This window comes from Opisthocomus hoazin, chromosome Z (genome assembly GCF_030867145.1).
Source record: "Opisthocomus hoazin isolate bOpiHoa1 chromosome Z, bOpiHoa1.hap1, whole genome shotgun sequence".
NCBI classification, from domain to species: Eukaryota; Metazoa; Chordata; class Aves; order Opisthocomiformes; family Opisthocomidae; genus Opisthocomus; species Opisthocomus hoazin.
In genome coordinates, this window is record NC_134454.1 from 77164753 (window position 1) to 77225700 (window position 60948).

The 60948-nt window shown below is 42.6% G+C and overlaps 5 protein-coding genes across 7 annotated transcripts in view; 3 read left to right on the plus strand and 2 right to left on the minus strand.

Moving 5' to 3' along the window:
• Positions 1 to 4581, plus strand: part of PRLR (prolactin receptor) — a 22511-nt gene extending 17930 nt beyond the window's left edge. The window contains exons 11-14 of the mRNA XM_075410683.1: positions 465 to 609; positions 1441 to 1540; positions 2482 to 2551; positions 3193 to 4581. Of these exons, the coding sequence (XP_075266798.1) occupies positions 465 to 609; positions 1441 to 1540; positions 2482 to 2551; positions 3193 to 4218 (1341 nt within the window). The 3' untranslated portion in view covers positions 4219 to 4581. The remainder of the gene's footprint in view (positions 1 to 464; positions 610 to 1440; positions 1541 to 2481; positions 2552 to 3192) is intronic.
• Positions 4582 to 12965: 8384 nt separating this feature from the next.
• Positions 12966 to 27064, plus strand: AGXT2 (alanine--glyoxylate aminotransferase 2). The gene is made up of 14 exons (XM_075411047.1): positions 12966 to 13041; positions 14271 to 14356; positions 14779 to 14963; positions 15257 to 15380; positions 16492 to 16586; positions 17720 to 17813; positions 18891 to 18984; positions 19997 to 20097; positions 21200 to 21292; positions 22119 to 22251; positions 22922 to 23010; positions 24499 to 24648; positions 25010 to 25108; positions 26606 to 27064. Exons 1-14 carry the CDS (start codon positions 12999 to 13001, stop codon positions 26714 to 26716), a joined length of 1497 nt encoding a protein of 498 aa, XP_075267162.1. The 5' UTR covers positions 12966 to 12998; the 3' UTR covers positions 26717 to 27064.
• Positions 27065 to 28591: 1527 nt separating this feature from the next.
• DNAJC21 (DnaJ heat shock protein family (Hsp40) member C21) lies at positions 28592 to 41489 on the minus strand. The gene is made up of 12 exons (XM_075411618.1): positions 41348 to 41489; positions 40989 to 41082; positions 40020 to 40143; positions 38987 to 39109; positions 35361 to 35665; positions 33931 to 34082; positions 33494 to 33578; positions 33090 to 33248; positions 32380 to 32419; positions 30254 to 30444; positions 29779 to 29854; positions 28592 to 29093 (listed from the first exon to the last, which is right to left on the minus strand). The coding sequence occupies exons 1-12, from the start codon at positions 41442 to 41444 to the stop codon at positions 28929 to 28931; spliced, it is 1611 nt and encodes a 536-aa protein (XP_075267733.1). The 5' UTR covers positions 41445 to 41489; the 3' UTR covers positions 28592 to 28928.
• A 2455-nt stretch (positions 41490 to 43944) lies between these two features.
• On the minus strand, positions 43945 to 49013 carry BRIX1 (biogenesis of ribosomes BRX1). Its single transcript, XM_075411021.1, has 10 exons — positions 48816 to 49013; positions 47755 to 47866; positions 47307 to 47350; positions 46620 to 46690; positions 46196 to 46245; positions 46024 to 46097; positions 45877 to 45927; positions 45503 to 45604; positions 44846 to 44974; positions 43945 to 44524 (listed from the first exon to the last, which is right to left on the minus strand). The coding sequence occupies exons 1-10, from the start codon at positions 48948 to 48950 to the stop codon at positions 44255 to 44257; spliced, it is 1038 nt and encodes a 345-aa protein (XP_075267136.1). The 5' UTR covers positions 48951 to 49013; the 3' UTR covers positions 43945 to 44254.
• On the plus strand, positions 48983 to 57260 carry RAD1 (RAD1 checkpoint DNA exonuclease). Of its 3 annotated transcripts, none has more exons than XM_075411020.1 (6): positions 49563 to 49873; positions 50781 to 51572; positions 52294 to 52402; positions 54806 to 55064; positions 55419 to 55517; positions 55841 to 57260. In XM_075411020.1, exons 2-6 carry the CDS (start codon positions 51543 to 51545, stop codon positions 56022 to 56024), a joined length of 681 nt encoding a protein of 226 aa, XP_075267135.1. In that variant the 5' UTR covers positions 49563 to 49873; positions 50781 to 51542; the 3' UTR covers positions 56025 to 57260. The 3 variants fall into 3 exon arrangements, with proteins under 3 accessions (XP_075267133.1, XP_075267135.1, XP_075267134.1); XM_075411019.1 differs by lacking the exon at positions 49563 to 49873 and having other exon boundaries at positions 50137 to 51250; positions 51337 to 51572; XM_075411018.1 differs by lacking the exons at positions 49563 to 49873; positions 50781 to 51572 and adding an exon at positions 48983 to 49249 and having other exon boundaries at positions 55841 to 57259.
• Positions 57261 to 60948: the final 3688 nt, after the last annotated feature.

Genomic DNA, 60948 nt, shown 5'->3' on the forward strand with positions numbered 1-60948 from the left:
CCATCTCTGTATCTCCTCCTTCCTGCGCCCTGCCACTGCACTTCCCAGCCCCCTGGCCACTGCAGGATCCACTTTTTATTACCATGTGCATTTCCACCAACTCCACATTCCTTCTTTTCTCTCTCCATTTACTTCCCCCATCTCTGTTTCTTACCTCCTCCTCCTCTGACCATTTGAGTTCCTACCATTACACAGTTCCTCCCTGTTTGCTGTATGCTCGTGATGTGTTTTCATAGTAGTTTAAGTTGCACGATATACCAGAGCCAGACCTCATTCCCACTGAATTATCTTAAAAAGCTGAACTATAGAAATAAAAAATATCTACCATTACTCATGCCTGCATAACAATTACTAGGAAGCTATCCAGACTTGTTCTATATTCCCAAGACTTAAACCTAGCTGTGATTTTCACAGAAAACTGTCTCCATTTTATATGCATTTTGTGATTTTTGTTTAATTTCCAGACTATTTTTGTTGGACAGCAAACACACTATAAAATGTTTAGTTTAAATCCTGGAAAGAAGTACATGGTACAGATTCACTGCAAACCAGACCACCATGGATCATGGAGTGAATGGAGCTCAGAAAAGTATATCCAGATCCCTACTGGTGAGTGGCCAGGCAGCCCTTCAGTAATTGTTATTACATGGAAAATTCATGTAAGACTTTTGCTGGGTGTTTGTGGCACCCATGCAAATTGACATCCCATAGTTTCCCTAGGACAGGTAAAAATATCATTGCTAAGGCAAATTAATTCTCCGCGTCCCTGCACCATAACCAGTTAGCTTTCCCCTTTGTTACTTTTTGGAATGAAGAAGATGAATCAACTTTGTTACTTATTTAAACCACGTCCTTTCTGTTTATTGCCTCATTTGTTCTCATGATGGTAGTTTTTAGTTAAAAGAACACAGGTAACTGCATTAAAGCTGCTATATAGACGACAAAAAGTGACTGCCTTCAGACAGTAACTGCTCTTCATTACTCTTTATCTGGAATTAATTTGAAACAAACACCTCAATGTAAAAAGTGTTAAGTTACAATAGAAATCCTTAAAAATATCTAGGCATAGATAATTTAACCCACCATTCAATTAATTGTGTAGTATGTATTTGATAATGAAATTACTACAGTAGTGGCATAATTGGGTTTGAACTTAATTGCTATAACTGGCTATGACAAAATTTCCCTCTTCATACATTTTTGTATCATTTTTCTGAGAGAGTTTATTTCCTGCACAGTGCCATTAATGACAAGTATATTTATTATCATATATTACAATGATTGTTGAGATCTGTCTATTCTGGTAGAGGCCTCTAGATTCAATACCAAATTGGGCAGTTTAGACCAATTTTTAAAATAAATGTAATTTGAGACTTTTTTTGCATGCTGACTATGCATATGCTAGATGTGTGTCTTTAAATAATTCTGTTTGTTTCCTAGACTTTAGAGTAAAAGATATGGTTGTGTGGATCGTTGTTGGTGTCTTGTCGTCTCTTGTGTGTTTAATCATGAGCTGGACGATGGCTTTGAAAGGGTACAGGTAAGTCACCAATTTCACAGTTGCATGGAGCTGAAAATCTCAGCAAACGTTTCAAAAATAGACTTCTAACATTTGATTCAACTTCCTGTAGGTTTTGTGTTTGTTTATACACTATAAGTTACAGGTATTTGACTTTATACTTGCAACTGATAAAGAGGTATTTCTGTTCTTTAGGGAAATCAGGCTAAATTCTCAGTTGGTAAAGACATGTCTCTGTTAGATCTGACCATGGTTAGCCATGAAAGTATTCAGCATACATCATCTGGAGTACCCCTGCTCCTGTAGAAGATACGCCTTTTGTTTTCAGCCTAATTTCCTAAAGAAAACAAGGTTATATTATCAGGTTGTCTTTCTGCTCATCTGTCTGTCAATTCCCCAAATAATTTACTGGAACACTGGCTAATTTCAGTCAAATCTGAGAGAAAGATGTCACAAAAATTACCACTTCTGTACAAGTCGTGCAAAAAATACTGGCTGAGTAGAAGAATGAGATAGAAACTGTTGATGAAAAAGCTGCCGGAAGTCATTCATCACAAATCCTGTTTAGTAGTAGACAGCTGACATGTACATGCAAGCCCACTAGTCCTCCTAACTGTGCCCCACACAGCTGTTTCGTGGCCAATGATGAAGTTACAGTGATGCTAGAGAACTGGACGTTAAGGGACAAAGGACAGTAGAAGGACATTATCAGTGTTACTTTTTCAGTTGAACCACTTTCGTACTGTTCTCTTTCTCATAAATACATCGAAGGATAACTTATGAACTGTAATCGTATTTGTAAATTACCTGGCTTGAGAGTGGACAGGAAACAGAGATCCGACAGGGAGGTATCAGATATGGCAGAAGTGTTTAAAGTGTCAGTCACAGTCTGAGGAAACGGGAGAACAAATAGAGAGATAGGGCCCATACTTACACCTTGTGTGTTTCTTCTGTATTTTTAGAATGATAGCCTTTATCCTACCGCCAGTTCCGGGACCGAAGATAAAAGGCATAGATACACATCTGTTAGAGGTGAGTACCACTGATAACAACAAAAGAATTCACCATTACTTACTTTTCCAAATTATGTACTAGCAAACATGATTGCCATAATAAAGTACAAAACAGCTTCAATTAATATAATCAACATTAAAAATAACGGACACTTTCAAGTTGATCGTGTGGAGGGCATGTTTGAGACAGAGGCGTGCCTCGCGCTACTCGTAGGAGGGTGTTTGGGAAGAGCCGTTTGTGGCCGAATCTGTTCCCTGGGATGCCACAAGAGCCAATGCCTGTGTCATCTTCCTGGTAGCTCTTATGGAAGTTGCTCTCCACAGTCTCTTGCTGTGCTGAGGAGACCGGACATGGCTGCTCTGTTGTTCTACTCCATTTCTTTCTTGTTAAACCCATGAGACCAGTACCTGCCAAAAGCTCCCCAGTCCTCCCATTTTAGAAACATGAATTCTGGGATTGTGTCGCCCCACTGAGGGAACTCGAGAAATTTTCTTCTATTCTTCCACTATTTTCTGCAGCAGTAGAAATCCAGTTTAGCTTTAGTGATACAACTATTAAAGTATTTGTATATTAAATATGTAGATTGTTCATAATTGTTCTAGTCAGATAAACCCAAAAGCTAACAGTGTAAAAATGTATCTTCTTTATTACGCCCTTAGACAGGAAAATCTGAAGAATTATTGAGTGCCCTTGGTTGCCATGGTTTCCCTCCAACATCAGACTGTGAGGAACTACTGATAGAATATCTGGAGGTAGAGGACAGTGAGGATCAGCAACTCATGCCCAGCCATGACAATGGTCGTCCCAGTAAAAATGCAAAAATGATACCCAAGGAAACAGACAGTGACTCAGGCCGAGGCAGCTGTGATAGCCCTTCTCTGCTTTCTGACAAGTGCAGGGAGTCCCACGCCTTTCCATCAACACTTCACACACAAGGCGTAAGAGACCTTCAGGAAAATAAACGAGGACAAAGGAGCTGGGAAACTCAGTGTATAGCCTCGGAACAGAAAATACTCCTGTTTAACAATGAGAGCACAAAATCGTCCACATGGCCTGCAGCTCAGTTACCTAATAATCAGCCTCCTGTGTTTGCCTACCACAGTACTGTAGACGCACATAAGATAACACCAAGTACCACAAACGTGAACGTTGCACCAGTTTTGGTGGGAAATGAAGAAAAGCATCAATCACAATATCCTACCATGGAAAATGTCCACGATGACATGGAAAAGCAAAGAGAGATTGAGAATTTGCATTCTAAAACTGCCCAAACCACAGTGCAGGTCAAACAAAACAGACCTAATGACAAGTCACCTTTTTTGAATCCTAGACTAATGGATTACGTAGAAGTTCACAAAATCAGACAAGATGAGGAGCCAGCAGTGTTACTGAAACATAAAGAAAATAATGGAAAGACTGAAAAATACATTGTTCCAGGAACCAACAAAGAATATACCAAGGTCTCAACAGTTGTTGACCATAATATTCTAGTATTAATGCCAGATTCACGCATCCAGCACATGCCTGTGTCTCAAGAACCTGCAATGGAAATGTCTCAGAACCTTCAGCAAGGTCAAGCTGAGAAAAATATGAGCTACTGTCTGACAGTTCCAACCGAGTGCAAAAGAGAGACCAGTGGATCAGAGTACATGGATCCATCTTCCTTTATGCCCTCCTTTAAATAAGTAGTAGACAGCACAGTACATACTTAGCAGTTATGTACAGTAAAACACAACCACATAGTAAATAGTTCCTTAAAAAAGCGTAGCCTCCTATGTACATTATACAGAGAATAAAATAAACTGTGGGTTGAGGTAGTAATTGTGGAAGTAAGCCTTGGATCGTTAACATGTTTCCAACACAGGAAAATGAGGAAATGGGTGTTATCTGCCATGAAAAATACCTTGTAAACTAATTACTCAGCTCTGCAGAGCTTCTATTAATTGATTAAACCCGAGGGAATATGTAGATTTAACAACGATGAAAATTGTTGTGGGTCAGTCAGTACACCACAGTGATCTGCGCAGTTCCCAAATCAGATAAATCATTGCAGAACAGCATTCTGGTCTACAATGTATTTTCTTCTGAATGCATTCTGACACTAGATTAAGTTTTCTTTATATTTTTTCTCAATCCTTAAGAAAACATGAGTTCTTATATGTGACAAATCATATATAAAAGAGAATATATTCAGCAAATTACAGTAAAATAACAAATTTTTCTAAATAAATTTTTGCTTGGTTTCAATGTGACAGAAAACTTTGCATCCCATTCATATCCTAGTCCAGCTAAATCAAACATGAAAAAAACAGCATGACAATATTTGGTATACTGCCTTACTGTATATAATATACAATTCTACTTTAGTACAAGCCCGTATGTTTAACAATGTATTTTTAAAGGCTATTTTTCTATTACCAAAAAAAAAACCAAAATAAAATATTTTTTAATTTCCCAGTGCTGTTTAGCTACCTAGGAACTTTTCTGTTTCCTTGTGCTGAGACAGCGGTGACAAGTCAAGCTACCATTTCTATACAAAGCATAAAATTAAACTTTATACTAATTAAGACTATGAAGTAATATTTAAACTACATTTCTAATATATTGCAGATTTATTATTATATGAATTTTAAATTATTTATTTCACATTTTTTATCACCTGTAATTATAAAATTAATATAGAATCTAGGTTTTGAGAGCAAAGCTTCTTTCCCACTGAATCTGTACTCTGATGCCAGTCATGAACAGAATGGTGTTCTCCTGCATGCTTAGACATTGCACTTTTCTCTGAGGCTGGAAGGAAAGTTTGAAGTCAGATTTTTCATAATGAACTTATCAACATTAATTTTGGAATCCAGCCTCCAAAGCCAAAGATACGAGGTATAAAGTCTGAGTCAGACCTCTGCTGAAATAGCAGTGCGAATGAGGAAAGGAGTCTTTGTACTTGGGCTGTAAAGATGTCACAGAATCATAGAATCACTTAGGTTGGAAAAGACGTCTAAGACCAGCAAGTCCAGCCGTTAACCCAACACTGCCGAGTCCACCACTAAACCATGTCCCTAAGCACCATGTCTGCACTTTGTTTAAATACCCCCAGGGACGGTGACTCCACCACTTCTCTGGACATCCTGTTCCAGTGCTTGTCAACCCTTTCAGTGAAGAAATTTTTGCTAATATCCAGTCTAAACCTCCCCCTGGTGCAACTGGAGGCCATTGTCTCTTGTCCCCAGCACAGCAGTGGGAACAGTGAGGATTCCTCATATCCCATGTAACCAAAGGCAGAATCAAAATGATACTGGAATGGCTCTGAACTTACTGTGGTCCTTCCTTCTTGGAATGGAAGTTAAATTCACTCCAGGAAAGTGTGACCAAGTGATGATTGATTAAAACTGGGCCAAGTATTTATCCAGTGTCACTAGCTTCAGGGAAATTGGAAACATAAGGTGAGGGAAATTGTACTGTACAAGCGAAGGAAAGTGTATTTACTATAGATGAGCTCTCTTCTTTCTTGTTCTTCCTGAACAGCTCTACATTTTCCAGCTTTTCATGACTTTATGCACTGAGCCAGCCTTCCTGCAGTATCAGGTAGCCTGCTGCAGAGCCAGCTGAAAGAGACTTTCAGGTTTTGAAGGTCCCAGAAGGCCACATCTAATTTGGCAAATCAGAGTCTCACCTATTATCTTCATGGCATGGAACTGCTGAAGTACAGATCAGTCGAGGTCTTTAGCCCTTCCGCTGGCAGGACTTCAGAATTTAACTAATTAGCTGTGTGTCTCTAAACATATGTGTTAATGTATACTGTAACATTTACTTTAGGCATCAAATTTAGAGCCTGCGTCCTCTATACCAGCAACGTACTGCCAACTTCCAGAGGCTGATGAGAGCGGCCTGGATGCTGTGCTGAGTGTATAGGGAGGTATCTTAGGTTCTTAATTCAGCCGCTTAATTAGCACTTGAAGACATGAAGTGGCTACTCCAGAGAGCAGCCAAACATAAAATTTTTTTTAGTGATAGTTAGCAGGACAATTTTACTATTGCATTTGTAGTATATCTTACAAATTTTCTAGAGATGCTAAAAGTACTGCAGAGAAACTACGAACTTATCAGTCGAAACTGGAATGTTTTGCAGGCCAGCAACTTGTGTGTGTGCATGTATGCAAGCTGGTACCTCTCTCCTTCTGACAGTACTTCATTTACAGTTCAGTTTTCTGACTGAATCTGGCAGAGCTGATGCGGATCAGACACATTCTCTTTCTTTGCACATATAGCTATATCTGAGCCAAGCTGTTGTTTTCTACTCCTAATGCCGTGAGCAAAGACATGCTGCTACAGGCCTTCCATGACGTGCCTCGTGATGCATAGAGGCTATAGAATCTTACCAAGCCACAGCCTAAAGATTTTCCTTATGTAGTGGATTTCTTAGGGTAAAACACAGGTGACTACACGAGTGTTATAAACCAAAGAAAACATGGGATAAGGTGTCAGCAGCAGGCTATTGCTGTCAGATTGTTTACTTAGGACTTGAGGCAAACAGACACAACTTTTAGCAGATTTTAAGTGTATGATTCATCCTGCCCAACAGTAAGTACCTATATGTGTACCTCCAGTAATTCACACAAAGAGAACTGAGTGGAAGGGTTTCTATGCTTTGCCATAAGTTGGTACTGAAGCTGCAAAATAGCTGTAGCCTAAATTACATTGTGAGGCGTAGATTCTCTCCCACTGTTGCTGGTGAATGTCTAAATATGCCAAATCATCCCGGCTTTCCATGAAAAGAGAAGTTCAGCCAGAGTGGAAAAGGTGCATTTGCTCATTGCTCTGAGGTAGCTAAGCTTTTTGAGAAAATTGCTAGCTAACTAGAATTTTCATAAATATATTTAATTCTTTAAGCTGAACAAATGTGCAGGTTGATTTTTTTTCCTTGGATTTGCTTTTATTTTCCAAAACACCTTGTTACTCCCAAGGTGGGAGCAACACCTTCCAAAAGGGGCCTTCTGTAAAGTCAGAATAAACTTCAGGCAAGTGTGTGAGCCTCTGGATGTTCAAACATTTAAACCTTGCTGTTTGCAGCAGTATTTTTGCTTGGAGCTCTTTAAGGAATAGCTTTTTATTAGGAAACAGATGAGATTTTGCAGCAGTTGTACATAGTTGATTGTTGTAAAATTATGGCACACCAGTGGGGAATAACACGCTCTTGATACCTCCTTCAATATGCAGAGGGGTGAAGAATTTCTGGGGTAACAGAATTTACCCCAGGAATGGGGATTAGCCCTCTAGCTCTTGCACCATTAATTTCTCACTTGGAATAATTATTTGAAAAGTCTGAATGATGTTTTCAATGTCAAATTTATGCATGTGTCACTTAAAGTGTGAATTAATTTTTAGTAGCATAAAAGCCCTAAAAGGAAGCATATAGGCTGTTCAGAAGTAACTAATTTTATAAAATTAATAAAATTTAATATATAATTTTGAATTAATTACCTTTCCTTTGGACTCAGACTAATTTTATTAGCAGTTTTCCTTCAGTATTCACAAATATGTTATATCATTATCTTAAATTTTCTAATTAGACTTTTTCTTTAGCAAAGATATATTTGATGTACAATTTTATTGTTTCAGTGTAGCATTCCTGACTTTTAAAGAAATGAAATTTAATGAAGTGGGACATGTGCTCCCAAAACTCACTGTCGCATAAAATGGAGGCTTGAAGAATGGTCTTGATTATACTATGTAACTACAAAGATTATTTAATAAAAATGCAGTAAACTGACCTTATATAATGCTAGTAAGAGGATATATGTGTTTATGGAACAAACTGTAAAATGAATATGTAATGATAATTGATTTATGTTCAAGCAGTGAACTCTGTGGTGTATCTTTTTATGTGTCTATGTTTAAATGGCTGAAAAATATACAGTTGCTTTAAATGTCATTTAAGTATTTAAAGTGTAGCAACAGCAGGTGTTCAAAATTAATAAGAAGAATTTTTTTTGTGATCTCTGAAGCATTGTATATGTGGAGTTCACATCATGAAGCATGTATATGTGTTTCATAATTTTTCATTAACTGTAAACAACTTGGATGTGTTGTGCACGGAAACCAAAGTCATCTAAGCCAGCTGATGGATATTAGACATCTTCTACAAAGCCATAAAGACAAATGAAATTAAAAAGTGTCGTGAGATCAGGCATCATATTCTCAAAGAACTGCTACCTCAGATTTTTTTTGTTGTTATTCCCTTTCAAAAGGCAGACAAGAGCATTTTACTTGGTGTGTCAAATTGTTAATCGTTTTATCAAGATTAAAATTTGTAATGTTCAAATTATTTTTGTTAACTAACAGCTTGTTATGGAGTCATCACTTGTGTTGTACCGGTAGGATGGGATATTTGAGATGTGTAGCAAAATGAAATGTTTTTAACATGAAAAAACAACAGAGGAATTTCCATCTTGTAGTCATACTGACATGCTTGGCAGCCAAGCATCAGTCCCTTTGCTGGGCTGTGGTATTTTGCCACTGCCTGCGTGCTCAGCTGGCTAGGACTGAATTAGCTGAGCTGTCAGAGATGCTCAGATCCTGGATCTCAGCAGTAGAACTAAGCAATTATCAGTACTTGCTGTTTAGAAAGACCTACTTTCATCTGAATTCCTGAGAAGCAAATCTTCAAACTCTATCCCTAAATGAGTGAAAGTGGAGAGCCCTGCTTTCAACTATCTCAAACCCTCATACTAAATTCAGGCTCCAGCTTCTGTGGGTGTGGAAAGCCAGAATTACATTAATTGGAACAATCTTTGGACCCTGCCTTGAAAACCGTTTTGAAACAAATAAGGGAATTTCTTCATCTTTCCTGTGTATGTCAAGCAGGAGATTAAAGATAAATGGAATACAGAAATATATAATATATGGGGATAGAAAGAGAGCTCAATGATGGGAAGAGGGACACGGTTGCTGCATGTGGTGGAATGGAAGAGGAGTACGGTCACTATAAGATGATACACGGATAGATAATGAGAGAAATAGAGGGGGTGAACATGCATTTTGACTACAGCTGAGAAAAGAGGGAGGGAGAACAGAAAATGGAAGCAAAGGAATCAAATGTAAGCGTAGATAGGAAAAAGTGAGAACTGGTAGAACTGAGAGGAGTGATAAATGAGTTTGTCAGAAAAAAAGGAAGAGAAGGGAACACTTTTATATTAAAAGTGGGAACATACAATGCTACCTGAGACAGTCAACAAAAGCAGTAAAGCCTTATTACATGCTGAACAGTTGGCCAAGCGCTGAAATCGGCTACGGATCAGCTATTATATATGAGCAGATATAGTCCTGTACATGGGAAGTGGTCATTCACTTTCTATCTGTTACGGGATTTTCTTCCACGCATCTGACATTGGTCCTGGACAAACAGAATACTTGAAGAGCTAGACCCTTTGTCTGATCTGCTGTTGCATTTCCTACATTCTTAAAGAAAAAATCAAGATAAAGAAAGTGTTTTACGCTGTTTTTAAAAGCAACCTGCATTTTTTCAGACAGATCTACAGATGAGGTGCATTTATCCATTTACATTGTCTCACACATATGCCTATCATTCTTAAGCATTCTTCTATTTTTTATTTATTAAAGATAACATAATGATGTAGAAGCTCTAAGAGAAAAAAGACTTTCTGGCTACTAGTAAATGGTCTCTTGGCATTTCTGGGCTTTGCTTGGTTTGTACCTGTTAACAATGTCTCTGTTAATATTTTACTTAATCGGAAAGTCCCTGTCTTGGTGATAAATTCAGGTAATTACTAAGTCAAGCTTAAAATACATGTCTCCCATTTAAACGAAGTTTTTAAGAGAAACTGTTGTGTCTCTCAAAAGTAATTTAAAAAAATACGTGAATTAGTTGTGTGGCCTCTTGCAGCGCTGGTATGCTAAAAGCTGGGCTTATACTCAAGATGTTGGTGGGTAAAGAATTTAGACATAAGAAAGTCTTTTTTCACATCTTCCTCTTTTATTTTTGGAAGGTTTAACGTCCTGTTTTACTTTGTAATGCTGCTTATCTTGGACCTTGTGTTTATTTGACCTTTTTTTTTTTGGTCAATGCTGCTTCTGGGTCTGTATTTGTGAGCTGCTGAGTACCTTCACCTCACTTTGACATCAGTAAAAATGGAAAGATTTCACTTCAGTTCCTACAGAGACCACAATGATCAGTTTTACAGACATAGCACTGGGTAGAATTTTTACAGGATGCTGGAAATCTTGGTAGCGTCACCTGTAGAAAATATCCCTGCAGTATGACAGAGAATTATACACGACTAGGAAGAGGGACATTTTTCTACAGGCGAAATACATGCAGATATGGAATTATGTCAAACCATATTTTTTAATATTCATAATGCTGTAGACTACTCTTAATGCTCATCCGTGTGTGCGTCATTCCAAAAGGAAGAGGAAACTACTGCTCAGATATACTCAGAAAGAGCTCCTGGGCTACTTTAATGTTGTTTATTTTTCAAGTTTGAAAGTAATTTTTTTTATTTGATCTGACTACAAATACCATTCATCATCTGGAATAACACAACCATCGGTTCCATATATGCATTTTATTGCTCAGAGATACTCAGCACTACCTGGGCTTCTGAAATCTTTATGTCGTGCTTCATGTATTTTTTTAGTCATTATGTAAAATATGGTGCTGGTCTGAAAAAGTATTGCTCAGAAAAAACATGTCGGCAGGTGTTAACTACTTGTATTTGTTCAAATTTCTGCCATGATGTTAAGTTCAGGTTAAAGTCTCTAGAACTTCCTTGCCTTTAATTGTGCCAGCAGGTCTCTCAAAGAAACACAGTTTATAAATTAAATTGCATTTTCTGAATAATATGCAGAATAAACAACCTAGTTGCCAGCAGACAAAGCGATGAATCAATATTTAAAGCAAACATTTCTATTTGTATAAACCATTTCATGGCTAGCCTTGCAATACAAGCTAGGCATTTTTTCCATTAAAATTTCAGAGTTTGTATGCAGTCTGGAACATCCATCTGTAGTGTCATTACTGTAGCAACAGAATGACTTGAAGCACAATTATTCTATGAACCAGATCCAAATGTTTTGTAAATTTCTAAAATTTAAGAAATTACAGAAAGTAGATTTCGTATGCAGTATGTACATTGGTTGGAGAATACTGGTATACAAATAGTTGCTCAGGAATTCTCAGTGTTTCTAAGTGTATTTGAAGGAAAATGCTTTAAAATGTATTTTTAAAGTTCTTAATATTGAAAATGCTGACTTTGATAAAACCTGTTAGCGATTTCACTTGTAAGATCAATATTGTTACTGAAGTCTGTAGCTTTCTGATGGACTTTTCAATCTTTTGTCATTGTAAAATCTCTTTGCAATGGTGTTCGCATTTCAATTTAATAAAAGTTCTTCAATAAAATTCACAAATTCTACCTTTCTTCATGAAATATAACAATTCGAGTATATAATACACAACAAGAAAAAGGAAAAGCCCAACGTCCGTCACAGACTGAAGGCCGGGCTCCCACTGTTCTGCACGGGGAAGGCGGCCCCGCGACAGATGGGTTTAACCCGCTCTGCGTGCACTGAGCGATCGGACTGGTGAGCACAGACGGCTCAGGCACCAGGGCATGACTTTCACACTTAGGCTTCTTTACGGCTGTTTGTGCTGATAAAATTTATCTCCACCGCTGAAATTCAGGGATTTCAAGTGAGCAAAAGCAAAGTTTGAGAAAGGCTGGGCATTTCGGGGGTGGTACGCAAGTGCTGCGCTGGTTTGTATAAGGTACAGATCCCTGACCCGTTCCAGCAAGACCAGGCAGTTTTCCTGCCACACTGGGGCTGCCACTCAGGGCGGGTGAGGTCGGCAGCCAGCCTTCTGCCTTGGCCACAGCCAGGGTCACCAGCATCGCCGTGGAACGTCCCTCCCTGGCGGCTCCGTCCAGTCACAAGGGACGGCCATTCCCGCTCTACGGAGCGCCGCCGCAAATCTTCGCGGCCTTCAGCCTCTCGAGGGACCGGACGGCAGCAGAGGAAGGCCGCGGGGAGCTTCCCGCTTGCCCCGTCCTTGCCGGGCTTCGTGCGCTCTGCTGAGGCAGCAAAAACAGGCTAAGGAAACGGGCCATCAGCTACCCCTTCTCCTCACAGCATCCCTCAGCTTCTCCTTCCCGCCCAGCCGCGCCTGAGGGGAGAACGCCCTCCCGCTCTCGCCCTCCTGACGCGGCTTCCTCCCGCCGGCCTGCCCGATGGAGGGCGGCCCGCGCCCCACCGACCCCCCGGCCCCGCGGGGCTGCAACCACCGCTCCCTCACCACCGGCTGCGCCCGTTAACCCGCGCAAAACCGCCCCACACGGGACCGCGCCGCACCCCGCTGCCCACCGCCCCCGGCCCCTCAGGGCGGGCCCCCCGGGGCGGGGCCAGGGGCGGGGCCCCCGCGCCCGGTGCTGCCCGGTCACCGGCCGCGATGGCGGGGGGCGGCGGGCCCGCGCTGCGGCGGCTCGGCTGCGGTAAGGGCCCGGCGCGGCGCGGCGCGGCGCGGCGCGGGGAGGCGGCGCGGCGGCGCCGGACGGGCCGTGAGGGGCTGGGGTGGCCCTGCCCGCCGTGGGCAGACCCGGTTCCCCGGGGCCGGAGGGTCAACTTGTCCCCCGGAGAGCCCCTCCCGGGGCGGGGGGGAAGAAGCAGGCTGGGTGTAGCTGTGGATGTGGGTCGTTTTGAAAGGGGTCCAGAGGCACAACTTCCCTAACCGACGGGCTTTAATTTGTATCTTTGAGGCTGCAGTCGTGCAGGTGGCTAATTCGTGAGGGCTCTGAAGTGGTTCTAAGAGAAGTGGCAGGAAACTATCAGGAAACTGACTATTTCAGGAAACTGTTATGCATTCATTTACATTCTGAGGTGTTTTAAGAAAGAGGTTGCATCCAAACGACAGCTTTTACTGGCACCCACTCAGCTGTGCTCCCGGTCGGGTGGAAGGCCGGACGGTGCGAGGGTTCCAGGATTTTGGGAAGAGGACAGGAGATGGCAGTGGGAGTTGTCAGGGCCCGGATCGCACCCTGTCTGCCCTGAGCAGCCTCACCCGGGGCCTCCGCCCTGCCCAGGATCCCAGTCCCTGCCTCAGCTGTGCGGTGGGCACGGCCTGGCCACCAGTCCACCCTATGGCCCTGTCTCCTGGGTGGACCTTGGACCCGTGCGGTGGCCTTGCCTCCAGCCCCGTCTCTGGCCCCATCTGCTGCGGCTCCAGGCTGGACTCCCTGGTCGGACCCTGGACCTGATTTGTCTCCCCCACGTTGTTGGGGCACCGTCGGTGGGCCCTGCTGTGCTCGCCGGGTTCGGGTCTGCTGGGACTGCACCCTGGTCCCTGAGAGCACTGCCTGAGCTGCCGGCACCCGCCCTCGCGGGGGGTTCCTGCTCTTGCTGCTCCCAGATAAGCATTTGTGTTGGAAACTGACACTTTTCCAAGTCTTTTTCTGTCAAAATAGAAGTCCATGTGAAACTGAAGACTGAGATTTAGCGGCTAAGAGAAGAGCCTTTTTTTTTTTTTCAGTCAATGTATATTTTGCCTTTACAAAGATATGTTACTTATTACTTTTTCCTCCCAAGAAAATCTCTCAGACAAAAAAAAACAAACAACAACCTTGCTTTGACCATAGCTTGTGTGTTCTGTGAACACGCTTACTGAGAAACTCTTTCAGATGTACGCTTTGATGATGTGTTTGGTAATTCTCCTGCTATTTTGTAGTTGTCTTTAGGCAGCAGAGATGGAAAAGCTCTGTCTCCACACGAGCAAAAATGCCTCCTTGCGATTTTGTACCTGAAAAATACCAAGTAAGTCGTATGTATTACACTGAATTTAAGTAAGGCTGCGTTAGTAGACCTGGGTGATAGGCTCATCTGCTATAAATGGTCAGTGCATTAAATATGATTACAAAATTTGCTAGTGTGGGCAAACCCCAATTACATTACAACTAGGATACAACCTACGGATGTACATGTGTGACAATTCTGCAACTTGTTGCCAAATTGTTGATACAGAAACCTTTAAGGAAGAGGTAAGTGCAGAACAGCAGTCTTTTTCAAAGCTGAGTTTCAGAGGTTTGTAGAAACCTGTATGTGCCGGAATTTGTTAAAATCTTAGTTCTGTCAACAGCTGCTATAGACAGCTGCGTAATCTATGTGATCTGCTACAGCTCCATTTCTCTGGATCTTTACAAAATGTAAACAGATACTGACTTTTTTGTTCCACGCAGTCTTACCCATATGAACGCATGCAGAAGATCCGTGAACAAAATATTTCTCCTTCACTGCGGATGTATTACAAGAAGCCACTGTTGCTGCATCAAGGACATATGCAGTGGTTGTTTGATTATGAAGGACAAAGATACCTTGATCTCTTTGCTGGAATTGTCACTGTCAGTGTTGGTCACTGTCACCCGTAAGTTTGTTACTGTACTATAAAATATCTATGTGGGTTTTATTCATTGTTAATCTGTGGCACTGTGAGCCTAAAACCAGAATATAATTCACTAAGTGGCCAAGTATGTCTTATATTAAGGTGAATTTCTACACTACATTTTGAGGAATTAATTGATTTTGTCTATTTGTTCAGCCCTCTGGCAAATGGTGCAGTGTCTGGCTTTCAAAATTAGTAACAGGTAGGTGTGTGCATGTATGTGTGCACACGTGTGTTGCATTGAATCCCTTTGTCTCTTCTTGTGCTACATGCAGGAAGGTAACTATGGCTACCCAGAAACAGCTTGCTCGCCTGTGGCATACCACTAATATCTACATGCACCCGTCAATCCAAGAGTACGCTGAAAAGCTAACTTCTCTGCTTCCAGATCCACTTAAGGTACTTTGCTTCTGACTAGAGCAGGGGCTGGTGAAAGGGGTGTCTGTTTATAAGAAATATTTGATATAAAAAATACTTGTTAAATAAATGAGAGCCACGATTTCTGTGGAGAGGAAACCTGTATGGGGACCAGAGACTGTGAGATAAAGAGAGCATGATGACCCTAAAGGCCTTTATGTAGACCCAGAGGTAGACAAGCATAATATCCCAAGTTACTGTTCTGTTTGTCCTTTCTTTCCAGTTGTCATTGTGAAGGAGCATTACTGAAGGAACTGTGAAGATGTTAGCGATTATTTTATGTAGCCAGCCTTAATTTGCTTGGTCTCGTGAAAATTAACAGTGAAAATTACTTGATAGTACTTTGTGTAGTGAGGTTTGCTAACATTTAAATAAATAAACCACATAAATGTCACATTTCATATAGCCAGAAACAGTAGGAAGAATATTGTGTTTGCTTTCAGGTAAAATAAACTGGTCATAAAATGAAATTAGGTTAGCAGAAAAGTGTGAAGCTATCGCAATCTTAAAAATGGAAAGAGAATTAAAAAAAAATTTAAAATGTAAAGCATCTGCATAGTTTAAGCAGTGGAGGATCTCAGTCACTTCTGAAAATTAACAGCAGTGCCACTAGAATTTGAGCTGTTTTCAGATCTCAGAGCTTCTGTTCAGGATATCCCCTTAATTCTCATTTGCTCCCAGTAAGCAAGCTCTGCTTACCTCCTCTGTTCCACAGCTGTGTCTTGCTTATGTCACTCCTAGTAACTAATATGCAGGGACACCATACAGCCCTTTTTGCCTGTGCGAAGGTTATTTCTGTTCAGTCAGTCATGGTCAGTTTGACCCAGACACTTTCATTTTTCTTTGAATCACTGTTCCCTCTTAGGAAAACCTGAAGACTCCCACTCTTAAAGATTATCTGTACTCTCCTTGAGTAGATCAGCTTGATCTTAGTTGTCTTATGTAGTGTGTGGGCAGCATTAAGCTTACTACTGTGAAGTCACCTTGTGGTAGTAACAGTTTATAGTGCATAATCTTACTATGTGACGTGGTCTGATGCTGAACAGGAAGGTGGTAGTTGTGTGCTGTACTGATCCTAAACGTTCTACCGTAGGTGGTTTATCTAACCAACAGCGGGTCAGAAGCCAACGATTTGGCTATGTTCATGGCAAGGCTGTATACTCGTAACTTCGACATCATCTGTTTCAGGTAATGGTGACAGACAGATCTTTACAAAAGTCATTTGTGTGTGTGTGACCAGTCTCTATGTGCCTAAACCAACAAATAACGGAGAACTTTTTAATCCCAAATCTGCTGAGGATAACACTGTAAAATTATTTTATTTGACAAAGAGGAGTAAAACAGGAGTTGAAGATATGATACAGTATATTAGGACTAGATGCATACAAAACAACCTACAATTTTTGCTTTTGTAACTTAGAAAAGGGTCTAGTATCTGTGTTCAGGGTGTGCTTTGATGGATCTTCATTCAGAGCCAGAGCAGGCTTCAGCAATTTCTAGTTTCTTTCTTCATTCCACCACTGGAGTGCCTGCCTTGGATGGGGGTACAAAGGTACCTGTGGAGCAGCAGTGCATTGAACCGCAGCAGGGAACTGCTCTGGCTGAAAGCTAACCTGGCAGAAGGATTTTTTGTTTTGTTTGTTTTGCTGCCTTATTTTTCTGCCAGATCCCTGAGCCACAGTTCACTGCACATGTAGACAAACAGCTCTTCTGGCATGATGGCAGAGGTGGTGCAGGGGTGAGTGCTGTGTAAGCACCAGTGTAAGCAGTTCTCTTCACTGTGCATCCCAAGTGGCCTCAAATAAAGTACCTTGTTATGAAGAGCTGTATTTTTCTGTTATTCTGTTCATCAGAACATTGGGTACCCACCTTGCTTGTATATTCCCATTAATGAACTTTTGGTTTGTGTATAAAACTGGCAGAAAACCACCCTCTAGTTTAACGATTGGCAGCATCTGTTGGAGAGAGCAGCAGTTTCCAAGATTCAAAGAACAGAGATGTTTGCTGTGTTGGACTCAGGTGCTACAGCAGAACTTTGTGAAGCACTGTCTGAATTGCTGTTGCTGTCATTGTTCTCTGCTTGCAAACATTACCTCGCAATTTTAACATTTGAAATTTCAGGAAGCCGGTGCAGATGGACAGTCACGAATCCTCCAAAAACAGAGAAAAAAAATGGCAGTAGGAATCTTCTTGTTTTGAGTGTAACCATCTGCATTTTCCCCAATAATTTGTAGCCCAGAAGCATGCCTTCTCAGAACTAATATTGCTACAGTCTCTTCTTGGAAATGAGTGATGTTCATGTGCTTTCTTTGTTTGCACAGAGGAGCGTACCATGGAGGCAGCCCTTACACACTGGGATTGACATCTGTTGGTCTTTATAAGCATGGTGTTGCCAATGGCTTTGGCTGTTCAACAGTGAGATTTTTAATTATTTTTTTTAAGTACTCTGGGTAACTAACAGTTTATTTGAAAATTTCAACAATTAGTACATTTTCTATCCTCTGAGTGCTTTATGGTCACTAACTAAGTTGTGGTGTAGCTGTTCCTGCTGTGTAAGAGTCCACTTCCCTTCGCTGTGTAGTTATTTATGCTAATTTGGAGTCAGGGCAGCCGTAACGTGAGTGGTCATGATTTACAGTTCTTTAGTCATGCTTGGTGCTTGCATGGAACTCTATGTAAGGTGCAGAATAATAATGCTCAGAACCCCCTTTCTCAAGTTTGTTTTGGCAAATCTGTGCAAAGCTGCTTTCGGCTGGTCTGAAGACGGTCCTCCACTGGGAAAAATAAAAACCTGCATCCCTCATCTCAGCGAGACAGGAGACATAGCGGTTAAGGAGATCCATTGGGGGTAAATGGCAATATGTTATCTCCTTGCCCTTGAGCAGATAGGAATGACTTTCTGTCTGCTAGGAGCTGTCATAGGCTACTCTGGTCTGTACTGGTGACAGCTCACCCGCAGCATTGGCTATAGGAAGGCTCCTTTATAGCAGCCTCCCAACCTGGCTCAATAAACAAGTGCCTGGAGTCACACAGTGTTTCATCAGCAGTCAGGATCAGAAGGCTGGAATTCCCTATTCCCAGCCTGTAATTACTCTAATAGAGCTGCCTGCCTTCCTGTATTTTGCAGATTTTTATCGTAGTTTGGATTATTGAAGTACTGCCAGCAACTCTAAAAATGTTGCTATTAATCTTGGGTAACCAAAACAGCTGACTAACTTAAAGAACAAAACAAAGGAAATCATCTGTTGAGTGACTATTTCTGGAATAGTCTAAACTTCTTGGTTGCAAAACTGTCTCTGTTCTACCATTTCTTGAGGGAGAAGTTTGGTGTTATTCCAGAAGAATTCTTCAGACAAGTTGCTTGAACTACGTATGCCCTTTGAATCTAACAGACTTTTTTCAGTTTTTTTCATTAGTCATCCATAAATATGATCAAAACATCTCCTAGAAAAGCGTCATCAAATCTGTAGCTATTTCTCTTATACTTGACAGACGATGTTACCAGATATTTTTCGTGGTCCGTGGGGAGGCAGCCGTTGTAGAGATTCTCCAGTGCAAACTGTTCGAAAATGCAGCTGTTCCGAAGGTTGGTCAATGACAAAAAGTATTTGGCTTTTAGATTATACTAGAGGGCTGTGGAAATAGATTATATTTACCTCTTGAAGAAAGGTAGACATCTGGTTAGGATTTGCAAGGGCAACCAAAGAAAATATTGCAGAGAGGCTCAGGCACCTGCTTCCCACTGGGAAAAATTCTGAGCAGGTGACACCTCGTATGCTCAGATTTCTTCTTAAAATCCCAGCCTCTGTTTGCAGCATTTGTCATGATCAACTCTGGAAGCTGTAGAACTCAGTTTAGCACGTCTGGAAGAATAAAAATGTTGATTGGTGTTTTCTGCTGTTCCTGAAGTTCTGACAGCTCTCTAGCTTTTGTTTGGAATAACATGAATCGTAAGGACAACCTGAAGCCAGTGATAGGCAAAAAGTCTTATATGAGGCAAAACATTCCATACGGAACACAGCCCCTCTACTGCTCTCCTGTTAACAACAATTATAGTAATTTTCTTCCACTGTTTCAACAGGCACTCTTCAGTATTTTAATTCACATGCATACATAACGGAATGTTTTCTTTTTAGCTTTGCCCTCCCTAGTCAACGGCAGCATTAGCTGTACTAATTGCTCTGTTCTTTATTTCAGTATACGCAGCGGTATTTTCCAGAATCCTCATACCTGCACTAACCTAACGATTCCTTATGTTTTATGCTGGTGTTAACCCCTGAGAAAGTGTCTGCTGGTGTAGGCGATTCACAAACACTTTCTCTAACCTACAGCTTACTGGCCTGTATAATGTGTAACATCTTACCGCCTGGCAGCTTTGCCTTGCTGTTTTGGAACTGGCATTCCTTAGAGTGAAGATGGTTTTAGAGAAAATAAGGGACTCCCTCCTTTAATGTTTAGCCTTTTATTGTGTATTTGAGAGATGATGTTTACCGTGCAGTCAGGTAATATTTTTCGCTTAGGTGTGTAATTTCATGTTTTGAAGCTAGTTTTGTGTCATTTAAAGTAAATTCCCTTTAAACTATTTCCCCTGTCAACAGGTCTATGTCATGCAAATGACCAGTACATTGAACAGTTCAAAGATACTCTGAATACCTCTGTGCCAAAGACAATAGCTGGATTTATTGCTGAACCAATTCAAGTAGGTAGTTCACCATATCTCAGTTGTGATAGTACAAATAGTGTGAAACACTCAGATTTGATATTCTTTAGCTACATCCTAAACATAGACTTCTGCCGATTTTTACTAGATTTTTAATGCCTTCAACACCTTAAATATTTGAAAGAATGGATGCACTGTCTTAAAACTTCAGCTTTTGTCACTGATTTCAAGGGAGCTAGACTTTTGCTCATGAGGTTGAATTAAACAGAGAATCACTATTAAATGTACACATTTTTTCTGCATTTAAATAGAGAGTAAATTAACTATTGTTTAGTTTCTGATACTTTCTTCCAAATTTCATACTGCTTTTCTCTTTACTGTTTCTATATGTTTTAACTCCATCCCACTTCCAGCTCTTCCCAGCCATGTCATCCACTATATTTTTAGCTGCTGTGCAGCAAGTGGTGGCCACAGGATTCATTCTCTCAGTGCTTCACTCTAGTTTCAGAACTGCTGCATGTGTGGTTCTTAAGTAGGATGGAGAACACATCCCGGGAACAGGAAAGGCAAGAAAAAAAATAAGAGAATTGTGACCACAGAGAAAATTGGAGCTGTTCTCTGGTTTTGCTGTCTTCTAAGCCTTTACATACTGAAGTCTAAGAAGCTGTTGCAGTCCTGGTGTAGAGTGCAATTTCTGATCTAGATGAAAACTGGCAAGGTGAACAGAAATCGAAGAAATCATGTTTTAAACAAATGAATCAAAGAAGGGATGTAAATTCTCTGATTAACTTTGTCATCAAACACAGTTTCTGGATTTCTCAGTGTGTAAGCTTTCAAGGTACTTGTTTTGGCAGTTCGTCTTTAATTGACTCTGTCTTACAGTAATGCAGTTTACAGCATGGCCTCACAAACATTTATACCAGCACAAGTAACGGAGCAGCAAACTGACCTGCAGAGTGGGAATGAGTGACCTAAGGAGGAACTTTTTGAAGTGGTTTCACTGCTGAAGGCAGAAACTTGAGACCACAGGCTTGCCATTACCTGAGGGCTGCTGGTATTCTTCTTGCTGTAGTACGGTCACACAGCGGAACTCCCATTTCCTCGTCTGTTCATGAAAACTTTGTCTTTTTTGTCTTGTCAGGGGGTAAATGGAGCTGTTCAGTACCCAAGAAGTTTCTTGAAGGAAGCTTATCAGCTAGTACGGGAAAGAGGGGGTGTTTGTATTTCAGATGAAGTAAGTTTTTTGTTTTTATATAAGAGCTCTAGGATTTGGGGTACCTCTGAAAGTTGTCTTAAAAGAATCCAACTGAAGGCCAACTGGAAGCCTGGAAATAATCTGAATGAAATGCTCTACACTTCGCAGCTTAACTTTAACATGGGGCATCTTTCCAAGCATAGGACCCTCATGGGTTTTACTGCCTATATTCTGCTACGTGGTATTCTGATTTTAGACATGAGTAATGTTAGTAGCAGGCTTCTGTCCTTCCCTTTTGGGAGCAGAACATTTATACAGATATGCAGCTGATAAATGCCGGCTGCAATGGGAGATTTGTGACAATAACACTTCCTCTTATGAATGCTGTTGGCATATGTAAACTCTAGAAGGGAGTTGATTGGTATACCTCTGCAAATACAGTTTATACATAGAATTTGCCTACCTAAAGCTATTTTGAAATAGTAGCAAACACTTCAAGGTGATGGTGATATGTACCTCAAGCACTGCAGTAGCAGAAATCTGCAGTCGTGGGGTTGCTTTTGAAATGTGGTAAGCAACTGTATTTCCTCTCCATTTTGAAATGGAAGCTGCAGCTTATTTGTGCATCTTACCGTTCCTAAGACGTGGTGACATGTTACCTTTTTCATATGTGAAAGAAAAATCCAATTACAATAAATAATAGTATTTTTTGCAAAGCCATCTGAATAAGGATCCTAATACAAGTTGACTCTAGATGTAGTTGCAGTTTAATGCAAATCAGTAACAACAGAAAGACAAGAAAAAGAAACCATATTGTAAAATGTGAGAAAGTGATGGCGATTTCTCTGGATTTTTCTTCTGAAAGGTGCAGACAGGATTTGGACGGACAGGCAGCCATTTCTGGGGGTTTCAAACACACGGTGTAGTTCCTGACATTGTTACTTTGGCAAAAGGAATTGGTAATGGCTTTCCAATGGCAGCTGTTGTTACAACAAAAGGTATAAGTGTTCCATTCTGCTAAGATTTAAAATAGAGCAATTATAAAATACACTATACCATAATTGCTCACTGGAGAGATGTGTGTTCAAACAGCTGAGCTTTATTAATAATCTTAATCTATCTTTTGACAAGTTAATTGGATTCTCATTACTTGTTTTACCAAGTGCTGTGCTATACCAGTGCAAAGCATTTTTTAAATGGGGTTAGTTGTATAACTGAAGCAGCGATGACCTTGTGAGTCATCAGTAGAGTGGGTAATAGACCCTGCAAATCCTCACTGAATTCATCGTTTTGCTAGTCAGCATGCTGTGTGTATATGAGGCAGCATTCTGGCCAGCTGCTTGATTCATACAAATGGCTGGTTGAATCTACTGAAGAAAACTTGTAGATGTCAGTTTAAGGGGACAACTGACAGTGTATGTTAGAAGTGTGACTTATAAAAAGAAGTCTGGTTTTAGCATCTGCTAGACACTATAGTTTTTGGAAATAGTCATATTTTGCACAAACTACTTGCAGGAAAAAAATAAAATCTTCTGATTGCATTGTCTCCAGTAGAATCAGGGTTGAAGCACAGCAAATTTAACTTAACAGTTAAGTTAAAGCAGATAAGTACTGTTACCAAACATAAGGCAACTGTAAGAGTAATCAATGTTGTCCTCTTTCTTTTAGAGATTGCAAGTTCTTTGGCTCAAAACCTTCACTTTAATACGTTTGGAGGAAGCCCTTTGGCCTGCGTAGTTGGAGCTGCGGTTCTTGATGTAGGGAGAATGTTATATAAAGCTATATATTCCACACTTTTTCTTGTAGAAAAATATGGAAAATGTTTACATTTATTCTTACTAGAAAGTTCTATGTGGGCAATTTTTTAAATAACTATATAAAATGTATAAACGTATGCTGCATTATGCATACATGGCCAATGTGCCCTGTGTGCAGCAAAACTTCTTGATTAGTTCCATTGCAAAATTTTCATCGCTCTAGCAAGAATAGGAGTCCTCTAATTATATTTTCAGACTCATCTTTCTTTGTCTCCCTTACCTTCTTTACTTTGTTAATAAAAATGTAGGAAAGCACTTACTCAAAAGCCTTAGCTAACTCTTTCACAGGACTACACAAATCTTCAGCTAAACCAAATTTGTTCCCTGACACACATGCTTAACAAAATTGTTTTAACTCCACAGCTTTTACCTTATGCCTAAAAAGCCCAGATAGTTAAAAATATTAGTCAGAATTCCTTTTGAAAAAAAAATCCTCATGAAAAAGACAACAGAAAAATTTGCCGTGAATTTTAACTTACTATCCAGCAGAAAATCCATCAGTGAGCAGTGGGTTGCAATTTAATTTGTCCTTCAATCTCATTTCATTACAGCAGATGCTGTTTCTATTCATGTTACTTTCCTGAGTGTTTTGGGGGGTTTTAAGCTGTTTTATAAAATGATTGGTCATATAAATAAAAAGATTTAAAAAAAAAAACTGTTTACAAATAAGAAAGTCTAAACCCATGTTTGTTTTGGGATTTTTTGGCTCTGAAGTAACTTGGAGCCTGAATCTGAAATAAGCCCAAGGAGGTTGTCAGAGTCAGGAAGAATAAAATGGAGTTGAAAGAAAAGGGCACGGGGGGAGGGAGGAGAAGCACCCACTGTAACTTCTGTAATTGTATTTTTTGTTTTTTTCATGTGAATTTTCTTAGTGCAACTATAAAGTTCATAAAACGGTTTGTGCATGTCAGTGCTGATAGCTGGCTGCATGTCAGAACTTTGATTAAGGAGAGCAGAGTAAGGAACAGAAACAAAGATTGTGATTAAAAAGTGTGGTGTTGATGAATCTAATTAAAACAATCAATTTTTTCCTAAAAGGCTGCCTAGTACACATATGTATGCCTTGTCAAATTATATTCTTCTCCTGATACTGTGGAAAGAATTAAAATATTTCCGGTAGGATTTTGAAAATAATCCTGCTGGTCAGGTATTTTCAGTTATGAGTACATATGAGCATGAATTGCTGGATAATGTTTGTGGAATAGTAAGTAAAACATGAAAAATGCCACAGAAACATCAAAATATTATGTTCAAGCGTACTGTGATGCTGTTAGAGGATTGTAAGAGAAGAAAAATGTAAGGACCGTAGTAGCGAAGGAACATAGTCTGCAAGGAAGGGAGATAAACATAATGTGTCATCAAGCTAAACAGGGATTAACCGACTGTATGGGAAGCTTTTCCTGCATCATTGTACATCATTTTAACCAGGCTATTGAAGAAGATGGTCTACAAAAAAACAGTGAGGATGTGGGAACATACATGCTACTGGAGTTGGCCAAACTACGGGATAAATTTGAGATTGTTGGAGATGTCCGTGGCAAGGGACTTATGATTGGAGTAGAAATGGTGACAGATAAGGTGAGTGATTTACTTTATTCCATTCAATTTACAGTGCCATTGAATGTTTTATCACGTTTTATTTCCGTTGAAATAATAGCAAGATTTTTCTATTAGAAAACAGCTAGTGAAGCGACAAAACATTGCTCTGGCTGAAAACGATCCAGAATATTCCAGCATTTCAAATATTTCACAAGTTTTGAGTAAACAGTGACTGGTGTACCTAAATTGCATAAACTCATCTTAGAAAGCAGATAAATTATGCAGCTAATATTTTCAGCCAGAGATGGGGGTGGGATTTCCTGGAGAGACTGCAATATACGTCTTTTTCACAGAACCAATTTAGAATGTCTAAGTGAAGTTTAATGTACATTTTCCTTAGGACAGTCGCCACCCTCTTCCAGCTGAAGAAATCAGTCAGATCTGGGAGGATTGTCGAGAGATGGGGGTTCTGATCGGCAGAGGAGGACTCTACAGTCAGGTACTGAACCTTTGCCTCTACGTCAAGCTTATTTTCTGTCCTCATGAATGACATCCTGTTTCCCTCAAGATAAATTAACTTCAGTTTAGTAAATAAACTAGAAAACACATACTCTTAGGCTGTTCAGTTTTGCTTATTTTATAAATTGGGCAGGAGCTATTTGAGTCTTCTCAAGTATGCCGAACTAGCTCTAAGTTTGGAGTTTTCGTTTAGAGGGACAACTTCCCCTAGAAAAGCAATGTACTATAGTCTATGAAAATTAAGAAGAAACCAGCAATACTCAGGCCTGCTAAGTCTTTGCTACTGTCCAGGTTATGTCGGTACAGAAGGAGTTTGGTTTTGCTAGTTCTTTCAGTCTAGAGAGCTTGTAACGTTCTACCTGTATGGTAATAAAAAAAAAAGAGTTGTTAATAGCAAATTCCACAACGCAGCACAGAAGTGGGAACTGCCTGTGAATGGACGTCAGCCCACAGCAGCTGAAGATGCCCCATGCTGCACCCAGGGCACCGTGCCACCGGCTCCTGGCAGCACACGAGCTGGTAGCAGAGCGTTGCCTGGGGGCTGGCCAGAGCAGCAAAGCCCTCTGACGCAGAGGAAGCAGCTTCTGCGTGAGGTGGATGCAGGGTGGCTGCAATAAGCAGGACGCTGCATCTGTCACCTATTCGGTTCTTCTGCAGGTCACAGAGCAGGACGCAGGTAACAGGCTGCAGCTCACAGTGCAGTAAAATCTGATTCTGCCTCACGAGAGTGCTGCTTGTCTGCGAGTGTTGGCTTCAGCTGCAGCTGTGGGTGCAAAAGACCGTTGTTCCACTCTTGCTGCACGAAGTCCTGGGATACGATGACAGAAGAATGTACACTGCAAGTTTAAGATTCTTGTGGAAGTTAAATACTCTTGGAAACATTATGATCAAACATTTAGATTTAAGAACCTATGTTCTTGACAAGTTAAATTGTGCATATATTCCTTCCTGATCAACATGCCTTCAAGCTATAGTGCCCTAACTGACAGTTAGTCATTCTTTCGTAACACATTCCCTCAGAAACCTTAAAAAAAGCCTGTAACAGCAAATCAGCTGACACAATGCAAGAGGCTGCCACGCTCAGCAGACATTACTTTTCCCTGTGACAAAGCTGGAATATACACCTGTCTCTCTTCTTTCTTAGCACAAACCCATCTAAGGTTTAATACCATCTCTGTCTGGAGGAGCAGAGCTGCAAACGTCACCTAGCATAGTCAGGTCTCTTTGGAGGCAGCTGGGTTTGTCACAGGAGTGGAGTGGGAGCTGGATGCAGTCAAGTCCAAACTTGCCCCACTTCAGAGTGCATTTATCAGAAGCCTCAGTCCTGGCTCTGCTGTTCTCCTATAATACTATTTTTCACACTTAGGGTTAGATTTTTTGGGGCAGAAGGTGCGTGCTGACCTAGGTGGGCTGCTAGAAACTGTATACTTTCCATAGAATTTTAAGAATTTTTTTTCTTTTTTTTTTTCCTCCTCAGACATTTAGAATTAAACCTCCTATGTGCATTACTAAAAAGGATGTCGACTTTGCTGTGGAAGTATTTCGTACTGCTTTAGAGAGACACATGGAAAGAGCAGCTGCAAAATAAGACTTGTTTCCTTACACAAGACACACGCATACTTGCCACCGAGACTCTGCACTAATCTACGCTGGATAAGATGATCATCGTCGGAGGATGAAATACTTGTTCAGTATCATAAAAGCAGTCTGACAGATCCAGTGTTGAACAAAGAATATGCTCTGATCCGTTTTGTACAGTGGTGGCATGTATTAACTGCACACCTATTCTAGTATTGGCATAAAACCCCTGATGGGATTAACTGGGTATCAGATAAAGAGACAGACATATATTCATCTTTTATCTATGACAGTCATAATAAAACTGGTAATTTTTAGAAAGAGTGATAGCAAATTAATAAAGTTTTGGGGAAGTACATTCTGTTTGGACTCTGTAGCATCTGTAGTCCCCTTAGCACTGCCCTGCCCCTGTCCCTTTGCACCACGGCGCTTGCTGCCGGTTCTTAAATACAGTTTTGGAGAAGCACCAAGTGTTGGCGTGCGGCATTGCAGAGCTGGCTGTGACCAGTGCAGGGTAGTCCCTGCCTGCCTTCCACAGTGCCCTGCCACCCTGCTACCAAAACGTTGCCATATATACCCATACTTATATAATATGTATTTATACCCAATACATACAAGCATTTGTAAACCACACAAGTAATAAAGTACTTGTTTAAATAAGAAAAACAAGTCAAAAAGTAATGCTGCAGGGTTCATTCTGTGAGATTTCACTTACGTAAGCGTAGTCAATCTCTGGCCGAGAACCACCCTGAGCAGAACATACCTGGAGGCTTCAAGCAGAGTTAAAACTGTTTACCCTTACTGTAAGGACACGCTGCAATTAGAGCATGAAAAAAAAACTGTGTGCACACAGAAGCTGAAAAGTTTCTAATTACAGCAATTATATTTATCGTGGGGCTCTAATCCAGTCGTCATCCTCTCCAAAATATGCTTTTCTTTTCCTCCTGCTGCTTTCAGGATTGCACAGCACACCCACTAGTCATTTAGCAAAGACACAAACTCTGGCTGGTGAAATGAAATGCCATGTTTCTTTCTTACATAATCACTTTTTAAAATGTTTTAGTTCATTACCTCCTTCAGTTGCCAACAACAACAAAAAAATGTCACTGTGGAGTCAACAAGAACTGCGCATTTATCACTTCACTTTCATTCGAATTTTCACATTTGAATAATTCCTCGACCCAGTAAAGGTACTGTTACCTGTGGGGGAAGGAGAGTATTTTGCCATTTGCACAATGAGTTGAAACTTCAGAGGAACTTGCTGAATGCAGGATCAGTGCTTCTGGAAAATTTCAGCCTAGGGGCTTCCTAAACAGCGTACTACAGCCCTTGCTGAGCACTGCCTTCTCCAACCGCATGGGCAATTCCTGTGTAAAACCCACTTCCGCTCCAACATCAGGTGTTTAGTATCCCACCTTTCTTAAAGTTCCACTCAAGATGAGGTAGATTACGTACTTAAACAGAGGTGCCATACCAGTTCCCAGGTTGTTTTTATTTAGGAATCATTTATATATATATTATATATATAAAAAACTGATGTGCCAGACTCCAGCCTGGCACACCTCAAATTAACTTATTTCTCCCTTTGCTTGTTTCAGCAAGACTCTTCCACTAGACTTTTTTTTTCCCCAACACCTGGCATGCAGGCAGATGTACAAAACCAACAGGAATTGTCAAAACTGGTCACCTTACTCTTTCCCTTCTGTCTGCTGTTGACAGTAATTAAGTAACTTGAAAGGGCCCTTGGGGATGGCAGAAGAAAAGCCTGTGTTCTTCCTTGTGCTGGTGACGTTTCACCTTTGACAGATGATCGAAGCAGCACAGGCCCTTCTGTTGGTTACACTCACCCTGACCTAAGCCCTCTCACAAGAAAAGCAGCAACACAAATGTTAAAATAATTTATTATTTCCTCTGAGTGGGTACTTTATCCATGCAAGTTTCTACAGGACTGGAAGGCGAGCAGCTTTGAATTGCCAATTTCCCCACCCTCCACATGAAAGCTGCTGAGAGGGTAGGTCAAATCCAGTCAGTAAAGAAAGGCTGATAAAACCAAAAGAACGCACAGGTTCTTCCACAAAACAATACTCTCTTTGTTGCCTCTTCCTTTTTTCCAAAATTAGGACTTGCCTTCGCTGCTTAACTCCGAACACAGGCAATGTGCACCTTTCAGTTTGGGGAGAGTTTTCAGGTACAATTCTGAAGACTCTCACTGTAGCCAAGTTCTATCTGTTCTTACGTCTCTCTTTTTTGTTCCTGGTGTTTACAGCTTCATTTACAGCTGGTGCTTGTGTTGCTTTTGCATGTCCTGTGGCTTTTAGGTGTTCAAACAGTTTATTTCGGGATGGAAAGACACAGTTGCAGGTTACACAGTAGATGGGAACTTCACTCTACAATGAGGAAAAAAACAAAATGCTTCACATTCGTATGGAATATGTAATAAATATAATTCACACATTTGTTGTATGCAGTTTCTCTCAATTAAATGTGAATAAGCCGTTTGTTTCATCACAGATATTCCATTACTGATTAACAAATATATATATTTAAAAAAAAATAACATGTATAGCTTCTTGAAATTTCAAAGAGTACTAAGCAGAACCAAGAACAAGAATAGAAGCCTTGCAAATCTAAATCAAGGTAAAAAATACTTTTGATCTTACCTGGCTATAAACACAGTAATTTGGGCTCTGAGATTTAGTCAATTTAATATGTCTTAGCTGTAGTTATTACAAGATTTTGCTCTTTCTGGGAAGCATCAATATTGGGAAAGATACAAATGGTACTGCTTGTCACCTGCCTGATGACAACAGCTCTGTCTTCAGTTTAGTTTATTTGGTTGGAACTGCCTTGGACACAGAGCTTTAGCAACTTGCAGAACTGAAATTTAGTCCTGCTCTTCTCTGCGAGGACAAGCATGTGCCAGTCTCCTCACAGGGACAGAAATTCCTGCATTATTAAAAAATAAGCAAAAAAATGAAACAGAATTTGTGGACTTGACGTGATCAACCAACCAACCTTGTTTGTAATAACATGACCACCAGCTTTTAAATACCCTTAAGTAATCTGACATACCGCTGTTGGGTGCTCTGAAGATGCCTTTGCTGACTTTTTTGCATCCTTGGCTTTTTTCCCTTTAGGCTTAGTAGTGCTGATAAACAAAGAGAAACCAAGATCAGTGCACAGGAACATTCAATATTTAAGAGCTTCTGATAGTTTTCAGTCATCAATGTCGCTGCTGCTTCCCCCTGTTCTTCCTTCACACAACACAATGCAAGTGCTTCCAGCAAAAAAAAATAAACAATTTAATTTATACGATCCATTGTTGATCTCAAGATTCACCTAGATGACAAACCTGCTGCTGGTAAGTGACGTGGCAGGAATCTGCAGTCAAATGCCATTTCCAAAGCAGATACTAACACTCCTTGGTTATTATCATATTTACTCAACTCCGATTTACTGGACGTTGGTGAGTAAACGTAGACTTATTTGACAATATGAAACATGACACAGAAGGACACAGTGACCGCAATATTGCAAGTCAGCGCACCTTTTCGCTTCGGTTTTTGCTTCATTCACTTGGCCGACATCTTCTGTAGCGGCAGCATCCTCTGACACAGCACATCTTTGGCTGTCATTTGCCAACTCCTCTGCAGAGCCACTGTCCTTGCCCACACATGGCACCTCCTTTTGTTCAAGGATTTCTTCATCAGCACTCTTATCAAAAGAGTCCTCGTAAGTCTACCCAAACAGAAGAAACACAAGTTAACTACTTCAAGTTCATCAGTGATTATGTTTATAGTATTATACCTCATTTACCTCAAACATGAGTGGGAAGAACACAAAGCCACGGACCCTCTTAATTTTGCTGTTTGTTTTCAGTGAGATGCTAACAGCTAAAACCTTAGTTCTATTTTGAAACCACCTGTGACAAAGGGAAGAAACACCAATAAAACAGCCTCTAAAACTACGGAAGAGGAGAATGAAGGTAGCTTTTAATTATAGCAGGGCTTATTCTGTTCTGGCTACCATCTCACATTATAAAATAGTGGCTTTGCTTATAGCTTTGCAAAGCATTAATTATTTAGACTAACATTTTATGTGCCAGACACCTGCGTTAGGACACAAGCCAAAATAGCTGAGCTGACTGAAGCTAGACAGACACGCCATATTTTCCCTCCCTAACATCAGAAACACTGGCAGCCTTTTCCATGTACCAGAAGACAGAGCAGACTCAATACATGCAGTCTGGCAAAAGATGAAACCCTGAGCATGTCTGAAGAAAGAGAACTCAGCTCCCAAACGCAGGGTAACGAATTTTACCTAACACTACTTTAATGCAACTCTATCACCTCTACTATCTTTTGCAGTCTCTGCTACCTGAAAAAACTTGGCTAATCTATCTACCTTCAGGAAAAGAAAACAAAAACCACAGTGATTCCCTGCATTCCATAAAGCCTGGTAGCAGATGGAGCTTATGTTTCCAGAAGAATCTCTCTGCACAAGATTCTAGCTCATGCTATGCGAGATTGGCACCTGCTGTCTGGGCTGCAGAAGACCTCATGAGCAAACTGATGGACAACAGGCACAGCACCTATACACAACCCATACAGTGAGAACGAGACCTTGTGATTTCAAACTGAGGAGGCAAGAGTTGAACAGGAGTCTGATGGCCTGCATGGAAACAAGAAGATCAAGCCAATACTGACGTGGACTATGCAAAACCAGCCAAAGAGAAGCAAGAAAAATTCAGTTGCTTGAAAGTCTCAGGGCAGTTTCATGAGGATGAGAGATAATGATGGTGTGGGAGAGGGTGGAGACGGTGAACACACAATAGAAGACTAGAGAGGTTAGGCTGGGGGAAGACAGAAGACCATCTTAGGAAAGGATGGGAGAGGCAGGACCTGGTACAGGTAGCTCACCGGGACAAGGCTAGGACTGAGGTAGTAAGTAGAGCAGAGGTTAAGACTCGAAAAGCATCAAGCTTGAAGAAGGCAGACAGAAGAGCTTGCTCACTATGGCACTCCTGCCACTCAAGCCCAAAACAGTTTGCAGTTCTTCAGTTTCACCATGCTGCTGTCAGTACAGGTCTGTCACATCATGCACAGAGTCCTGTTACTCAGGAGTAACAGTTTGTGTTACTCCTGTTTGCAGTTCAACTGAAAGGTGGAATGGATGTGTTCATTCCAACAACTACAGTGTCAGTAGGATGCCAACAATGTGTTACTTTCTGTTTCCCCCTAAATTAGAGATTAACAAACAATGCATTATACCAACTCTAGCAACAAAAGCAGAAAACGACCACCTAACAAGTGAGCTACTAATGCACTAAGGCCATTGATGGTCTTTCTGATCAGTTCCTTGCATGCTCCCCATCTGCTTGTTAAAGTCTGTTTTTGCTTGCACTTCAGACTGTAGCCTTTTTAGAGCCAGTACAACATTTGTTAGGATCTGCACAAACAGAACAAAATGAGGTCTATGAGATTATTATCAAAAAAATATAATCACAAAAAGTGTAATAAAAAATATTTTGCAGAAGAATTAAAAATATCTGAAAACAGTCTTCAAGTTGTGTAGAATTTCAAGCTCTCCCTTTACTTTTTTTTGTCCTGAAAAGTAAGTTAGGAGATAAACTGGGCTTTGAAGCTCCCTGAATATCACTGTATGTCTACATACCATCATTGTCTTCTGTTTCTTCCTCTGCTTCTTCGAGAGTCTGTAAAGATAAGAATTTAAAATTACCTCTTTTCAAAGAAAAAAAAAACAACCACAAAACACAAGTACAATTTCTAAAGATGTAACAAATTGTATTTTTCTTATCCTCTTAACATGATTTGAGGGAGACAGTAACCACAAACAGAAAATTACTCATGCCTGAAATGAAAACAACAGTTCTCCTGAACTACTCATTGCACTTAGTAAAACATTTATTCTGCTCAGACTGAACTAGTCTAGATACTAGTGAGATAGTTGGTATTTTGCTTTCGTCATTCAAAAATGAAGTTGAGCAACTTCATCAATTCTGATTTTAAGCACACTCATTTTCTACATGTGACAGCACTCAACTGATAAGAAGTACAAAAAATGTACCACATCAATAAACACTGGCCCTGTGCAAGCTCCCCTGTTTGAAAAACAACAACTGCTACTTTTCCTTAACATGTAACTTTAAGAAGCAGAGAAAATGCAAGACTATTGTCCTACAATATTTGAATCCAGTCATACTAATACATGCATTTTACTGGAACTCTGATGCTAAGAAAGATTTTACATTGCACAATACTGTGAGTTTCAACACAGCTATAAATCATCAGAAGCTCCCTCTGAGGGCCTCCAAGACTTACTAAATCATTAGTCACGATAAAATTAAAATCAAATATAAGTACTTTTGCTTGGGCATGTCTTCTGTTTCTTCCTCCTCTTTGGTATGTATTCCGTTTGCATCATCCAAGGACACAGGAAATTTCCCTTCTTCTTCTTCCAGCTGCTGCCGTAACAGTGCTACCATCTCTCGATGCTTCTTTGATTTCTCGTGATTCTTCATGCTGTGAAGACCAGCAGATCATTAGAGCAGGTAGCTCTGAGCAAACATTGTCACACTCACATATAAGTTAGTAACAGGCCCATTATCCATCACTACCAAGCATGGAAAATTCTGCCCTGACAATGTCTCTACTGGAAAGATGACAATGACCATTATATGAAGTTAAAAAAAAACAACTTTAAAATGCATTTTTAAAAAAGTTAAAACCCAATCCCCCACCCCAAATCCCCAATCACAAGCACTTACGCTTTCTCAGTTTTTAACATTTTGTCACAAGCAGGGCAGTACAGACCATCAATAAATTCGGCTTCTGTTCCATCATTCAGTCTGTCTGAAGAGATCAGTGGGGAGCAGAGAGAGAAAGTCAGATGAGCAATTTTTGAGTAAGCTCCTCTTAACGCCAGGCAAACAGTCACAACACTGACATTCAGCTTCTTTTGTATTATTGACATGCAGTCAGATGAAGACCATCTCAACAAATCATACATTAGCATACATTAACAGCTGTAGCTTGACGTCTTCTCATGTCCAATTGAAAACACCAGAGAGGGCCAGACTCCAGCCTGGCACACCTCAGCTGGAGGCAGGGAGCTGCGCTACAGTCAGAACTGTGAATATGGGGCTGCAAGAGCTGTGAGCCAACACTCAGGCTGCCAGGACTCACTACAGACCACCCCCCGTACCTTCGATGCCTTTTGTCTCCTGTTCTTCCAATCCATCTTCATCACCTGACCCATCTCCAAATTCCTTTTCATATTGCGCCTCCATCTCTTGCAACTCTTTCTCCAGATCTGACATAGTTATCCAGCTCTGCTCTTTATACTGCTCAGCAAGCCTTTAAGAAGAGTAATACAGTAACTTCAACATTGCATCCATGAGACAGGAATTACAGAAACATTATTTAAGAGAACTTTTTCTTGTCTGGTATTTTAGGAGGAAAGTCCTGAACACATGATGATAGAGGAAGCAACTGTCTGTAGGGCCTGTAAATCTGAGCAGTTATCTTGTGATGTCAGTGGGCACACTATGCTGCAAGTAAAGAGTTACTGCTTGCATTTCAGGCAGGAAAGGCAACACAGCATGGTCCGTATCAAGCTGACAGCAGGAAAGTCAGCTCAATCCTCAAAGCAGTACAGCTGCTTTTACCTGCTGCAAGATCCAAACCCACAAAGAGTACAGGCCCATAAAAGCCACAAGCACATTACTCATTGACTCTGTGCTATCGGAATGTACCAGCTCAGTTTTCCAAGGCTAAGTCTGGCCCAAGTTACCAGTCAGTGCACCACAGTACAGCTGGATTTTGCTCCAGCTGCCTTCTGGACTCAGAATTATCAAGTTATTTGTCGGTAAACATGTAATTCTGCTTCATTCTCCCTTTAGGGGAAAAAAATATATATATACAAAAATAAATTAATTGTACATAATATATTCCATATATATTTTGATTATGATTATATAATTTTAATCGATATGCAATTATTTTGCAAGTGCACTCTTATTAAGAATTTAAGCTCCTTCCTCCCATTTGCAGGAAAAGTTGGAAGAATAAATTGTGCCTACACTTGGGAGAGCACCTCTTACTTCTACTTCATTTTGGGAAAAATAAAAGCACTAAAAAAAAATGCATTTAGTTCAATGAAAGGGTCCTTTCTGAAGATTTAAAAGGAAAAGCAAAACTGAGTTCATTTTTCTCACTTTCATTTTAGCAGGTACAGTTCCAAGGCAGATGAAGCTGATCTATGTCGTCTGTCATAGTCCCGCTCTCCCTTATTCCAAAACATACATTCTTTTTGATTTACATGAACAGTGATAGCTATTAAATCTTACTTCCCCAGGCAAGCAAAAGCACACTGGATTCTGTGCTACTACAGCCAGTTACCTGCAGGACACAGATAACTATTCCCTGGTTACCTTAGATCTCCACACGTTCAGTACAACGCAGAGACACTCAAGTTTTAAAAAGCTCAGACTTGAGACCAAAACTAATACATGTAACTTTCAAGGATGTTTAAAAGAGCAAGTGGATCTACTATTAGAATCTAACTCCATATGGTATCCTCATGGATAGTTTCTCCAACTTTAAAAAAAAAATATTTGTTCCACATTTACATACTTGGCTTGTTTGAGCTTCTGCTGCCTCGAAAATTCCTCTGCTTTCCTAGTCTTCTCTGCATTTTGTTCTTCTACAAGTTTTCTGTGAGCCTGTACTCTTTTATCCCTTTTACGAATAAAGGCTACTAGCTGACGGACCAGTTCATTCCTCTCTTTCCTTGCTTTATCCCTCGTTTTCTTGTTCTCTTTTTCCATAGCTCGTTTCTCCCAGCGGTTTGAGGCTTGTCGTGTGTCATATCCTTCTTTCCAAGCAAAGTTTTTCTGAGTACAGAAACTCTGCCAATATGCATAGAAAGGGTGGACTACCTGTAAGAAAACAAAATTTAAACAAGTCACTTGTTTAGTGGGGGTACTAAAAAGTTTTGTGTCTTCTACACAGGCCACAGTTTTCCCTCAGAGTTTACATAAAACATATGAAGGCTTAGAGAAACTTCTAATATCATCCTTCAATTTTCAAACCATGCCAAATCAACAACCTTGTCTAAATTATTCCAAACGGCAACTTCTAAAAAAATATCCCCTCGCAGGACTGGATCCTGCTGACACTAGTGCTCAGCTGCTCAGCAGCGCTGTACTTTTCCTGTCAAACTGAAAAGCACAATCAGAGCCAGGTGTGCTGTCCACAGGCAGGCATATGCGCCTGTTGCCTAAAAACCACCACACTACGTTACACCAAAGGTCAGCCATGCACTTCCAACAGCAGCCAACGACCAGCACAAAAGGAACAATAACACAAATGCATGTACATAACGCTATTCCTTCCCTGTATATTCTCTCTGCTTCCAAAGCAAGACAGAAATTAATAGCCCTTGATGCATTTTTCTTTCATGAATTTGTTTAATTCATGTTTTAAATGTTTAATATAACTTTTATTAACCCATGTAAATTGTCGGCATATACAACAGCACGGAGTCATGACTTGCACAATTTAACAAGGGGCTACACGAAGGTGTGCTTACTCCTGTTTTGACAGCAAATTGTACGACTGCAGGTTAAAGTGCTGCCCTCTAGGCCTCACATTAAAAGAAACAGTAAATGATCTCTCCTTATTCTCCTTCCTTTTACTATTCATGAGTAAATGCTGGATTAATAAAATGGCATAATAATTATTTTTTGGTTTGTTCTCTGTTCTTCTCCAAACTATTATTAACGTTCTGCATTTCACATATTCAGGAAACAAGACATGGCTAAACTCCCTTCTTACATTACTTGTCCCACTAAGCTGCCGTTTTACTACTTACTCCTACATGCATTACTGTTTATATTTTGGAGTACTCACAGAAGTATTTAACCTAACAGTTTAATTCTAGCACGCCCTCTCCTCTGCCTCCGGCCACTGGTATTCACATGGACTACAACTATGAGCACCTCAACACTAATTTCTAATGGCCCACCTACATGCAAAGGTTCATGGCTGTGGCCCCTGGCAGGTACATCACTACAGTTTTTCCCTGCTACCACAAAAAACAAGCTCTAAAATAACCAATAAATATTCATAATTAACCCAATAACCTAAGTGAGATTAGGACTCCTATCTCAGATTTCTACTTCAGAAGGGGATACCTTCTGTTCAAACTGATGCGTGGCCATCAACCGGTAACAGGGATCATCCCCACCTTCACCAGCCGTATGAGCCAAGACTTTCCTCCTCCTCAGCAGCAGCTGACATACAACCACATCTCTGACATCCTCCAGAAGACCGTACAGCAGCTCCTGATGAACTCCCAGATGGATTTTGTTTTGCCTACTGCTTATACTTGGAGCGGATCACTTTTGTTTCTGCATCTAATTGACCTACAAGTCTTCTCTTCCCATGAAGTCTTGCGAAGTCACAGACTTCAGGATATTCCCTCTGAGGGTGACGGAGCACTGGAACGGGCTGCCCAGGGAGGTTGTGGAGTCTCCTTCTCTAGAGACATTCAAGACCCACCTGGACAAGGTCCTGTGCAGCCTGCTGTAGGTGACCCTGCTTCAGCAGGAGGGTTGGACTAGATGACCCACAGAGGTCCCTTCCAACCCCTACTATTCTGTGATTCTGTGATTCTGTGATCTTCCCTGGCTGCCTGGCACTGGTCGAGCTGCCTCTCAAGCTTCTTGTGAATTAGCTCAGTAGACTGAAACAGAAAGCATTTACATCACAGATTTTGAAGCCTCCATAGAGTTTTTATAGCTCCCCTCCAGAACTCTTTTCCCATGATACTCCCACTGAGCAGAGAAGTGGGCACTGCAATGCTGGATCCTCTGATAGTATAATCTCTTCGTCCTAATACAAAGTAACAGAGATAATGACTTCCCAATTTAACAGAGGCCATTTCCCATACACTACCCCTACGAATCCCTTTAAAAAAACAACACAATAAAGTTAGCATTCTGCCTCTAGAACAGCATGAACAAGGCAGATGTCAAAGCATGCTCGTGCTAGAATTTCAGCCATTTCTGCAGTTATTAATTGACAGCATAAAAGCTATTTTGGGTCTACAACCATATCTATTGCATGGCCTCAAAACAAGCAGTTTCCAAAAGATATTTCAGGATAACTCCATTAAAAGACAGATTTTAACAGTTTCAAAGACACTAAATATTCCCTCCCTGGGAAAGATTTACATTTGTTAAGCCATCCCGTAATTTTACCAGACAGTGAAACACCCATTCTGACACTCCCTAAGTTTGGTTCGTAACTTTGTTTCCAACTCCAGCCAAGTTTTGTACCATTGAACTTCCTCATTTTTAAGGTGTGTATCAGCTTAAATTTCATAAATAATTAGTCATACAGTACAATTCTATTGAAAGTGACACAGAGGAGGAGAAGACTAGGACTAACATTTGACAACACCGATACTGTGCAGTTATCCACTGGGGAAAGTGCTATTACTTTACTATTTAATTACAACAAAGGAATATTGGTAACCTTGAAAAAAAAAAAAAAAAACAAACTTGTAAGTCCGACAGAAGACAACAAATAGTGGGCAAACCAGATCACAAGAATTCAAGTGCCGCCCCGCGCCCTCACTTTGTTTTCTTGCTTCCCAAAGGAAAGCATGCAATATTTTGAAAACCTTACTACAGAGTAACTGTAGATGACAAGGATGTCATAGCAGGAGCTCACACTGCAGGTCAGCCACCACATCTCCCATTTTCTAAAGGCTGTGATTTGCAGTCAGTGCTATGCAGTTTTGCTAAATGAGGCAAGACACTGCATGTTACTAAAAAAAAAAATTTCAGTATCCTTTTCTGTAATGTAAGTTGCATTAAAACACCAGTAAACTATTCCTATCAGGAAGCAAAGAAAACATCTGTTCTTTTGTTTCACAGGCCTTGCACTACACTTAAGTTTCATTGGCATAATTGATGGTTAGCCCTGTGAAGTGTTTGTCTGAAAACCTGCCCTAAAAGCCGGGCTAATAATATAGTCGAACAGGAAATACCCATTTTAATTCACCTAAATATTATGAATCAGAACACAAGCACTTCCTTCACAGTAATGGTCTACAGCAGTAGAAAAGAGAGCCGATACGTAGTTTTGTATTCACCTCAGGGATCAGCTGGAGCCTTTCCTTTGATATCAATGTGGGACAAAGTAATGACTTAACTGTGTTACCTTCCACTCAGATTTACACTTGCTCTTACCGTATCATAGTCACTTTGGGAATCTCCAAACATAGGGAATTCTTCAGTATCTTCCTGGGTCATATATTCCATCTCCTCTCTTGTAATCTTTTCAAAAACTTGTCGATAGACTGTAAAGAATCCCTGAAATAAAAAAAATTTAAAAAGAAAAGAAAACTGACTCATTTTGCATGGCTCATAATAGATGCACAAGTGCTCAGCTACAGTAGTGTTTTAGAGAAATATTACAATTCTGCAACAGCAACTCAAAATCAGGGTAAAGGCCTTGTAAGCACTTGTTCTAGACAGCAAGACCTTTTTGTTTCACAAAGTTCCCATTCTCTCGCATTTCTTTTACTTCCATCTCCTTCGTGGACTCTCTGCCTCTCTCGCACATCAAGTGCCCATTATTAAAATCTAAACCAAAACAAAAAAGTTTCAGCATGCGGGAGATGTTGATCAATTTCTGGTTACACAGAATCAAGTTCTGAGGAAGTTCCAAATACAAAATTCACTATTGAGTATCTTATCTCTTTTTAAATTAAGATGTTACTAACTCACTCCTAGTACAGTAACACAGACAAGGATTTTCTCTGGCAAGCTTTTTTTCTAATCACCTAGAGCTTTTTGAGTTATGACGAGAATCTTAAAATCCAACACGGAATTCAATTACACAAAGCACACTTTCCCCAAGCACTGTTGTTAAATTGTTTTTTTTGTAGTTTGAAACATTCTAGCTTGTCGAAGATCTATCTAAATAAACAGATGGTAATGAAAAGCACTGGAATGGCTCATTATGTAATGTAAATAAGTAATATACACACACTCCTGTAGTTGTATGGTATGTATAGTCAGAAATCATGACAAAGTAATTGTTGGACAACAAGCAGGAATTCAAGCTTTCCTAAGAATCCAGCACAAGTTTTGTCTTAGATTTGCATAAGCATTATTACTACCTGTGCTCAACAATTCCACACATAGCTTTTCAACACAAAGCAAATTGCCACCACTCCTCAGGAAATCTGAATTGATTCAATAAAGATGAATTCGTTACCTTTTCATCATCTCCATATCCAGAGTAACAGCTGACAGTGAAGTAACGCAGCAGATCTAAAGTGTCGTCCTGATAGCTTCCATCAACGCCTCCTTTCAGCAGGGCCTCCCTGTGATTATCATACCTAGCAAAAATTCACAGTATCAGGGATGTGGGTGTCAGGAGGACAGGGCCAGACTCTTTTCAGTGGTGCCCAGTAACAGGACAAGGGGCAATGGGCAAAACTGAAGCACAGGAAGTTCCGTCTGAACAAGAGGAAGAACATTCCCTGGTGCTGTAAGCTAACACTGTGCACGCACTGCCTCAGTGCACAGTTCAGCCCAGCCTCTGGAACTGGTGTCTCATATCCGAAGCCACCAGAGAGAAAAAAAGACAGGCTCAGTAAATATTCTTTCTTGATGTTTAGTTTACTTACTATTAGTTTATCTGCAATATCTATAGCAGTGATTTCTTAACAGGCAGCTAGCAAACACACTGGAGTAAGATGCTTCTGCAAGCTTTCAGAAATGGGTCGGATGTTGTTTAAATCATCCAACACTTAGACACACACACTCAAAAAAACCCCAAATCACACACTAGCACCTAAAAATTGAAAAACGGTACTCTCCAGGAGGACAAACTTAGCACAGGTGGTTTCAGCTGCACAATCCAGTAGGTGCTCCGGCCCGTTTGACAAACGGGCCATGCAGAGCATCTAAAGCAGAGATCTCTTAAAAGAGAGACGGGTGCTTCACCTCAGGACTGTTACAGGAACGCGACACTGCGTAGGGTACGAAGGCTGGCCACCCACCCGCGGCCAAGGGCTGGCCACCCACCCGCGGCCATCCATGGCGCACCGAGCACCCGCATCCGCTCAGCTGCTCCAAGGCGGGCAGGACGGTGAGCCGAGGGGACCCCCGAGCCGAGGGGACCCCCGAGCCGCCTCCCGCTCTGGGAGAACAAGCCTTCCACGGAAGACCCGCCGCTCACCAGGCTCTCTCCTGGGGGTCGCTGAGGACGTCGTAGGCCGCCTGGATCAACTTGAACTGCTCCGCCGCCTCCTCCGCGTTCTCTAGGTTTTTATCTGCAAGGCAAACGCAACGCGGCTGCCCAAGGGCCCGGCAGCGCCCGCCGTAGCCGCCCCAGGCACCCGAGGCGGGAGCACCGAGCCGCCGGTGCGGCCGAGGCCCGGGGCGGCCCAGCCGGCCCAGCACGGCCCGCGCGGAGATGCGGCTTCTGCCCCCACAGCCGGCGGCCCGCGGGGCCCGGCGCGGTCGGGGCAGGCCGGGGCCCTCGCGCCAGGCCCGCGGCCGGGCCGAGCCGGCGGAAGGCGGTCGCGGCGGCCGTACCCGGGTGCCAGCGCAGCGCCAGCCGGCGGTACGCCCGCTTCAGCTCCTCCTCGGCGGCGTCGCGCTTCACCCCCAGCACCTCGTAGTGGCACTTCATGGCGGCGGGGGTCAGCGCCGGCCGGCCGGCGGCGGCGGGGCCAGGGCGGTGGGCGGGGGCGGGGCCGGCGCAGCCATGGCAGCCCGGGCCGCCACCGCCCCCCGCCGGGAGGAGCTACGGGGCGGGCCGCGGCGGGAGGGCCCTGGGCTGCGGGTGGGAAGTGCTGAGGGGTGCCCGCACGGCAGCCCGCGCCTCCCTCACCGGGGGAAAGGAACGAAGCTCCGTCGGGGAGGTTCAGTTCTCCGCCGAGGGGGCGGTCGGTGCCTGGCACAGGCTGCCAGCGCAGCGGTCACGGCACCGACCCCGTGGAGCGTGGGGACGGCGCTGTCAGCCACGTGGTTGAGTGTTCAGCGGTCCTGTGACGAGCGAGGAGTTGGACTTGACATGTCCCTTCCAACTTGAGATATTCTCAGAGTCTACGTGTTAGACTACACGAGCCAGGCAGAATCACAGAATCACAGAGTGGTAGGGGTTGGAAGGGACCTCTGTGGGTCATCTAGTCCAACCCCCTGCCGAAGCAGGGTCACCTACATCAGGCTGCACAGGACCTTGTCCAGGCGGGTCTTGAACATCTTCAGAGAAGGAGACTCCACAGCCTCCCTGGGCAGCCTGTTCCAGGGCTCCGTCACCCTCAGAGGGAAGAAGTTCTTCCTCATGGTCAGACGGAACTTCCTCTGCTTCAGTTTGTGCCCATTGCCCCTTGTCCTGTCACTGGGCACCACTGAAAAGAGTCTGGCCCCATCCTCCTGACACCCACCCTTAAGATATTTATAAGCATTTCTAAGGTCCCCTCTCAGCTTTCTCTTCTTCAGGCTGAACAAGCCCAGCTCCCTCAGCCTCTCCTCATAGGAGAGATGCTCCAGTCCCCTCATCATCCTCTTAGCCCTCTGCTGGACTGTCTCCAGTAGCTCCTCATCTTTCTTGAGCTGGGGAGCCCAGAACTGGACACAGTACTCCAGATGGGGCCTCACCAGGGCAGTGTAGAGGGGAAGGAGAATACAGGCAGATGCCTGTATTGACCAGTCTTTCCAGTCGGATGGCACACAGGCCACCTCGTTACCGAGGTAACACCGATCTTCCCTTCGTCTACCATCTGGCATAAAATCTAGGGCTGAGTAGGTCAGCATCCTCTGGTGCCAGCTGTGTCTGCTATTTACCAAGGCCTCGGGCCCGAGGCTGGAACCAGCAGAGGAACCAAACAGGAACAGGGCATAAGCAGAGCTGGAAACACAGGGAGCCAATAGGGAAACAGCACTAGAGTAGGTGGAAAAAACAGGTCACGAGGTCTGGAACTTTCTGGAAAGCAACTTAAAGAAAGGTAACAAAGAAATAGTCCCAGAGAGGTCTGTAACTATGTGCTAACATCAGTCAAGTAAAGTTTCTTGGAACCAGACTTTTGCTGAGCAGTAATGTTTCACCCAATGATGGCTGGAATTTTGTGGTCTGATTGGAGGCTGATGCCTTAGAATCACAGAATCATAGGGAGGAAGAGACCTCTAAGATCATCGAGTCCAACCATCCACCCAACATCACCATTCCTACTGTTCTACACTCCTTTCCCCAGCTAATAACTTATGAACATAGTCACTTATTTAACTTGATCTGGCAAAAGGGCAGACTCACAGACAGTAATTTCCTAAAAGCTCCATGAAAAAATACAGCCCCGACTTACAGCTCGCTTCATGAGACAATGTCAATTGTCAGACGGGGCAAGAACCAATGAACCAAACTCTGGACTTTCTGCTCTTCGTCAGTGCACAGTACCCACTGCTGCACTTAAAGTGCAGACATCATCCACGAGCAAAGGCAAGGCTTTCCCTGTAGTAACTTTTCAGCAATAGCAGTAGCTGATTTGCCAATTTTATAAAGAAAAATCTACATGGACTCACTTCACTTTGAAAAAACAAGATCTAAACACATATAATTGAACCAGGAGGATAGTATATTAAAAAAAAAAAAAATTGCTTGCATGTGTAAGTGTATAAAAGCATGGATTTCTGTTAATTATTGCTTTTAAGCCCTGCTCAGTAACAGAGCGTCACGAGCAATTTGATTTCAGGCGACTGTAGGTGCATGGTTTTCATACGCAGTCACGGGTAGCATGTAACTCTCGCCTTTAGGGAACTTGCAATGAATTTGGTATTAAGGGCTAGAATCCTAAGTTAGCCTGTTTCTCCCCCATAGTTATGTTTCAGGTCTTAAGAACCTGATGAGGTACAGAAGCTACCACAGGCAAAAGCAGCAGCTTTTTTTACTGTTAATGAAGAAGAGCAATTAAGAGGCCATAACCCTTTGCGTTCCCTAGGGATTATGAGGACAAAAAAAATTAACACTGCTCCCCGAGAGAGAATTCTTATAAAGTTAAAACTTTTAAAAGGATTTTCTACTGCTGTCAGACTAGGAAAGCTGACTTTTGAATGCTGGTTAATGATGAGCACGAATGACTACCCAGTTATTTTTATTCCTTGTATACGTTACAGTGAGTTGTTTCTCAGAGGTATTCAAGTATAAAAGGCCAATTCTCAAAAGCAGAAATACTGCAGAAAGAGTGTCTTATTCCCCCATCCCCGCTGCCACGTTTTTTTAAAACCCAGAGTCACCTCAGAGAGGAAGACAATAAAAGAATGCAAACTCAGTCATAATGAAGAAATTGATACTTTGTTTACTTAAAACTGAAGTCCAGTTAGTTTTGCCTGTAAAAACAAGTATTTACAGTATTAAGTCAATACAGCTACGAAATATAGCTAGGTATTCCTATACCAGACTAACAGATGACTTTGGAGCCTGCTTTGTTTCTTCACTTGTAACATTTATGCTGATTTTTCAGTTCTGAAAAACTTTTTTTGCTTCTTCCTCTGAAATTTGCGTAGCTTCTTCTTGTCTTTAACAATTGGCTTGGACTCTGGTTTCACAAGCTGTATTTCCACTGGCTTTTCTTCAGCTGGAGTTTCAAAGACCACTTCAGTGGGATCTTCTTCAATAAGCACCTTACTCCCTTTTTTCTTAATCTTTTGTACTTCCTTCACTTGCTGTTTCTCTCTAAACTTAGCTGCCACCGACAATCTTATCAGCCGCCGATGCTATAAAAATAAGAATTTGAACTAAATCAGATGTCAAATAAGCAAGATGGAGGAAATTAGGAGTTAAAGAAACAGGTGGTAAATTCTCTGCTTAACTGTGAAAACCCTCAGTGCAATGCCATCTTTTCAGTGACACGAATTTTGCATTCATTCAGTTTTTACACAATTACTCTGTTCTCAAATTGTGATCAGTTAGGGCACTCTTTTCTACAAAGGTTTTCCAAGCAAAGGGATATGTGGTTCTGCTGCACAGCGAGCTTGCAAAGCCATTCTACAAAATAGTCGCTAAATGGAAGCAGAGACAAAGACAAAGCTGCTTACCATATTTGGAGACTGGTAATGGGGATTTTCATACAGAGTTGGTCCTCCAAAGCTACCTTGGAAGATTTTTATGAGGTTCAGGACAAAACGAGGCCCGATTTCTACTAGAGATGCATCTTCTTCTATTATCTGCAACAGAAAGAATACTCCCTCATGGACCGAATCAAAGTGTATGACCTCCTGGGCAGCCTGCACACAGTGATACACAACTGAATTTAAATTCAAGATAGGATGCCACTGGAGCTGATAAGCTGGACTTGTACACCATTCTGTACATAAAGCAGTTCTTTTGGGTTCAGGCAAACAGCGAGTACTAGGCATTTGTGAATTCCTCCTGCAGAAAGCAAGATCCAGCACACTGTGGACCAAGGCACCAAGTAAGGTTAAAAGACAGGCGAAGCTGAGCCTTTAGCTACCAGTTCCTGTTACCAAGGCAACCATCACAGAATTGCAACTAACAGAAAACAAGTTGAAGTACACAGAGCAGCTCTCTCCAGAATCAAGAGAGAAGGCAAGTCATTTTAGGACACTGAAGTTACTTTGTGCAAGCACTAGATGTCAGCATATCCTGGTAGTAATGATTCTTCTCATGTTAATGGATTTGACGTGAAATTACTCCACCGAGCACCACTTAAAAAGCTAAAAGAGACCACTAACCTGGTAATTCCGAAACCAGATCCTCTCGTCTGTAACAGTGAAGGTGAAAACATGGTCTACAAAAGGCTGGCTTTTGGGGTGATACTGTGGTGTACTAAATATCTGCAAGAAAAGGCAGTATTTCTAAATAACTTAACTGTAAGAGGCCAAACATAAATGGCTTATTTTTAATTCATTTTCATTTACTAAGATCCCGATCCCAAGTTACATTTCAAAACGCAAAACTTCAGAATAAGTGTCCCAGTGATCTGAAGCACATCAGAAGTTCAGCAGTATAAAGCTACCACTTAAAAAAGCCCTGAGATTTTTAATTACATTGCCATAAAACAATTCCAGCGAGGAAGAAACAATGCACAGCAGAACTACACACTGACCTGAATAAACAATTCTTTCAGCAGTGCATAGTGTGGCTCCTTGTCGAATGTCTACAAAAGAAAAATGTAATTTTACGTACAAAGCTAAATGCAATAGTTATGTAAAGAAAACAAAAGCATACTTGATGAATTAAAACATATACTTACTGGATCAAAAGACAAAAGGGGCCGGCTGCCCCTTAGGCAGTTTCCTGTCATCTTCAATTCAGCCAGTGTGTGAACTACAGTGGGTTTTTTCAAAAAGATCATTTTAGTACTTACAGAAAACTGCACAGACAAGAAAGCAAGAGTCCAAATACAATAATGTCAACCAACTTACTGTTCTGCACTAAGAATTTAGCTGATGGTCCCTGGGGTGTATTTGAAAGCCTGCAGAGGACAGGTAGTGGGGAAGAGAGAAAATAAAAATGTTAACAGCAGCCAGAAGGTGTGTTGGATTTCTATAGCAAGGTCCAATCAGATACTTCTGTATTGACATAATTTCAGTTGCTTTTACAGCATTATTGAGTTCCTTTAACATAAATACTTGCTTTCTAAACAATTTTGTAAAATGCTTCTGTAAACAGTCTACAAAAGCTGACCACACATTGTAAACCTGCACTACCCACAGAAGTGCAGGATTAGTACAGACTTAACTAAGCAACACTATTTCATGAATCTTCAATTACAGTAAGAAACTTCAGACAGAACAGAAGCATCCCCAGCTATATATGGAAATGTAAGAAAACATAACATTTCCTTACCACATATAAAGATCCTGTTTCTTTTTGGCTTCAAAAAAGATGCACTTATTGCAGTTTTTCATTTCACACACCTACACAAGACACGTCAAATTAGCTGTTTACAAATTTTCAAAAACTTCCCACACTGATCTCTAATATCTTTCCCCTCCGAAATGTAAGTTCAAAAGCAAAGGTCTCATCTTCATAAATTACACCTACTGATCCCCAAACTTAAGCACCTGTTTTGTTGAAAAATCTCATGTATTTATTATCATGAGTATACCTTCACTAAAGCTACAAGCAACGTGGTAAGCTCTCCAGGATATAAACACCAGACCAGGAGCTGTGACATGAAATTCCAGATTCAGAACTACCCACGTCCTACTACGCTGTTTGGCCTGGCTGCATATTTGTTCCCTGCTTTCTTCAAATACAAACTGTAATACACGTTTCACCTACACAGAAAGGCATATTCTGTTTTCCTTGTTCTGACGATAGTCTATGTTTAATTAAAGGATTCATTTTGGTTTTATTAATCAAAAGTCATCTTCCTGTTTTAACACGAGCACTTTTTGAATGCCAGTAATTTTCATCTATGCAGTTACCCTACAACTTGTATGAGATCCTTTGAACTTGCTTATCCTTTCCTCTTGCAAATTGAATTTCCAGAGAAAATAAACGAGAGGCACAAGTTAAATCCTGGATTACCTCATTAATCACAAACAACTGGTCTTTACGGTCCATTTTAGTATCTGGAAGACAAGAATAATATTTAGAAGGCTGGAAAACCAATTTAACACAAGAAATTCTTTGAATAGTCAGTCCTTTTGCAAAAATGTTTACTGGGTATAAATGAAAGATCAAGAATAACCATCAAGTTGCTTCAGCCATGTTACGCAACAAATAAACACAGCAACAAAAGTATCTAGGAGCTTGCGGGACTGATGACACCATAGGAGTGATGTCCCAGAGAATATTAAGATGCAACGACCGTCACTGTGTTTGGTGGCACAACAGGGATTTGGTGTTTTTTTCCTTAAGATAAAAATTTCATCAAAACAGTTATGTAGCACATTTTTTAAAATAACAGGTTGTTAGCAGTTCTTGGTTTAAAACTATTCTGTAAACATAAGTCGGGGATGGTGCCTAACCCTACCCGCTTTAGAGTGAGGCATCAACGTTCTTAAGTCTTGCATTAGGTGTCTTGTTCTGAAATTAATTCCACGAGAAGAGAAAATAAGCACTCGTTCCTTGTTTCTCCATTTACCCTAGGAAAAAGACACAAAAGTTACGCCGGAAAAGGAAGTTTCCAGCCTTACAGGTACTACAACACAGCAACAGTAAACGTTTGAACTGCAATTACAGAAAAGCACAGTATGAACACTTGCTCATCATCTCCCCACCCGCACAGAATCACTCCCAGCAGGAGTGCTGACTATCCTGCAGGATGCAGGGGCATAAGTTTTTAGGTGAAGAACTGCCATCCATCCTGCTTCAGGATGTTCCTACGCAAAGCCTTCTGCTCGTACGAAACACCTAAGTGTTCAGAAAGCCACAGGCAGCACTTGCTCGCCACGGGCACCCCTCCTTCCCTGCAGAATGAACTCAGCTACAGTCTCGGAGCAAGATTCAGCTTTCCCTACAGACAAGCGCGTGACGAAATCTCAAGACTTCACCGTGCTACTTTTTATTTTCCTTCTAAGCAAACTGCAAGGCAATTACCGAAGCTTTCTCAGGATGATTCCTAAACCAGACATAATTTCCACAGGTCCTTCGTATACAACAGAACTATGCAGCTCCCCAGAATATGTCTGAGATTAAGGTAACGCATTCACATTGGCCAGAATAACGCTCTCCACGCATTTTCACAGCAATAACACACCAGAACACGTTACTTTCATTCCTGCCGGGATTATAAAAGAATTACGACTACGGCTCTCGACCCCCGCTCGACCTGCGGGTTCTTCCGGCACCCTAGGCCCCGCAGCCAGCCCCGGGCCCCGCAGCCCGCGGCAGCCGGGCCGGTCCGCTGCCCCGCTGCCGCGCCGACCCTCCGCAGCAGCAGCAGCCTCCGCCGAGAGGGAGGGCAGCCCTCCCCGCGGGGACGGGACGGCCCGGGCACGGAGGCGGCGGTCCCTCAGGCGGGTAAAGGCCGGCCCGGGGCAGGCGGCGGAGAGGCGGACACGCGGCCCGGAGCGGCCCGGGGCCGGGAGGTACCTGGGAGACCGGCGGCGGGATGCTGTACTCCTCCGGGCCCGGCTTGGCATCCGGCTCGGGCGCGCTGGGGGCCCGCTTCGCTCTCTTCTTCGGCCGCTCAGCGGGGGCGCCGCGCTTCCTCTTGGCCACCGCCATCTTGCCCGCACCACGCCGTGCCCGCGGCCGCTCTCGCTTCCGCCCGCCCGCCGGTACTTCCGGCTTCCCCCCGGAAGCGCGGGGCTCGCGGCGGGGTCGGCGCGATGCCGCTCTCCACGCAGCCGTCCGCCAGCGGCGAGCCGTGCCTGCTGGCCGCCAGCCTGGACAACGCCCGCCACCTCTCCAGCCTCCTCAGGGCCGTCCACTTCCAGGACCACGCCACCTGCTTCGCCACGGCCAACGGCCTCCGGGTCACGGTGGAGGACGCCAAGTGCATCCAGGCCAACGCCTTCATCCAGGTGAAGCGCGGCCCCGGGCCCGGCCGCGGCTGGCGAGGCGGCGCCTCCCCGGCCTTGGCGCTGGGAAGGGGCTGGTGCCGCTGCTGGGGGCCGCGGGAAGGCCCCGGGTGCGTGGTAGAGGAGGCGCACGGCGGGTGTGCCCGCGGAGAAGGGGAGACCGTGGTGAAATCACAGAATCACAGGGCGGTTTGGCTTGGAAGGGACCTTACAGATCACCTCGTTCCAACCCCCCTGCCATGGGCAGGGACCCCTGCCACCAGACCAGGTTGCTCAGAGCCCCATCCAACCTGGCCTTGAACACTGCCAGGGAGGGGGCAGCCACAGCTTCTCTGGGCAGCCTGGGCCAGGGCCTCACCACCCTCAGAGTGAAGAATTTCTTTCTTATATCTAATCTAAATCTACCCTCTTTCAGCTTGAAGCCATCACCCCTTGTCCTAGCCCTTGTACAAAGCCCCACTCCAGCTTTCTTGCAGGCCCCCTGTAAGTACTGGAAGGCCGCAATCAGGTCTCCCCGTAGCCTTCTCTTCTCCAGGCTGAACAGCCCCAGCTCTCTCAGCCTGTCCTCACAGAGGAGTTCCAGCCCTCGGATCATCTTTGTGGCCTCCTCTGGCCCCGCTCCAACAGGTCCGTGTCTGTCCTGTGCTGAGAAGTCACGGCATAGGTGTGGCAGCCAAGGTGAAAGAAGTGCTGTGATGAGGCTGTGGTCATTTATGAGATGTCCATGCTATTGAAAGGGCAAGCTCAGTGCCTGGTTTGTTCGTGCATGCCTGGTTGTGTGATGAGCTTGCAGCCTTATTTAGTGTGTGGACACCTGCTAAGCCCGCTGGTCCTTCCAGCCAAACCGTTCTTAGATGCATGAGTGAGTTCAGGAAGTATCCAGCTATCTTTTAAGCGTTTTTATTATGTTTCATCCCACAGCCAAAAAGGTGAATTTAAGTCAACTCTGAAAGAGATTACAGGCTCACAGACACTCATCTCCAGCCTATCAGCTGGGCTAAGCTGAGAGGTTCCAACCACAAGGCAGGAGTGTGTTCTTCATCACTTGATTGGAGCAGTGGTCTGCCCCTTTCGTGCTCTAATTCTGCCTGTGCTGAGCTTTGTCCAGAAAGGGTGGGGATCTCACCTACATTGAACCATTCACATAGACAGCTTTAAATAACAATTTAAATTATTTCTTCTTAACTTGCATCTAATATAAGATCAAAAGCAGCCTTGCTCTCTTTTCTGCTACCTCTTTTGTAGCTGTGTCTGCTGGCTTTGCTTCATTTTAATATTTTTAATTGGTATTTTAAAGTGCGCTGTTTTTATTTTTCTATTCTAAACAATGGTGTATTTTCTGAGTGGTTTTTGTTTGTTTGTGTGTGTGTATTTAATGCACATCCAACTTGTAAGTGCTTTGCCTATAAGAACAGGCTCCATGCGGTTTCCTGTGTTTGAAAGCATGTGTGATACTGAGGATAGAAATGGAAGGGGCAAGGAATGTGTTATGGTAGTAACTCAAATCCAACTTTACCTTTCTTCTGTCCTTTAGAGTCTGTGTCTGGTATCTGTGAAACTGGAGTTTGAGCTGTGTGTGAAAGGGGAGAAGCCTGAAGTCTCCCTGTTCCTGCATCTCACTCTCCTTTCTCCTGCACAGTCCTTCTTTACACTAGTGCTGTATTTGTTTATTTAGCTTTCTGCTATTTGAGTGAGTTAAGCTGGCTCATGAAGTGGCCAGCGTGTGCTAGTGGAAGTTAAGCAGTGGACACATGTGGGCAGGAGCAGAGAAGAAGTGAAGGGAGGTATCTTGGAGAGTGTTGAGCTGTAAAATATGGAGTAGAATTGTTCCGTTGGAAGGCATCTGCGATGATCATCTAGTCCAACTGCCTGACCACTTCAGGGCTGACCAGAAGTTCAAGGATGTTGTGAAGGGCATTGTCCAAATGCCTCTGAAACGCCTGGGGGCTTGGGGCGTCGACCACCTCTCTGGGAAGCCTCTTCCAGTGTTCGACCACCCTCTCGGTAAAGAAATGCTTCCCAATTTCCAGTCTGAACCTGCCCTGGTGCAGCTTTGAACCATTCCCATGTGTCCTGTCACTGGGTCCCAGGGAGAAGAGCTCGGCACCTCCCTCCCCACGTCCACTCCTCAGGAAGCTGCAGAGAGCAATGAGGTCGCCCCTCAGCCCCCTTCTCTCCAAACCAGACAAGCCCAGAGTCCTCAGCCACCCCTCACAGGACATTCCTTCCAGCCCTCTCACCAGCCTTGTTGCCCTCCTCTGGACACACTCCAGGACCTTCTCATCCTTCTTAAACGATGGGGCCAGAACTGCCCACAGCACTCGAGGTGAGGCTGCACCAACGCTGACTGCAGCGGGGTGATCCCCTCTTTTGCCCGGCTGGTGATGCTGTGCCTGATGCACCCCAGGGTGGGGTTTGCCCACTGGGCTGCCAATAAAAGTATGTAGCTGTTTTCAAAGTTTTCAAAGAAGGCTCACATCCTCCTGCTTTGTTTTGGAGGCATTCTGTTTCTGCAGTTACCACAAAGTCGCTAGTGCCCAGTGGCAATTGGGGTATCCTGGAGTAGTTTACCCCCATCAGACTAGTCAAAGGCGTGTTTCAGCACATGTTTCAGTGTGGTAAAGTCACTATTCTGATTTGTTCTTACATATTTTTGTTATATGAGATGTTTTTTTCATGTTCTGAGTGAAGATAAGTAAGTAAGTGTTGTTTTTGGAGGAGGATGACACTTACATTGTAAAGTTCCCTCAATGTTTCCAGCTCTGTAAGTAGGCAGCTTTAGGCTTGAACACTTGTAGCTTGTTTTTAACTTTTAAAAGACAAGTGTTTAGGTTTTCATGCCTGTGCCATGCTACTTTGTTTCAACTGTGACCTGATTTATTTTACTGGTTTTGAGGATGAAGACCCATTTTTCCTGCATCAATATTGCGTTACATTTAGAAACCATGTTGTATTGCACTGATTTATGAAAGTGAAAGTGCTGAATTTAAGGAAACAAGTGTAAACTAAAATAATTGCCGAAACTTGCCTCTGTTCATCTCGTACAGGCAGAAATTTTTCAAGAATTTGCTGTTCAGGAGGAATCGGTGACATTCCGGATCAATTTGTCAGTTCTTCTTGACTGCTTGACCATTTTTGGTGCCAATTCTTTGCCAGGTATGGTGCGTATTTACCTTGACAGTGTATGTGTATCATGTAATCACAATCACAAACCTGTACATAGCTATAGGGAGGTGTCCAGTCTTCGCAAAACTTCTGTCGTCCTCACCTGAAGTCCTTCTGAGCATGGCAGCTATCGCTGTTAAGCAGGATCCTCCCTGTTTACTTAAGCTGATACGAATGTGTGCTGTGATAAAAGTCAACGGAGAGAAGAAAGGAGCTGGTGGATGTGAGCCTAGCCAGTGTGTCAGGGACCGCTGCAGCAGGAGAGGCTAAAAGAGGCCAATTCAGTTTGGAAGGTGGAATAAAGGCATGTGTCTCTGTGACAGTCTTGAGGTAGCTGAGAGACAGTGGACTTTTCCTGTGAAGGTGATGTTTCCTGGATCTGTGTAAGGCACAGAAGAACCACTTGTTTTGGGAGAGAACCCTTTTGTGGCATGAGGTCCAATGAACAGCCCCAGCTTGTACCCTTGCTCTGTTTTTGGGCTGAAGATCTCAAGTAGTTTCTGAAATCTTGATAAGAAAACATTTCAAGTAATTTATTCAGGAATTTCTGGAAAGTTGTGTGATGTTTAAGCTGGAGTTCGGACTCTGAGACCAGTGCTGTACCCTAGGACTGACATATGTCGTGACTGCCTTTGACGTTGATCTGTTTTCAGTCCAGGGCCCGAATTGTCCACATCACACAAACGCTAATTTGTTCCCAGGTGCCCCTTGCTTAAGGGGAAGACCTGGGCACAGCTGGCAGAATAGTTCCTCTGGAGCCCATTCAGGGTAGTCAGGATGGATGCAGAGAATGCCAAGGTTCCCTCTGCTAGGGATGGTGTTTCACACCGCCTCATGGTTTTAGGTGGCCAGCAGGTCAGGCTGCACGTAGCCTCAACATCAGGCTATAAGACTACTGCTTCGGCAGGCTGCACCAGCCTCTTACCAGAGCTGTCACTTTGAGCTGAAAAAGCATGAAAGCTGTTGGTACATCTTAAGGCTGCAGGGGATCCACAGTGGTCTTACAAGGGACTCAGGCTGACTTACTGCAGTGAGCTGTGGCAGAAATCAGCACACTCAGAGACAGTATAGGCATAGCTTGGAATTTGTCTTGCTAACAAAAAATTTTGTATGAACTCAATAATAAATGTGCTCTCTTTTCCAATATTTTTGTGGCTTGTGCAACCCTGGAACATCCAGCTGCCTCAGAAACATTAACGAGCATATGCATGAATTGGGAAATGTTCTGGTACGGATTTACTGGGCTTGAAGAAGTCCGCAGGGGTACCAGGTAGCACCATCGGTTCACTGCTTCTGCTCCCAGTGCAGAAGCTGTTATGTGGCAGCTTAGGTTCCTTCCATTCTTCAAGCTATGCTTGCGTCTGTTTTGTGAATATTATCTCCAGCTTGCAGATAAGGTACTGAGGAATGGTATTTACCTAAGGTCTCACAAGACCACCTGCGGCTGGATTGGGTAGCACTTCAGGTGCTGTAAGAGCACTTTAGGTCTTGTTTATCAAGTGTGTGAATCGCAAAAATCAAATAGGCTGTATTGTTGGTCCTGTTTGCAGTATTTCCAGTGACAGAGGTGCGTGGGAAGCTGCCTTCACAATTATGTGTACAAATACTGAATTACATGAACCCATTTGTTTAAAAAAAAAAAACTGTCTTAGCAAGTTTTATTTCCTGTACAGTTATTTATTTTTTTACTTGATGGTTGTTCAAAAAACATTTCACAAGCAAAGAGAACTACAAGTTAGCATGACTGTTTGAGTGCTACAGGATGTACTGTGTACTCACGGGGGGTAAGAGTGAAAACGTCAGTTTTTCTGGGCAGTTCTGCCACTGCAGCTATGTGTTGAACTCCATATTCCATTTGTTTCTGTTGTGACTCTGACCTAAACACCTAAATCAACTGCACTAAACGGCACTCTGATTTTGTGAAACCGAACGTTCAGGTTATGATCACCTAGCAAAAGGAGGATGTGACCGTAACGCAGGCTAAGCTACATGAAATTCAGTTTGAGTTACACAAGTAACAGGGGTAGTAAAGAAAGATGGTGTGAGCCAGAGAGAGCCTCAAGACGGTAGAGGATTTTCTGGTTCCGCTAAACTACTTGCAGCATATCCAGCTTCATTGTCACAGCTAGTGTTTCCTGTTTGGTACATGACAGAAGTTGAATTTGAGTTGGTGTCTACATACAAATCATTTCATTTTGCTGCATAGGCACTAGCACTTCATAGGGTGTCTCAGAGGCTCCACAAAGCATGCTACATCAGTGTATTGCAGGCTGGACCAAACATGCTAGATCAAATTGATCTGTGCCCCATATGCCAGTAAAACGTGAATTTTCTAAAGTGATCAGATGTGGTAGCTAGCTCTCTGAAAAATACGTATTTCATTCTCTTTTTCAGGAACATCAACGGCTCTTAGGATGTGTTATCGTGGTTATGGTTACCCCTTGATGCTGTTCTTGGAAGAAGGAGGAGTAGTGACTGTGTGCAAAATTAACACTCAGGAACCTGAGGAGTTGTTAGACTTTGATTTCTGCAGTACAAAGGTTGTTAATAAAATTATCCTGCAGTCAGAGGGGCTACGAGAAGCGTTTGCTGAACTGGATATGACCAGTGAAGTTCTGCAGATTACCATGTCTCCAGATAAACCCTACTTCAGGTACTGGAAACTATGCTTTCAACACAAATGTTCATGCTTGGCGTCCACTGGAAAGGACTGAAGTTTTCAGGATGAAGGAGGGGGGAGCTATTGTAGAATATTGCTTTATTTCAAGAACAATTGGAATGAGTATAGCAAAACATAGTATGTAATCTATTTAACATAGTGATGAATGTATTGACAACCTGGTAAATGTGACACTGATGCAGACAGTTTAGCGTTTTTAATTAAATAAAGCAAAACAAACAGTAGTGTTTTGTGAAACAGCCGTGGAGATACACAAGATGACTGATTCTGACGAGTTTTAAGGGAGCAGTGATCAGGTGTTTTGAGTGGGTGCCATTTGTTTTCCAGGTTATCCACGTTTGGAAATGCAGGAAGTGCACATCTGGACTACCCTAGGGACTCTGATTTGATGGAAGCATTCCGCTGTAACCAGACTCAGACAAACAGGTTAGTGAGTCTGTGATCAGTGCCCTCTGTGGCAGATATGTGTTCTTGCTAGAAACTCAAAAAAAAAAAATGGTTTTGTATTACTGCAACATTTATTTCACTAGTACAGGAAGACAAAAAATACTTCCTGTCTGATAAAAACCTATGTCTGTGGTCAAAAGCTAAGCAATAACAATGTCTGTCCAATGTTGTTACCTGGAAAAGATAAATTAGCAGGTTGCTAATTGTTTTTTAATTATTGTGTTACTTTAATTGGGAGTAGTGTTTCAGCTTCTCTCTGCATAATGCATCTTTTTCAGATGACTTTCTTTTTTCCCCTGCAGGTACAAGATTTCTTTGCTTAAACCATCTACAAAGGCATTGGCTTTATCTTGTAAAGTGTCCGTTCGAACAGATGCTCAGGGATTTCTTTCACTGCAGTATATGATTAGGAATGAAGATGGACAGATCTGTTTTGTGGAATACTATTGTTGCCCTGATGAGGATGTTACTGAAGCAGAACTGTAGGGGTATGTTTTAGCGTCTGCAGTATATTTATGGATGTGTGAAATACTATATTTTTTTTATAAAACTGAGGGAAAGCTGTAAAGATTGATAGAGTTGGTATTGTAATTTTTTTTTAACCTTGGATTTAGAAATAAGAAGACTTCCTTTCAGTTCCCTTGCAAACATTTCTTAGCCTGGACTCAAAAAACTGAAGCTGAGAACCCAAAACGGGGGGTTGATCTGCTGTAGCCACTGATTCCAGCACAGATGTTAGCAGTGTTCGTGTAGTATGTTGCTGCCTCTTAATGGTGTTCTCCAATAATTTTTGATTGTGTTTTGTTTTTTGTCTTTGGCTCATTTTAAGCAATTATGCAAAGGAAAATCTGAATACTAGCTGTGTGTTAGCCAGTTAACTTCCAGTGACTTAAAAATAAAACCAAATTTGTCTTGAAAGTGGCTGACGTTTTCAAACTGATTTCTCAATAGCAGCAGGTGGTTTCCTTCTGGCAAAGGCTGACATGTTTTGCTGGTGAAGCCACTGGGTTCCTCGTCATCTTGATTAATTCTTAATGTAACTCAATTCCTTGGAATTTTATCTGATATCGATTTACCCTTTTGTCTGCAGTATTGGTGTTGAATTGGTAAATTAAGATAGAAGCCAGGATTTACTTATTTGTTACCCATAACTGTTCTGGCAGTGTTACTGTTTTGTATGTAGTGATTTGTTACACATCTGCAAGAATGCTGCTGCTGAAATGTTGCTAAACACACATGTCCCCATTCCTGCTCTGCTACTCTACTAATGCTGTGAAGAATCATAAGAAGAGAGAAGCATTTCGTGTTTGAAATTATTTGTGAAGTTCGGTTACCTGAGGCAAAGGAACGTCTGCCTGTGTCCCGTGGAGTGGCGTACGTGTATCACTGCTAAAAATGGGCCTAGCCCCTTACTGAAAAGGGAGTGGGGTTTCTGCAGAGCGTTCTGCCATGGCCAGCTTTGCAAAGCAGTGGAGTGGGCTACGTTTAGGTCAAAAGCTGCACTTCTCCTTTCACACCTCTCTGCTGCAAACAACCTGCTGGAAACGGGAGGCCCACTGAGCCAGCTGGACCTTGAACCAGGCGCAGTGGCTGCAGATCACTGACATCTTCCTGCCTGGCTGGCGTGGGGTGCGACCCGAGGGTCGGCGATTGGCGGGTAGTTTCTGCAGCTTCAGGCTGTGGCCAAGTTTTGTTGTTTGTCAGGAGGTGAGGTCCTGCTTTGCACAGTGGAAAATGGTGTGTTTGTGTGTTACAGAGTTGATTGCTCTGCAGTTCAACAGAGTCCAAGTCCTTTCGATTTATTTTAAGTTTAAATTGCTTTTGTTGATCATTTTTCACCTCTTGCTTATGTCAACTAGAGTATACTTTAAGAGTACACAGTGTCAACAGTTCACTTTTGTCTTCCGTGCAGATCATCCATTTATTGCAGTAAATTTTACATTTGAAAAACAATTACAAATCTTTGAATTACAGGAGTGGTAAAGATGCCTGACAATATTCTAAATTACTCTAATTTACCCTTCCCCCCCCCCCCAAACTGAAGCATTTAGTATGGGTAAATTTCCTTTTGGCTTACTGTCTCAATTTCTTCAGTGAAAAAAAAAATTATGGTCTCATTGGGAATTATTAATATTATCCCTGACTACTGAATGTTAAGAATTATTTACATAATCTGCAGATGACAGGATAAAAATGAAACAGAACACATCACTTTCTTGAATTGATTGATTTTAGAGCATCAAAGTTCCTTCTGTTGTGTTCAAGGACATTACTGTGGGTTGGCATTTGTACTTTTATATAATTGCCCACAGATGTACTGTATTCTTAAAATAGTACTTTTAACGATTACTTCTATGACCTACCAACAGCAATCGTGGAAATAATACCCTAAGAAGTTAGAACACCACCAAATACCAGAAAGTAACGGTTGCCTTTCATAAATCATAGCTACTACAGACACGCACGGTCTGTGCAGGACGCAGATCTGTACCCCACCGGACCAGGTCAGGGTCTGGACTCATGGAGGTGGGGAGGAGCTTGTGCGCCTTGTGCCTTTGTGGGTATGGTTCTGGGTGGACAAACTGTGAAGTCTGGGCTACAGACTCCTTGCAGGAAGGCAAGGAGTGGATTTGGGATCCACCTGTGACAGCTTCTGTTACATCTCTGCCTTCAAACATGGTAAAATAAAAAGGGTGGAGAGGAGTGACTCGAAGGCCACTGTGCATCTTTTTGACCTGGTAAGTTGCTTAAATTCTGCAAACCTCCACTGTTGAATTAGGTTTGATTTCCTATCACACTTTGCATGAGACCCAGGACTCAGGTGACAGTACCTTTAGTACATTTTATCTCTTCTGCTTAGCGAGTCTTTTCACCTTGCAGACAATGGGAGACCTGCAGTAGAAGAAACCTTGAGTTCACGTTTTTTCCTTCAGTAGCATGGCGGAGCAGACTTGTCATAGCTCACATTTTGCCCAGCTGCTTTCTTATAAAATGGTACATATATGTACTCAGAATTACAGGTGGTGTAAAAAACTAAAAATAGTTCCTAGAGGTGGGAATGGGAACCATCCTTTTGCACCCAGGTTCAATGCAGTTGTAGGTGCTCCACGGCTGCTCTGATTGACTGCGCTGGGGGCTTTGGGCAACCTGGAGCCAGAGGCCAAAAAACTGACAAGTGACTTTTCCTCCAGTTATTTTGATTTTTGCTTTTCAGAGTAAGAACTGACCTCGAGCCTTCAGGAAGGCACTTTTATTCTACCTGAAAACCTCTACCAGTAGTGGTCTGGGACACTATTTGGGCCTTGGGTCCCATTGGTCTGCTAAGATGCTAGAAACCAAAATAATGACTGGCTCCTAGTCCTGACAGTCTCTATGCAACAAAACACCAACGGTGCTGGTGCTAAGTATTATCTCTTACCTTCCAACATGTTGAGAAGTTCTTGTGTCTCTGGCTTTCACGTGTTGAGGCCCATCCACAACCACAGCCTTTATAAGGTAAAGTTCAGCCACCTTCTCACTGAAGCCCTCATGGGCATCTGTTTTACCTTTTTGGAAGATAAAAAGTGGAGTGTACACCTGCTAGAAAGAGAAAGCTGCAACATAACCATGTCCAAATATACTGTTTTTAAAATACATCAGTTTTTAGGAGGATTTTTTGAAGTCTTGACTGATGTGTGGTCAATGCACTGCAGTTCTCCTAGCCATTCCCAGACATGAGGTACTTCTGTCAAGCTGCACAACAACCAAACCCAGTAAAAGTTCCCCTTCTGTTACACCAGTGAAGATCTGAACCCATGTGTGGCTGGTTGCTTGTTAGGAAATGCCTTGCTTGACACCAAACCTCCATGTGCCAAGTCAGCTGTACTTGGCATGTGTCCTGTATTTGACCAGTAAGTATGCCAAGGATTTTGAAGCACAAATGTAAAGGTATTAAATACATAAGCAATAGATACATTAAATATATATATACTTTTATGTATATATGTTTACATATTATGAATATCACTTGAAATATAAACTTATTTGATGAAGAACCCACGGGGTTGTTATCCTCTTCTAAAAACACATTTGGCATCAATTCACATCCTCCTGTATTGTTGACTGTGACAACCAGAAATGCTCCCATGGCATTATACGCCTCTGCTTCCGCGCCCCGCTGGGCCAGTATCTCTCACAGACAGGTCCGGAGCAGCTCGTGCCAGTACTGGCGTCCACAGCAAAATCTGTTAAGCCAGAATTTGTCGTTAGCTGATTCTCCCTTCGCTGGACCAGCCGTTTGCTGAATTCCTCGGCAGTGCCGAGACTCTGCCAGTTGTCTGCACTCGGTGTCACTTGGTGGGGGCGGAGGCTCCACGGAAGGCATGTCTCGGCAGCCTCCAGGAGCCGTGCGCCGTCGTGGCTCCAACTGACCCCATTTCTCCCAGAACAAGGCCTGCTCCTCATCAGGTCTCGCTGGACAGTCAGGAGCAGCCGTGCACGGCCAGTGTACGCCACCAGTAACCTTTGCGCTTTCTGGACGTGGGGAGATGAGGTTTTTCATCTCTCAAAAACACAGAAGGTTGAATTTTGCAGGCTCCGTTGCCTTGGGAGTGTTTTTTGTGGCAGGGCTGGAATTGCCCACCGCGGGCAGAACAAAGGGCTGCTTTGGTGGTACAACCCAAGAAGCACTGGGCATTCAAGGGTCCCTAGGGCAGCTTGAAGCGTGTACTTGTGTGCTCCTCTGAGCTCCTGTGTGGCACCCTGCCTTCTGCAGCATCGTTGCCCTCCCAAGATCTCCCGTTTCTGCCCCAGCCTGCAATGGCTTGCGGTTCGGGTGCCCTGTGCTCACCCCGGTGCCGCTCCCCGCAGCCGCCCAGCGTGAGACGCCTCTGTGCCAGCTGCCACTCAGCAACGGGAACACATCTGAAACGGAGAGAGGGTCCTCGGGGCGGGCAGACACAGGGATGAAGGACAGTCTGCAACAACAAGCACGAGGGTGTTTTCGTGGACAACGGGAGAACAGGAAATTCAGCAGTACAAACTGGCTCACCTCCTCTGGTCTCTGTTCTCACCCCTCAGTGTCCTCTTTGCACAGCCTTTCTCTCTGAGTGCATGAACCAGATGCTGTAGTTTTAATGAACTCTCAGGGCTGGACCTGCACTGAAGATGTTCACGTTGGATTTCTAACCCCAGTGGGCTTCGAGGCTGTTTGTGCTCAAGGGCCTTGCTCTGTGGGTACCTGAAAACCGAGGGCTAGTCTTGTTGCACTGAAGGTCCAGAAGCAGATTTTCAACACACAGGTTTCAAGGTGTTTGGCTCAGACAAGCCTAAATCTGCCTATATGCAGATGTGTCTGCCTTAGTTACTTTGACATGGTCTAACCAGTTGGCGTGGTCACCAGGACCCTTCTTACCTGTAAGAAGTAACTTAG

Coding starts and splice junctions, on each gene's coding strand:
- AGXT2 (XM_075411047.1), top strand. CDS start 12,999: ATGGCGGGGGGCGGCGGGCCCGCGCTGCGGCGGCTCGGCTGCG. Junction 13,042..14,270: donor GCTGCGGCGGCTCGGCTGCG/GTAAGGGCCCGG, acceptor GCTATTTTGTAG/TTGTCTTTAGGCAGCAGAGA. Junction 20,098..21,199: donor TTATTGCTGAACCAATTCAA/GTAGGTAGTTCA, acceptor TTGTCTTGTCAG/GGGGTAAATGGAGCTGTTCA.
- RAD1 (XM_075411018.1), top strand. CDS start 49,055: ATGCCGCTCTCCACGCAGCCGTCCGCCAGCGGCGAGCCGTGCCTGCTG. Junction 52,403..54,805: donor TGGTGCCAATTCTTTGCCAG/GTATGGTGCGTA, acceptor TCTCTTTTTCAG/GAACATCAACGGCTCTTAGG. Junction 55,065..55,418: donor CCAGATAAACCCTACTTCAG/GTACTGGAAACT, acceptor TTTGTTTTCCAG/GTTATCCACGTTTGGAAATG.
- DNAJC21 (XM_075411618.1), bottom strand. CDS start 41,444: ATGAAGTGCCACTACGAGGTGCTGGGGGTGAAGCGCGACGCCGCCGAG. Junction 41,083..41,347: donor GGCGCTGCGCTGGCACCCGG/GTACGGCCGCCG, acceptor TTTGCCTTGCAG/ATAAAAACCTAGAGAACGCG. Junction 33,249..33,493: donor ATGTTAAAAACTGAGAAAGC/GTAAGTGCTTGT, acceptor TGGTCTTCACAG/CATGAAGAATCACGAGAAAT.
- BRIX1 (XM_075411021.1), bottom strand. CDS start 48,950: ATGGCGGTGGCCAAGAGGAAGCGCGGCGCCCCCGCTGAGCGGCCGAAG. Junction 47,351..47,754: donor GATGCCTCACTCTAAAGCGG/GTAGGGTTAGGC, acceptor CTTGTCTTCCAG/ATACTAAAATGGACCGTAAA. Junction 44,525..44,845: donor ATTACCAGTCTCCAAATATG/GTAAGCAGCTTT, acceptor TTATTTTTATAG/CATCGGCGGCTGATAAGATT.